The 72,089-nt window shown below is 36.9% G+C and overlaps 2 protein-coding genes across 2 annotated transcripts in view; one reads left to right on the top strand and one right to left on the bottom strand.

Annotated features, from left to right (window-relative positions):
• RASGRP3 (RAS guanyl releasing protein 3) overlaps positions 1 to 2,482 on the top strand; it is a 115,652-nt gene extending 113,170 nt beyond the window's left edge. The window contains 1 exon segment of the mRNA XM_078149776.1: positions 2,199 to 2,482. Within this exon segment, the coding sequence (XP_078005902.1) occupies positions 2,199 to 2,207 (9 nt within the window). The 3' untranslated portion in view covers positions 2,208 to 2,482.
• A 10,841-nt stretch (positions 2,483 to 13,323) lies between these two features.
• On the bottom strand, positions 13,324 to 53,674 carry FAM98A (family with sequence similarity 98 member A). Its single transcript, XM_020972371.2, is given in 10 exon segments — positions 13,324 to 14,646; positions 14,649 to 15,321; positions 17,410 to 17,577; positions 23,544 to 23,660; positions 24,441 to 24,521; positions 25,456 to 25,551; positions 25,553 to 25,641; positions 46,712 to 46,846; positions 48,292 to 48,440; positions 53,398 to 53,674. Coding segments are annotated over 10 exon segments (1,941 nt in total). The 5' UTR covers positions 53,667 to 53,674; the 3' UTR covers positions 13,324 to 14,482.
• Between the last annotated feature and the right edge of the window lie 18,415 nt (positions 53,675 to 72,089).

Here is a 72,089-nt window from a genome sequence, read left to right as displayed (position 1 = left end):
AAGCAGAATATAGATAAAGCCATTGATGATAGATCCACAAAGAATAAAGAAAAGAGAGGAAACTCAGTGTTATTTTTCCTAAAGTTTGGTGTTTGTTGTCATAGAGAGCAGTAAGGAAGGACCCTTATTCTATTACCAGACAAAATTCTGTCTAGATGGACCATAGATTTAGAGCTAGAAGGAAGCTTTGAGGGCATCTAATCTAACTCTACTGCACAGATGAGGAAACTGAGAGGTTAAATTATATGTTGTGCGCCCAAGGTCACAGAGGTAGTAAGTTGCAAAGCCAGGATATAATGAGATAATATTTGCAAAACTTACAGCACTAGATAAGTGCTTTCTAATACTATTTTTAATCCAATCTCCCACTTAAGTAAGGATGCTCTCAGTAACCCATGCCTGACTAATGAAAAGGCAATGTCTCCTTGAACAATGCATATGATAAAGCTTTTTTTTTGGGGGGGGGAGGTGGTAAGGAAAGGAATTCAGTGCATTCGTGTTGAATAGACTTGACTCTCCTATAATGTGAAATAATCAATGTGTAAAATACTTAACCTCCCCAAATGTCCTCAGTCTTCACTGGCAGGAACAAACAAGCAGTCTTAGATGTGAAGTCTCCTTTGTCTGCTCACACACACAGCTCTATTGTCTGCTCTTTCCTTTGTCCCCACCCCCTCTCTGTTGGCCTCCTTTCTGTTTGTCCCTCTGATCTAAGTTGAGCTGTGTTTATTTTAAAGTGTCTGAGAATTAGTCCTGCCCTTTCTCTCAGTCAGACAGATGTCCTTTTATTTATCAGACTGGGGTGAGATTTATTGATTTTGCCTTCAGCACAATTTGGGAAGAGATCTTGGATTTATTTTTTGTTCTTCTCCTCAAAATATTTCAAACAAAAAGAAATCCATTATTCAACGACTTTGCCCTGCTGCTCCACGAGAAACTCAACACTCTCTAAATGTAGCTTTGAGTGAGAAGAGTACTCTCTACTAAGCCTTGGGTGTATAAATCAGAGGAAGTGGGTCTTTGAGTAGAGAGGGGTCACCCGATTTGCAAACACTTGATGGATTTGGGGGATCTTGTCATCTCACCCTGTACTAGACTGTTTCTTGTTTGTGGGAGGCTGTGAATCTCCCAGTTGTCTATCATGTATTTGGAGGTCAATCAGTTACCTGATAGATTCTCAGCATAATTAGGTACTGGGGTGGAGGGGAGTAGTGAAGTTGGGATTGTATATGAAAGTGTGAAAGTCCTTTCTCTTAAAAACATGTTTATAATTATGTGTTAGTACTTGCTTATCATCATACATAATTATAGTTACGTAATGTATAACACATATTGATCTTCCATTAATTATTTCCATGTATACACCCATTCTCACCCAAAGAGCCCTCCCTTGTAACAAATAAAAAATGTTAAATAAACCCAACTTTTCTAGTGATCCATTCTGACAAGGTGTGTGGCATTGTTCCCTAGTCCCTTCCTTCTCTACCGAATGGAGGTGCATTTGACTGAGTAGCGTTTTCACAGTCATTGTTTCCTGGGAATTTGTCTAATTAGACTGTAGGACAGTTTGGTGAAGTGGCTAGAGAATTTGCTTCAATGTCAGGAATTATGGGGGTTGAAATCCTGTCTCTGACAAATCCTGGCTGTGTGACCTTGAGCAAGTCATGTATAACCCTCTCAGGGTTCTAGGCAGCTCTCTATTACTATAAAGTGCTGATCTACAGCTAGGTGGCACAGTGGATGGCCTGAAGTCTGAAGATTCATCTTCATGAGTTCAAATCCAGACTCACACACTTACTAGCTGTGTGACTCTGAGCAAGTCATTTAATCCTGTTTGCCCCAGTTTCCCCCTCTGTAAAAGAGCCAGAGAAGGACATGACAAATCACTCCAGTATTTCTGCCAAGAAAACTCCAAATGGGGTCACGAAGACTCAGACATGGCTGTAAAACTCCTGAACAGGTGGGTGGGGGAAATTTCCTCACCTATACCAATGACATCATAATTCCTTTCCCAATTCCTAATTATGATCGAAGTAACTGACAAAAATTTATCAAGATCAAGCATCTTTTCTGAGACCAGTATAGCCCTGGGCACTCAATATCTGCTCCAAAACTCATTTTTCACAAATGTTCAGAGAAAACACCTATTATGTTAAATAAAGTTAACTAATATAATCAGTATTTCATTTGGTTTGCAGGATGGCTGACCCCTGGATGGGGAAACTGAATGTCTAATGAGTTTGGCGGTTGCATAAAGCAAGATGAGGAATCCCAAAGACCATGTTCCAAGTCTGGAAAAATGATCAAAAAAATATTCCTGCCTTGTGAACTCATCAGGTCATCCTGTCCCAATAGTGTGATGGAAGGTCCCTGTCTGTGCAGCAGAAAATCAATGTACTATTTATTTCTCCCCCTTCCCCCAGTGACTGATCTGTTAAGCATTTCAGAAACAATAATGAAGACTGCTATATACCAAATCTAATACTCTTGTTTTTTCTTTCTTTCAAACCATTTGTCTGTGGGTGAAAAGAATGTTGTTTGTGCATGCACTACCCATTCTCTAAATTGATTGTATTTGCTTTTTTTTCCTGAGAGATATTCTTTTATCATTTTTATAAACTTAGTGAGGGTAGAGATCAAACAAGTGTCAAATCTCTTTGAGTTGAAGTAAAAGTCTAACCGGTAATTCTGGTGCCTGGGGGTAAGCAACAAATCAAATTTGGGTGGGCTGGGATGCGGTGAGGAATTGCAGGGCCTCCCATAGTGGAAGAGACTACTACTGGGAAGACCACTGCCAGGAGAGGGAAAAGTGCAGGAAAGGGCCAAGGAAGAGTTCACCAGGGGTAGAGCTGCCTTGGTTAGGGAATCAACCCATGATCTGGTAGCCTCCTATTCTAACCATTTTGTTTTGCTAAATAAATGCTAAACTCAATGATTGCTACCTGCTGAAGGAATACAAGTGTTGTCAGCACACTCTAAGTTTTGGCTCTGGACATAAATCTGTATCACTCCATCCTCATTATGAGTCTGGTTGGAATCCTTCACCACATGCCCTTTTAATATTCATTTTGGGAGACACCAGAATTTTTTACTTCCTCGTCGTCACAGGTATTAAGTTTACTTTGTCTTTTTTTATGTTTCTATCACCTTAAATTGTAGCATTTGAAGCCTCTGTGGAAGTCAAAGATATGGTCTAGGAAAACTCCCTAAACATACTCAGTACCTTATAAAATAGCATGCTTGTTTTAGTAGAAATTTGTTCAGTTAGACTGGGTTTAGAATTTTTTTTTGTAAGTCCTGAAACGTTCCAGTCTTAGATGATGAAATCTGAGGAGGGAAAAAACCTTAGCTACAGACAAAACAACGACAATGAAAGCAAACTTTTTTTTTTCTTCCAGGAATCTTGTTGCTAAAAAAAGAACTCTTGGTCATTGAAAGATGATTCTCAGTGTTCTTTGTTTGTAACTGGTTATGTAATTCCCATAAATAAAAACTCGTCTTTGGAGAGAGATGATCTTCATTAATCATCACCATCACGAATCTTTGAGTAATATGGGTATTGAGACACCTGAAGCATTGTATCTCAATTATTATAATTGTCAATGGCCCAAAAGAACTAAAAGTTCATTTATTTTTGAGACTGGATTTGGGGAAAGTGGGTTCCAGGTGCCCAGGAGGGGAACCATATGACTGGCTCTGAAGATTCTCTTAGAGAATGTGCTCTTTACCAAGAAGATAGTGAGGAATCTTCATCACAGGATCATGATTCTAGAAGAGATCTGAGAGATGTTGAGTGATTTGCCCAAGAACACAAAGATGGTAAGTAGGAAAACTGAGATTCAAACCTGTGTTCTCTGACCCTAAATGCAGCATTGTTTTAATGCACTACCTTGGTGAAGACGCAAACCCGGAGACAACTGTTTGATGACCCTGTTACTTATTCAAGCAAAACACAAAATAGGGAGAAATGTTGGCTAAAGATGTTTGCTACTATCATGGAAGACATTCATCAAAGGGTGCAACTGGAAGAGTGATTCTATAGGTGTTGAGATCCTTCAGATGTTCCTATTTTCAGACAACATTGTACTGGTTACATCAAGTTCCAGAACATTGCAAAGTCTATTAAATGGAAACTGTAATCATCAAAAAACCTGGTCTAACTGTCCATAAGGAAGAATCAAATGGATGAAGAGTAATTATTGTCCAGACTATGATCTGACTCAGGCTAGTGTCCTAGGAGTTTAGGTTCATGATTGAATGAAGAGACATTTGTGGAACATTTAGTGGTTAACTAAAATTTTTTCTAGTCATACAAAGAGAAGGATATTTAACAATCATATTCAATGAGGACACCATATTAATTCAGCTGACCACTTCTCCCCAGTGTTGTTCATGCTGTTCGTCCATGATCAGAAGACAAAGAAAGAGAGCTAGAGCTCCTTGTGGCCTCTCTCAGGTGTCCCCTCTGGTGCTCCAGGTGACTAGAGAGGCCTTGTCAACATGCCAGGTCTTAGTCCCCTAAGCCAGTCAAGTCTCATGGACAGTTTCAATACTTTTTTAAGAAAAAGAACTATAGCTAGGCCCCTGATTAATTCAAATAATGAATCCCTTGAAGTGGTTGCACATATTCAAATTTGTACTTGAAGTTATAATTATATAAAACATGATAACTGCTTCTCACCCAATGGAAGTTTGTAGTGCAAATTCAAATAATGCAACCACTTCAGAGTATTAATTCTCTGCACTAATTGAGACCTAGCTGTATCTTAACCTGCATGTAGGGAGAGTCCCAGGAAAAGCTAGGCCAACCCATATGGCAGGGCAATATAGACTGGCCCTTAGGAAATAGTCTTCCTATTACAGGTGTATAGTTAGATGGACAGCCCAAAGTCCATCAGTACATATATACGCTGGAGAGACTGTACCTGTGACTTCGTTGGTATAGGCAACAATGAGGAAGTTTCCTCAATCCATGTAAATTTATGTAAAGTGTAGAGCACTTGCTCTACAACTTACAAAGTGTAAAGAGTTGCTTTAGTAGTAATGAGAAGTGACTTACCCAGAGTCATATAGTATGTTTCAGAAGCAAGACTTGAAGCCAAGTTTTCCTGACTCATAAGCTGCTTCTCTATTTACTATGCCATACTTCTTTTCAAACACTAAACAAGATTAATGTTTAATACCTACAGTGTAAAAAGAGTTTCCATTTGTGTACATCCCTTCAACAAAGGCAAATTTTTTTTGGTTTTATTTTCTTGCCGATTACATTATGGATTTAATGGCTTCAATTATTTAAAATAATTTTAAAATGTATGTAATAGATTTAGTTGTACTAAAAAGATTCCAAGATAAAGAAAATTAATTGAAGAAAATTATTTAGATTGCTTTTGATAAAACCAAAAAATCAGGGCAGCTAGGTGGGTAGTAGATACAGCACTGGCCTTGAAGTCAGGAGGACCTGAGTTCGAATCCAGCCTCAGACACCTTACACTTACTAGCTATGTGACCCTGGGCAAGTCACCTAACCTCAACTGCCTCACCAAAACATCAAAACAAAACAAAACAAAACAAACAAAAAAACTAAACTAAAAAAATGAGTATTCTTATGGGTCTATAAGTACCTAACTTAAAAATACTTAAGGAAAGCAGCAGTCTGAGTGCTTTAGCACGTGAAAACCCATTTTTTACTGTGTTTCTTTACTAGAATGAATTAGTGAAAAGGAACAGACATGTGAAAAGTGTTGGTTTAAAAAAACAACTTACAGAAAACTAAAATAGCCAATTAAAAGAAATAAAAAATCATTTAAATAGAAAATTTGTATTTTTCTTCTAAAGTGAGGGATAACTATATAATCTGCTGTAACGTATTGTTTTGTTTGAAATATGCATACTTATTGGGATAAATATGACAATTGTCATGTCCCTTCATGGATAAAGATTAAATATTCGATCTCTCTATCATCTTTTGTCAATGTCATACTCAGAGCAATGTGAATTTAGTCTATTGACTTGTGTCTATAGGATGTAGTCCTATGTGGCAGCTCTTTGTTATGAGTTTCATTAAGGTTTCCCATTTCCTCAACTTCTCCGGGGCCATTCTCTTTCTAGTCACTGTTGAATCTGACTACTATTGCTGGTATTTTCTTAAATTTCCCATTATGCCTCATCATTTGAAAACATGCTTAAGTGCGTTCTAGTATTATGCCTTCTGCATAATGCCTTTCTGAACAAAAGCCTGATTTGTCCACCATCCAGAGGACTGTATATTAAACTACGACTCTACTATATATAGCTTCATTCTAAAAGAAGTATACAATAAATTCAATGTTTGTTTTAAAGCAATCTTGTTTGTATCTCCCTATAAACTTTCTTCTATTCTATTCTGTGCATTTGAAAAAAATCTTCAATGCCATTAGTTTGTTTATTGTCTTTTGACATCACTCTTAGTAGCCCATCTCCCCCAATCCCTCCAATTAAATAAAAAACCCTCCCTTATAACAAAATATACATATTCAAACACACAAACAAAAACACGTTGACCACATTTGAAAATATATGTGACAGCTGCCCCTACTGTCAATCAGCTTTGTCAGGAGGTAAGGTAGCATATTTCATCACTGGTCTTTTGGAATTGTGGTTCCCATGGCTTTGATCAAAGTTCTTAGATCTTTCAAACCTGTTTTTCTTTACAATGTTGTAGTCACTTCTAAGCCATGCAACCTGTACTCTGCCTCTCTTCCTCCCATCACCAAAATTCAGTCTGTGCCTGGGATGCTGGTTTTGATGGGCGAGTTTTCACCTTATCTTTCCTGGGTCCAGGCACCACACTACCAGACCATTCATGTTCTCTACCCCATTGCCTCATCACTTTCCAATTCTAAGTTCCCTTTATGTATGGGCTTCCTCTACTAACATGTAAGCTCCTGGAGGGGAAGGAATGGCTTGCTTATTTAGGACAAGGTACTTAATAATACCTTTTTATTCATAGTACAAACTGTTTACTTAAACTGCATCAGGTCACACAGGTCTTCCCAAGTTTCTCTGAAACCATTCATCATTTCTCAGGGCACAGTAATATACCATTACGTTCATTTACCATAATTTGATTAGCCATTCCCCTGAAGATGGGCACTCCTTACTTTCCAGTTTTTTTGCTACAAAAGTGGCTGGTTTTGTATACATTGGTCCCTTTTCTCTTTCTTTGATCTCTTTTGGCATAGACCTAGCAGCAATATGGTTAGGCCTAAGGGTAAGAACAGTTTGGTTATTTTTCAGGATTTAGGACATCAGGATTTGATCTGGTGTATTTTCTAGATCTGTTTGGAGAAGTTTTATGGGGGGAAGATTGCTGCTCTGCTTCCTGCTACACTGCCATGTGGCTCCATTCCCTCACAAATCTTGAAAGGGATCTTCCCAACTTTCTTGAGGTCTTCAGACACTCTGTGCAGTTAGCAGTATGGCACTCAGCTTTTGCATTTCCTATCTTGCTCTTTGCCACATGATTAATTTTTTTGCAATTATACATTTTGATACTTTTCCTATTTATACATATACATACACATATATGCACACATATATGTATATAAAATCAAGTCTAGAAATGATAAAAGCAACATTTTAAACTGTTTTCTTTACATCTCTATTTCACTTAACATTTTTAAAAATTATGTTCAGTAACACTAACATAATGTTAATTTAATACTAATATCTAAATTAGAGCTCAAGCACTTTCACTTCAAAATATGATTGAAGTTGGGGTCAATAGTAGGTATTTGTGTGCTCTTTTCTTCTATTTTTGTACTCCATTCTTTTCTAAACAATTTATATAATATTGTAAGATTTTTAAATGTTTGATAAATTAATTTATAAATCCATCTGGTTCTGGAATTCTCTCCCACTCCGGGTAGTTCATTCATAGCTTGTTCAATTTACTTTTTGTATTTTTATTTGATAAAAATGTGTAATTTTTTAATATTATCTGAGACTAACTAATCTATTTCTTCTACTCACCTCAATATTTTACATTTTTAAGTATTCATTATCTAAATTATAAATTGGCAAATTTCTGTAGTTTCCATTTCTCCTTTCAGTTGTGAATTTTTGAAACAGGCCCTTTGCCTGCCTTACTAAACTTTCTCTACAATCCTCGAAGACAGAGCTAACTCTCTTTGAGAGGATGTTTCTTTATCTTCTATTAGCATGTATTTGATTTATCCTAAAATAATCCCTTCCCAATGAAATAAGAGCATTTTTGTATTCCTCTTGTCTGTTGGATTTGCATTTCAAAGTTGTCTACTTACTTCTGGCCTCTCCATCAGGAATACTTGGTAGTCTATTTCATTTAAGGTCCTTTCAAACCACTTGCCCATTCCTACCACTAATTTTACTTGTTTTTTGGCCAGATAAGTTATTTTTGGTTGTAAGCCTATTATTTCTTTTATAATGAGGGCCTGTCTTCTAAAAGCTTACATTCTACATGGGAGTTGGAGAAGGGGGGTATACAATAGCTAAACAAGTCTTGTGCAATTCTGCCTGTGGCTCCTTGAACTTTCTTTTTGGCCATTTGCAAAATATTTTTTCTAACTTGAAGCTTTGGATTCTTGGGATTTTTCATTTTAGGGTTTCTATAAGGGGATAATCATTGGATTCTATTTTCATTTAGCCATCTGATTCTAAGCTTTCATTTATGACTTCTTGAAATAATTTGAGATTTTTATTTGTGATCATGATTTTTTTTAGGTAGTCTGATGATTTTTTGATTATCCTTCACCTGTTTTCTAGGTCAATTCTTTTTAATAATATATAGCTTACATTAAAAAAAACTTTGATGTTTAAATATTTGTTTTCTCATGGAGAGCTTGGTTTTCTGTTCGACCCATTCTAATTTTTAGGGAGTCCCATTCTTGGCTAAGAGTTACCATTGTCTCTTCTAAAGTTTTAATTCATGCCATCTTCCTCTCTTTGCTATTTCATTTCGTATCTTATTTCATATCTTCCAGGCACTCTTATAGTCATTGTTGCCAGGTCATTATTTTCTTAGGGGCTCTTAGATATTCTGTGGAGTCACCGCTTATTCTCGTCTACCCTTTGGGCCCTTCTCAGTCTAGGGTATTTGTTATGTTTGGTAATTTCTTCTCTTTACTTATATTTCCAGCCTCAATTTCTGGATTAGGGGCTTATGCTTGAGTCAAACTGCTCCAATACACCTAGGCGCCTTGGGTAGGCCCTGCTTCATTCTGAATTTGGTGGGTAAATGTAGGCTCCGTCTTCTGCAGAAACTGTCTAGCTTTGTCTTTGTGGTTAAGGTCTCAGCATGCTGGGTTCAGCACAGGCTACCTTGATAGGTCTGGTCCTATCTCTTGCTGCAAACAGGGGGGTCCTCTTGATTGCTCAGTGCTAGATATCAGACTAACCTTACCTCCTGCCACAGAAGGGGAGCATAGATATCCCCATGAGAGCTGAGGGTCTGGCCTGGTCTCCTGTTACGGGGATTAGGCTACTATGTATTTTGCCTTCTACCTACCCTGGATTGTCTCTGCTCTGTACTTTCTTAGGATTCCTAAAACCTTTTCTTTCTTTTGTTTAATCTTGGATTGGATGGAGTTTATAGCTAATTCTCCTTGGTTTTATTATTACTACTTTTGGTGTATTCTTAGAGCATGACTGGAATGTTTGCAGAGGAACTGGGCTTCTGAAGTTACTAAAATTCAAATTTCCCACAATTTTTAAGCAATATATATTTGCTATCACCTGATATTCACAGAATGGTTACTGAAAGGATGACCTTATCTTGAGCACTTAGAGAAGCAAAAGTTATTACAATTTTGAATCTACAGTCATTTTTTGGTTTTTGCATTTTTTTTAACATTTAGGGATAGAAGGGAGAATGGAACCACAGAATCTTACAATAAAGGTAACCTGATCCATTACTCTCTTTTTTCAGAAAATGGTACAAGTTCACACAAACTTTTATAAGCTCCTTTTAATGTCTAGGATTTTATTTTGAACTATTCCTTTATTTTTATCACCTTCATAGACTTTCCCAAACTGCTGGCTTAGAAATTAAGATAATTTTTTCTATACTAACACATCTAATCCAACTCAACATGCAGGATAAAACTAACAGCTAGGCAGGGGTGAACCTGAAGTCTTGAGGCCACCCGTGACCCTCTAGGTCCTCAAATGCAGCTCTCTGACTGAATTTAAACTTCACAGAACAAATCCCCTTAATAAAAGGATTTATTCTGTAAAACTCGGACCCAGTGAAAAGGCTGCACTTGAGGACCTAGAAGGCCACATGTGGCCTCGAAGCTGTAGGTTCCCCACCCCTGAACTAGGGCATTCAGGAAATGTTTCCTCCACAGAAGGTGGTACATAAGTTCCTCTTTTAAGGAAGGCAAGTTGAAGAGATGAAAGTGAGGAGGTAATACATGCTGGACATAGGGAATAGCCAATCTGACTATTTTTGATAGTGAATTTCCAAATTTATATTAGTTGTATCCAAAGCAGAACAAAAGTCTTGTCATGCAAAATCCTTGCCACCATCTTGTAGAAGGTATCTGGACAAAACTGGATTCCTATGTGAAACATTTGAAAACTCTTCTTTTCTGTGACATTTGAAAACAATTCTTTTAAATGCAATATAAATCTCTTAGATATAGCATTCAAAAGGCAGAACTTTCTATTGCATTTGAAAGAATTGTTTGCATGACAAAATACTTCAAAAGTCTTTCACTTTATTATCTATTTTACTTGTATTAAGAGATACAACTTAATTATTTGCAGTGTCTGAAAAAATACACCAAAAAATTATCTGACTTCTTAAGAAGAAATGATGCTCAAATCAAAGCAAAAGTGATAACAAAAAACTGGCTTTAGAATCTATAAATAAAACACATTTTCAGCTGATATACCCTTCAGGGTACTTTAAAATCTTCAATTATTACTTTCTTGAAAAACTTTGTTTCTAAGTACAGATTAGACAATAGTCTTCCAACTCAGATACTGTAGATAGTAAATTCTCAAAGGACAACAATTTCTTCCCATCAGATTTTAATGGAGGTCAGTGCACAACCTTACTATTTTCTGTATTTTTTTCCATACTCATTCCTGAAGAAAGATGGATGTAGCATCCATGTTTCATTGCTTTGCTTATTTAAGGATTTTTTCACATATACAACTTTACAAACTGCAGAAGAATGTCTAATTTCATGAATTTTCAAGAAAATTCCTTGGAGCAATAAATAAAAAAAGCAGATTTTTCTCTCTCTCCAAGACAGGGCTATTAAAATATTTTAAAAGATGATATAATTAATCATTTTAACCATTCGCATTTCTCAGAGATATGTTTAGAACCTCTAAACCAGGGGTGGGGAACCTGCTCTAAACATTTAGATCCACATTTAGTAGAGGATACCTTTAAACAAATGAACTAGTCTACCCTGATGTGTGAATGCATACTTTAATACCACAAACTAATTATCAAAATGTCTAAGCAATTTTTCCAATATGTAGATGAGATGAAACTTAAGACATCACTGAAACCACATGGAAATTGCATGAACTTTATTATCTCTGCTTAGATTAGCTTACATCAATCACTCAATAAGTTTTTTACTGAGTGTTTACTACTATGTGCCCAGCATTGTGCTAAAGTGCTGTCAATACTTCAGGTTGGCTGTAAGAAATAAGAAAACAAGCAGATTTAGCTCTTAAATAACTTTCATATAAAATGTTAGCATTCTGTCCTGGTGTCATGTTTGTTCAAGAGAAAAACATTTAATGCTTCACATTTCAAAGACTTCCTACTAGGAAATACGTATTTCTTGTTTCCTCATAAGCATTTTTTCTGAAATTTTTTTTTAAACTATAATGTAAAGCTCTTCAAACTATTCCCTTATGCCAATAAGTGTACTTCACAATATTAAAAAAAAAATTTGACAAGAAATTAAGATCTTCAGTAGGCTGAAGAGAGTTACTATTTTTAGAGAACTGGAACTATATAAAGGCAGAAAATAACAGGAACACAATTCATTTTCTGTTGAAAAACAGGAGTTGTAGACATAAATTTTTCAATCCATTAAATAAAAAAATCTTGATCATTTTTCTTCTTAAATGTTGTCCACATTTGTAACACACAGTATATCATATTAGTTTCTTATTTATCCATAAAACTAGATAAAAAGATATTACATCCTTTAAAAATGTTACTTGCTAGAAAAACTCTATGTTTAGTGGGTAGGTTGTAGAATCTGAGAGAAGAAAACTGCAAATTCAGTTGAGTGTTGCAGTCAACATAAGTGCACCTGAAATAAAGTAAGTTTTATATCTAATGTAAAACTCTCAATAGTAAATACAATTTTAAGTATTTAATGGAAAAAATATTAAGAGACAAAAGTTTTGGAGGCTCAATATAGGGCTTAAAGTCAAGCTATCTTTTCACAAGTCACACATCTGCATATTCTTCAAGTCATGACTATTTGGAAAAATGTAATGCATTGCATTTAGCAAGTCTTCAGAGAAAACACAAATGTACTTAAAATAATTATAATTACATTTGCTTGATATATGTATCAATAGCTACACCCAGTGGCCACAAAGCAGTTATTAGATTATTCTACTTTAGAAAGGCCTAGGAAAGGTGTTGGACATAGGATCAAAAATGAATTGGATGTCTATTGTACATGAACCAGCCTAGCTACATTGGAACAAATCATCACCAAGAGGTTGGACACGAGGTGATGCATAATTTTGATTACATCTTATGAAGACTGTGTAATAAAAGTAAAAAGGGGTTATAATTTGTGTCAGTGCTTTTTAAACAATGATGATGGCTCAGTCAATCAAATGGAATCACATTAAAAGCTAAACTTGGAATTTCAACTACTCTTATTTGATGCTTCTGATAATTATCTTTAAATGCACCATTTTTAATCACTTGTAATGAAGGCAGCTTGGAAAAGTGGACAAAGTGAGGGAGACAAACCTGAGTGCAAATCTCCTCTCTGTCACCTGCTTGGTGTGTGAGTGTGGGAAAGCTACTTAACTTCTCTGAGTTTTGGTTTTCTCATCTGTAAAATGGGGAAAAGAACATCTATAGAATCTATTTCCCAGGGTTGCTGTGGGACTCAAATAATCTATGCACACTGCTTTCCAAACCTCAGAGAGCTATATAAATTTCAACTATTGTAGCTAAAGGAAATGCACAGGATATTTAATGTACTGTACTCTTATGCAAGGTTTTAGGATCTCTAATTTTTCCAGTAACTGCTTGAAAATAACACATTAACTATAACTAATCATTCAAATAAAGCACAAACAAAACAGAGAACACACGGATACTTTATTGCTCACCTTTCATACAAAGCACACCTTCAGCCATTTTCTTTCACAGCTTGACAATGTTTATGTACACAAAAACCCAGCAAGAAGCATCATGTGGATTTCAGTAAAGAATAATGTAAAACATCAACTCAGCCAGGCTTTTGTTTCTGCAGCAATAATAAAGGGCCTCCTCCACTAGCAACATCCATCTTCCTACTTGGTAGTGCATTTCTTCAATTACAAAAAACAAAAAGAAAAACAAAAACAAGACCAAACAAAAAGGCACCTGCCCAAAACAAACTATCTTGTATTTGCTGAGCCAGTGGTATTAACTCGTGCAAAAGACAAATTTCAGTTTGCTGATCCTTCTAGTCAACTTCAAGTAAAAATAAGGTTGTAGGAGGAAACTGTTTTGGATGGATGCAGGTCAGTTTGAATTGCTATATTTAACTATATGCCTACATACTAGAAGTTCACAACTTAGCTTGATTTAATGATCTTTGCAGATTTTGGCCATGTTCAAGGTCTTTAGAGTTGAGCAAATGGTAGTTTTTAATTAACAGAAGATAAGGCTACCGAATGTGCTATATGCAGAAGAGCTCATATAATAGAAACATACCTATCACTTCTATAGTGAAGCAAATGTGTATAATCTCACTCTGAATACAAAAGGCCAATTATTAAGTGCAGAACTATACTTGGAAAATATGTACCACATAAGCAAAATACATAAAAAGAAATTATTGATATAAAGAAAGAGGGAGGGCTTCCCAGTGAAAAATTTATAAAGAATCTAGGAGAATAATGCTTATTCTCAGAACTGCACATTGAAGCCACTGCTGGTACTTTCCAAGTAATTTCTTCAAAACATTATGCATGTTCTGACTGCGATATTAGTCTAGTCATTAAACACACATGGCTATTCATGTGTTTTGGTTTCTTTTGTAAATTTTGGTGAAAAGTATGCATTTCTCAAAAAAAGAGCATTAACTAAATCCATTTTAAAAAAACAGAATTGCATATCAACCTATAATTCTGTGTTTAAAGCAGGAGTTTCTGGCCATACATGGTCACATAGTAATTCAACTAGATATTTACCAGGCCTCTAAAATGAAGTTTCTATTACTTGAGCTCTGCTGAAATTTAATCTTTAGTAGCCTCAACTAGAATACTGTCTTCCTTGTCCAAATCCAGAATGATTATATTGATAACCTCCATGTTGGAAATGTTGCTCAAACTGACCCCCCTGATTATAACTCTGGCCCCCTCTTCCTCCCCAGCCTCCACCTTGACCTCCACGACCTCTGCCTCCACGACCACCCTCCCTCCTCGACCACCACCACCTCGTTCACCATGATGCCCACCACCATCTTGGTATCTACTGTCCTGTTGGTAGCCACCACCCTGATATCCACTTCCTGCATATGAAGATGTTTGGAAGCCACCATAACCACCTCCTTGGTAGCCACCACTGCCACCATGGTAGCCACCTGTTTGGAAACCTGAATCTCGATAACCACCATCTTGATAGCCACCTCCTCCTCCACTCCCTCCATCTGTCCAGCCTCCTTGCTGTTTATTTCCTCTTCCACCCCCTCGACCTCCATGGTCATAACTACCGCGTCCACCTCTTCCTCCTCCTTGTTCGTGACCTCCTCGTCCTCCGTATGACTGTTCATGACCTCCTCGTCCTCCGTATGACTGTTCATGACCTCCTCGTCCTCCGTATGACTGTTCATGACCTCCTCGTCCTCCGTATGACTGTTCATGACCTCCTCGTCCTCCGTATGACTGTTCATGACCTCCTCGTCCTCCGTATGAATGTTCATGACCTCCTCGTCCTCCATATGATTGTTCGTAACCTCCTCGTCCTCCTCCTCTGCCTCCTGTTTGCTGCTGAGGTCCATCCTGTCTTTTCTGCCATGGTGGCATCTCTGGAGGTGGAGGTTCAATTTCATTGGGTCTACCACCTCTGTCAGGTACCCTGCCCATTAACACCTAAAAAATAAAACATTATTGTAAACTATTTTATTTCACAAACAGAAGACGGCCATTAAGAAAAATGATCAATTTATACTTTTGTGGTTATCTTCACCATGCTATCTCCTAAATTTTTGATATTGAAATTCATCACAATGACAGCTTTAAGACTAGCAAAGTGTTTATACGTATCGTCTTTGATCCTTGCAAAAACACCATGAAGTAGGTGCTATTATCATCATCACAATTTTATAGATAAGGAAACATAAGCTGAGAAAGGGTAGGTGACTTGCCCAAAGTCAAATAGTTAATAAGTATCTGATGTGAGATTTGAACTCAGGTTTTCCTAACACAAAGCCCAGTGTCCTGTTCACTATACCATGACGGACTTCATATTTCATGAGCAGAACGAATAACTGAGTTCTAAAACAACAATATCAGAACTTATGGAGAGTAAGGAGGAAGAGCTGTGTGGAAGGAGCCGTATCATCATGATGGAAAACTAGTTTGTTGACTTATGGGATGAAGAAGGGTGGCCCACAACCTCTTGTTAAGTATTTCTGATGGATAAAAATTCCCTTAAATTTTCTTGGATGAGCCTATAGTTCAAGATTTTCTGACAATATAAATGCTAATAATTTTTTTTTCCCAATAAGTCTTTATAAATTTTCTCACATGCAAAGAAAAATAATTGTTTGGCTCAACAATCCATACACTAGAAACTAAATGGATAAGGAATATTTTTTGGAGGCAGATTGGTACAGTTGAAGAATCAGCAGGACCAGGGTTCAGTTACTATTTCTGACACATATGATCCTGGACAAGTCACTTTAACCTCTGTGCCTCAGTATCTCTCTTTGTAAAATAGGGATAATACAAGGTTATTAACTACCTCACAGGGTTGTTTTGAAGACAGTTCTTTGTAAACCTCAAAGCTACTATAAGAACGTGAGCTTTTTAAATTGCCTCAACTAAGATACGCAATTGGACAGACTACTTATTGAGTTAGTGTATCGGTACATGTATCTTGGGCAAATGTAAATTAGGTCCAGAATTCAATAGAAGGAACAGAATAGGATAGATTGCAACTAGGAAACTGTGCATCACTTTCAATGAATCCAAGATGTTCCCTGAAACAAAAAGCCATTTTTTAAAAAACCAATAGTCTCCCAGTGATATTATATTGCTAAAAATCATGTGCCACCATAATCTCTAGAGAATCAAAATTCTAAGTAACTCAGATGGAAAGATGTATGGTAGGAAAAAACAGAGAAGAGTTACAAATTTAGAGCTAGAAGATCCCTCAGACGCCATCTAGTATACTTCCTACTCCATTTTATATGTAAAGAAATTGAAGCCTAAGAGGTTAAATGATTTGCTTAAGGCAATATAGGTAATTAAGTGTCAGAACTGTGATTACCTACCATATTTATCTTATTTCAAATCTAATGTTCCTTCTTAACTACTACTCCATGCTACATTCAGTAGTATCACCAATGATCAATTATGTGTAAGGGGTAGCAAATAAAGATATCGTTCAGAAAATGTATAACTGGAAAAACAGATGGGCCAGTCATATAGTCGGAGTAAGGGATAACAGATGGACAGTTCAAGTGCTGCACTGCTATCCATATCATGTTAAAACAGTAGAGGAAAGCCTCAATTACATTCATAAATTCTTCATTAAGGATTTAGGGAGGACACTGATGAGAATCACATAGGATGAGAATAGGAAGAAGAACTGTGATCTGCACCAATGGTACTCACATAGATGAATTCTCAGATACAGAGAAGTTTACGGTAACTTTAGAAAGGAAGTTACTATAATGGAAATGCTTAATGACTTATGGTAGCATCTCATTTATGAGTGAAATTTGATCCATCAAATCCTTCAAGATCAATAAAATTGTCAAGTATTTTCAAAACACAAAAAACTTAGTTTCCACATTTTATAAGCTGTCAATTAAAAACAGGAATCACTTGATGTACATAATTTTTACAATACATTTTAGGTGAGAAACTAACAACAACAATAACAAAAAAGATGCTTTATGTTAATAACTTACTTGGAGGCATTTTGAGACAAATCTATTACAAACATCTCACCTTATTGATGGCACAGGCAGTTTTTTCTCTAATAGATCCACTGCTTGTCCTTAAAATCTTTGAAAGATCCTGCCGAGCAGCCAGGAGATGAGCAACAGAAATAGTACTTTTAGCAGACAAGAGGGTACGTTTTGGTTGGTAGACCTTTGCTAATTTTTCTGTTTGACTCTGATGAAAGAAAAGAAAAAGACAAACTTGTTTTCAAAATAACAGACATACCAAAGAACTTCATGATTAAAGAAAAAAGTGACACGTGTCCAAAAAGCACAAGAACATTAAACTATGAACAACTTCTTACGGGCAAAGTTGGTAGGCAACACAAGGAATAGCACAGAATCACAGAAGGTCTGAGCTAAAATGATTCTCAGAGTTCATCCTCACTTTATAGATGAGAAAAGCAGGACCCATAAAGTTTAAGTGACTTTCCCAAAGTTACACTGGCAAAAAAGAGGGAGTGGTAATACTTTCCAGGGAATGAAAGGGTACAGTCTGAATTAGCAGGACAAATATAAACCAAAAAACTAGGCAGGGTGTCAGAATACCAAAATCCATGAGCTAAGATGAGTAAGAAGACAAGTTCTAGGTTAGTGATACGGGTCTGGGGCAGCCTAACAATGATCGATATTCTTATAGTGCTTTAATGTTTGCAAAGAACTTTACATAAATTTTTTCACTTAAAACAATCCTATGAGGTAAATGAAATGATTATTACTACCCCCATTTTAAAGATGAGGAAACAAAGTCAAGAAGGGTTAATGACCTGCCCTTGGTCACACAGCCAATAAATGAATGTCTAAGGCAGGATTTCTACCCAGGTCTGGCTCCATGTCCAATACTTTATTACACTATTTTACCTCTTACATGATATTAGGAAGCCAAAATACAAGGAATATCACGGCTTTAAATGCTTGATTCAACTTGATTCCCTTAAATTTTGGCCTGTTTCCACTCCTTGCATTTCTGACTGGATGCCAGTGTGCTTATGAATAATGTCCATCACACCTCATTCTTATTCATTCACATCTCTGGGGTTATCTAGATAGCCTTTCTGCCTACATAATGGCTCCCTAGATGCCAAGGATTAGTGAGTGGAGTGGCAATAGTGGAAAGCCTCTGTCAATTCCAGGTCATTGTATGCTACTGGCTCCCAAGACTTCTTTTGGGGAATTTACCTCTGCCATTCTACTAGGTGCTAGGGATAATGCCATTCACTCTTTATTGCCACTGTGGATAATAAAGAGGCACTGCATTCCTTTGCCATATCCCTCCATATCTAAAAAACAGTTCTGATTATACACAGCTCCTTCCATTAAGCTACATAATTCTTTAGTCCTTTCAGCTTTGGGACTGAGTTACATGGATTGGACAGTGAACGAATGAAAACTCACCTAATCCACTATATATAGCTAGTCCCAAACCATGTTTCACATTCCAACCAGTCAACCATAGGACACCAAGGCCTACTCTCAGTGGAATCTTTGTACCTCTGCCTTGCCACTATACACATGTATCCCAATCCCCCCTATTTTCCAAGTCTTGCTCTGGAAACAGTAACTAAAACGATTTATCATTACCACTGGAAAGGGTATGACAATATACTATCCTATGGCTCCATTCATAATGCATATGACTACCTAGATCAAAACTTCCTTCTCTGGCCACTATTTCCATACATAAGTTATATCTTCCCAATCGGACCATAAACCCCGTACGAGAAATGATTATCTCATTTTTCTTTTTTGCATATTCAAGGCCTAACATAATTTAATCACTATGGCATTTAATAAATTTATGTTCATTTATTAATTTACTTTTTTGCACCAGATAACAGAGATGAATGCACAGGTCTGGGTCATGCAGAGCAATATGGCAATGGATGTTTAAGTCTCCACAATGGGCTATTTGTTATTGTGTATCTGGATATTTAACGACTAGGGGTAAGGCAAATCAACTTTTCAGTACACTAATTTGCCTGCCAAATCTAGTGTTCACTGAAAAGCTTTTGGGGGCATTTCAGGCAATACATGAGAGGCATTACCAAGGGATAACCTTTTGAAACCAAGAAAATGCTGGAGGTCTTTTAAGGAGGTGTGTGTGCTGGCAGAGGTGGGGGGATGGTAGTGCTTATGACATATTCTGTACTGCAAAATTCTAACCTCTCCTCAATTACCATTTCTCCAATTTGGCAAAGAGTTGGTCCTGGTGTAGGTAGCAGAAGATGACTTGGACTAATCTGACATGATATGCAGGACTTCCAGAAGTACAGAGGATAACATAGAGACAAATCACCAACCAACTCATCTAGTAATTCTTGAAATACTGACTCTGCTAACCTTTGACAATGCCTAATATTCATATAGATCTCACTGGATCTACAAAGCAAGCTTCAATTGAGCAATTAGTTTTTAGGGGTTGGGCTGGAAAAGTATGGGAGGGACTTCCACACCACCACCATCACTGAATATATAATTAAGCGTACACACTTAATAAATAATTGTGCAGTCTGGTGGTCACATATACTTGGGCTAATTGATTCCAGAAAGTCACAGACAAGGTACAGAACCACATATTCTATCATGATTCCTGATACTAGGACCCATGGTCCCTGATGGAGACAGCAAATCTACTGGTTAAAAATCTCAGCTATTTGCAAAGAAAAGGGACAATCAAATTTCTCTCTGAGTTCTTGAAGGAACCCCTGTTTCCAAGTTGTCCAGAGGCCATCCTGACTTATTAGACAGGAAGCCATAAAGTAAAATATTGGTCAACTGTAATGTGTGAGAGAGCTAACATAAACCAGGAATAAGACATCTCCTTGGCAGCAGTAAAGGCAATCTTCAATTAGGGTTGAGAAGGCAGGTACAATTTGGAAGCAGAGCAACTGCAAGGTCAGATTGTAAACATGTATATGGTGATACAAAGGCTGAAATTAGTTGGTAGACCAGTAACTAGGCTGGGAGTCCATATGATATTAAGAAGCCAAAGTTTAGGGAGTAAAAGAGAACTGACTTTTTGTACGATTTGGCTTGTTTTCCCAGAGCTTTAGTCATTTTATAGCAACTGCTTGTGTTTTCTGCCCCCTGCTGGCATTAATATGCTGGCATGGTTATAAGCAGGGCTTGCTAAGCCTTCTTATTCAGCTGCTCCCATTAAGCTATGATAATATACACATTCATATGCTATATAGATAGACACAATTCCAAACAATTTTCTTTCTTCTTTTTCTCTCATCTTTAGGTTTCTGTGAAGTAGCAGATAATTTTAGAAGGGGCCACACAAGCCTCACTGTTGTTAACAGTAACTCACATCTATATAGCCTTAGTGGACAAAGTATCTTTCACATTTCATTTATATACACACACATATATTCTTATCAATTTCACAAAACCTTTTATATTCTCTTATCTTAAAATAATAATAATAATAATAATTAATAACAATGAAGGGTCCATTTTACCAATAAGACTCTTTTTACAATTTAATTTTAAAATGTACGCAACTTTTCTCTTCCAAATTAATACATTAAACTTAAACAGATTATTGCAGTGCTGTCTGATGCTTCATCTTCAGCCTTTGATCTATTTTCTCTTTTGATTTAATAACAAATCACACTACAAACCAAGTATGAAATTCCATTGATTTGTATGAAATAATAAATTAAGAATGTTAAACTTTTCTTTTAGTATAGGGAAGAAAGGTGATCCCAAACAGGTAAGCTGTCTTTATTTTTTCAGATCATAGAAAGAATCACTAAAGTACTATTCTGAGATTCTATCACAAAGAAATAAGGTTCTTACCACTCCACTAACCTCTTGATGACTATCAATAAACATTTACTAAGTGCCAGGCACTGTGCTAAATGCTGAGGATAAAAAAAAAAGGGGGGGCCAGTCTTTGCCCTCAAGGAGCTCACAATCTAATGAGGGAAACAAAAAACAAATATGGAAAAATGAGCTACATACAGGATAAATAGGGAATAATTAACAGACTAGAATTAAAAGGTATTGGGAAAGGCTTCCTGTAGAAAGTGAGATTTTAGTTGGAATTATCCCAGAGAAAGAATTCAAAAGTCAGGGCAAAAGCTTTCCTCATTCCACCTAAATGCCCCAAGGGCATGGATTCTTGAGGCCTACACCAGTGATATACAAGCTCTAGAATATGTAAATTAACCTCAAAAGCCTCAGTGTTTCTACATTTCTTTGGATGCAAGGACCAGTTTACTTAAGTTTAGACAAGCTCAATACCAAAACTTGGGTGAAGGTAATTAATTTTTTCACCCACAGCAACTCATGAAGATCACCTCCTAAGGAACAAAGGGGCTGTGATTTCCACTGTTGAAGGACTTATACACATTAATGACATCACATTTACTGGAAGGGTAAGTTTTTACACATAGTGGAACAATTAAACAGAAAGTATTATTTATCATCAGCTATTAGCCTAGCATTGTGCTGGGTATTTTAGAATACGAAATAAGTTTAATATTTGATCCATGTCCAGACTAGTCAGAACAAATTCCTTCAAATACCTTTAAAGTATTTAATTACATGCTGCTGACTCCTAATGTATTATGTAGATATAATATAATATATATTCCTAATATAAAACTTCACTTACCTATCAAAGATTTCCCACCTGTTATTTTTCCAGGTAACAAAGACTATTCCTTTTAGCAGTAAATTTTGTATTTTCAATTCTTTTTCACAAAGGTTTTTTTTTCCTCAAACATTCATTATATATGGCTTTACTTTTAAAAAAACCAGATTTAGTACAGTTTAATCTTTTCTCGATGATTCAGGGTCATCACAATGAATATTCATTATTTTACTGCAAGACAATATCATTTTTTGTCTGTCTTTATATTTTCAATTTCCCCTCTGTTAAGGCCATTATGTCCTTTGGGCCTTTTACAAAAGCACCTAAGCCACTTCCAGGTTACTTCTTCCAATCATCTATGGCCTGGGACACCAGATAACTAATCTTGATAAAAGATTCATGTCTGATAATGATAATAAAAACTGATATTTACATAATGCTTTGAGGTTTAAGAGATAAAGGAATAATGGGAATAAAGCTTTCATTAGTAGTTAAAAGCTGAATTCTGAAAAGCTGAGGGTTGTCATAAGTCTGATCTCAACAATAAAGATCACATTATCTTTATGAAAGCACATAAGATTTTAATATGCCTGCTACTATATTTCTCAATAGATTGGAATTGGACTCTCAGGTTATGATCTTATGTTTCTTTGAGAGTTCCTTTATTTTTTTAATTTTTTTTTTTTGTTTTATTCTAGGCAGTTCGGGTTAAGTGACTTGCCTAGGGTGACACAGCTAGTAAGTGTCAAATGTTTGGTCTGAGACCAGATTTGAACTCAGGTCCTCCTGACTATCCACTGCGCCACCTAGTTGCCCCAAAAGTCCCTGTATCACAGCATAATGAAAGGCTCAGATTAAGTGTTGTTCAGTTGTGTCAGACTCTTTGTGAGCCTATTTGGGATTTTCTTGGCAAAGATACACTAATCTGCTATTTCCTTCTCTAGCTCATTTTAGAGATGAAGAAACTGAAGTAAACAAGATTAAGCGACTTGCCCAGGGTCACACAACTATAATAAGTGTTTGAGGCCAGATTTGAACTCAGGTCTTAGGTTTCTTTATCTGTAAGACAAAGGAACTGGACTAGATGGTCTCCAAATTCTCTTCAAGCTCTAAAATATTATTAATCTATAAATATCCAGGCATAACAGCTGAACAACTTGTTAAATGTAGTCATGTGAAGGCTTTACATATTTAATAAAAAATAATCTAATAGTAAGATAACTATAAGCCCTGATTCTTAGTAAGCTGGTTCAGTTTCAGAGGGGAAAACTAATTAATGTATTGGGAAGAGTTATGAGAATATACATTTGGAAAAATTCAGGTATGAGTCAATAACACATTCCCAATTCAAGGTTTGGAGGAAAAAACCCCCTAAATTCCACCAGATTATATTCTTTGCAAATAAACACGCACTACTAACATTGTAAATGGCAACTACTAAATCAAATAAAAATTTACAGTTTAGTTAAATGATTTCAAAGAAACTTCTACTGATTCATGTCTTTCAATACTCTGTTCTTTCATAGTGTCATGTATACCTTAGCTCTGTCTGACCAGCCAAATGACTGTACGGTGACATCTAGACGTTTCACTAAAAGCTTCCTTCGAACTTCATATTCATTGGTTATGGCTTGGTTAACTGCTTCTATTTTCTCCTGGAAAAAAAAATAGTCAATATTAGATGAAATGCTCAACTCAAATGTTAATTGTTTTGATTTTCTCCTTCTAATAGAGCAACGGAAATAATTTAAATCCCAACAAATTACATCATGATTACACTTCTAGTTAAATTCAAAGTACAAGATAACAATAGCTTACATTTATTTATATAGCAATTTGTGGGGAGAGCTATCCTACCCAAACCTTGTGAACAGGTTAGGATGAAGCACTGCTAAGTAAGCTGTCCAAAGTCATACAGCTGGTAGTTCCTACACTGACTTCAAACATATTGCTCTTTCTATTACACCATACTGTCCATCAGTGGGATGACAGATATTGAAGAATGGGAACACTAAATTCAAACAACAGAAATAAAATTAGATTTTTATGTTTCTTATTAATTTGTAAGCACTCTGGCTTAAAAAACAACAGGTAACTTATAACCTATTTTGATTTAAAATTTCTTATACTGAAGGGACTCTGACAAAATATTTTAAAATTACTATCTGAAATTTAACTCCTAATATTGGGAGGCAATTAAATTTACACAAAATTTTAATGTCTAGTTTACCTATTTTTAATGCTAAAATAAATTAAAAGCTTAGGGGAAAATCCTTACTTTTACAAAAGAAAAAGTACCTTTAGACTAGATTTAGACACAGTACTCATTAAAAGAGTTACTTTAAGAAAAAAGTTCAAAAAGCATGCTTTCTAATGTCAAAAACACAAAATGTATCATGGTCTACCAATTTACTTCCAAATGAACCTGTACTTACCCAGTGAGCTGGTCCCATTGTTTTCTTCAACAAAGGCTTTCCCACATGATTAGGAGGAACTTTTGCTAATGTTTCCTTTAACTGAAATAAGTAAATAAATAAAACGAGTTAAAGATTTTCCCCACCTTCAAAAGATTCTTCACATATCCTTTTATCAGAATATCCTAATAACAGAAAGGTAGTCATGAACTAAAGATAAATGAAGGCCCTAAGGGGGGGGGTGAGGGTGGGAATGGGAGGAACCAGAAAGCTGGTTACCCTGGCTCTTGTCTCACTGTCTATTTCACTGTACAATTATCAGAGAATATATATAAACTGTAACGTAGATAAATCAGGGCTCAATTTTGTACTGGGAACCATTCCTACATTATTTTATTATGGCACCTCTTATTGTATTCTTATTTATACTTAATTTGCAGACTAAAAGTAGTGCATTAAGAAAAGCATAAGGAGAAAAAAAATGTGTGATATCTTTATTCTCTTCTGCTCCACAAATCTGTGACATTTTAAGTATACGTTTGCTTATACACGAGGCTGTTATTACTTGAAAAACCTTATTTACAAATAAAGCACATAAGACACAATAGTGATTGAACTGAGGAAATTTAAGTATTAACATCCTAATTATTTTTACCTGAGAGGAAGAAGTAAAGAAAACAAAAAAGATTTTTTGAATGTTTTTTTCTTTACAAATTTTTAAATGATAGCATGCAGGGGGAAAAAATATTTCAAAGCACAATTTTTACTATTTCATAATAATGAAGATGACCACTAAATCAAAACACTCTGCAAAACAGGACATCAATGAATTTTTATTTTGAAAAAGAAACAATACTGTAACTCCAACATTCATGTTATAAGAACCACAACAAAAATAACAACTTATTTTTAACATCTGAACCCAAAATTCACTGAAGATAAAAAAAGTTGTCTCTTTGGAAAAAATTCATTGATTCACTTCAGACAAATAACTAGGTTTCCCTTAATGCACTGTATTTTGGTACAAAAATCTTACTTTTTTTTCTATGCCGCTGAAGAACTGGAACATGGTTATATTGGCTGGAGGTTTTGACATTCCCAAAGCAATACATATGCCTTTCAACTCTTGAAAAAACCTCACTACCACCTCCTTCTTGTGCTTTTTTGGGAGGAGAATTCACACACAGCATTCTGGCAGCTTCTAGTTCTGAAATGAGGTACGCTGAAAGAAAAAAAAATGAAACTTCACAACAAGATAGTTATGTCAAGCATGATAAAACTTTGGTCAGAACTACAGTATTTATGAGAGTTACTTCGGAAGACTCCAGTAATCCTCAATAAAACAATTTCTTCAATACTTATGACTTTAGAAGTAAATCACTCTTGAAAATCTATCTGACCCCTACAATACAGCACAAGTCACCAACTAATCCTTCTTCAAAAGAACCATGACCTCTCACCACTTCTTGTTGTCATCCTCTACCCAAATACACAAAAGCATACGGTATCAACACTTAGCAAAATGTCAAAGGTGGCAAAGTTTGCTTCGTACCTTTCTACCTCCCTTTTTGTGTTATTTCCTATGTGTCCAAGGCTTTATGACCTAAAATTATCTAAGACACCCCACAAATCCAAACTTTCCTTCTTTGGTATACTGAACTCAACTATGTGTTAGAAGACAGAAATTTGTTTAAAATACTTTATACTCATGATTGATACCCCTCCTTTAATTCTTGAGAAGGAGGACGTTTAAAAAGAGTGCAACACAAAAAGAACTTTTAATTGATAGGATTTTAGGCTAAGTAAAAATTTTTAAAAATTAAGTAAGATTTTCTTGTTCCCTTATTTTTTTATCATGAAGATCTAAGTGTAAGGACAACTCTTAAGCATATAGGTAGTGTAGTCGATAGTGTCAGACTTACAACCAAGAAGATTGGAGTTTAAATTCTGTCTCAGACACTAGCTAGATGACTGAAGGCAAATAGCTTAATCTCATTCAGACTCCCTTTCATTATCTCTAAAATGGATAATAGCACCTAACTCACAGGGTTGCTGTGAAAATCAAAAGAGATATGTAAGAGCTCTACAAACCTTAAAGTGCTTTATAATTAAATGTTAGCTATTAAATTATTATTAACTCTGAGTAACCCTCTCTTTACCCTCAATCTGAGGGGTCAGAAAAATTGGGATAAGAATCTTGACATAACAATTTTGAAAGTCTGCCAACCCCTGATGCAGAAAGAAAAAGTCAGCCAAATTTTTTGGGGAAAGTTCTTTAAGACTCTGTTTAAGAACCTCTAACAAATCCATGCACAATATTCTATACTTATTTACTAATGAAAGCACATACCACCTTTGAAAGAGGATCTATAAATTAAAATCCTACCAGTTTTTAAAGTATTTGACACATCTAATTTGAGAAAAACTATGCTTACTATTTAGAACTACATTTATTGTTAAATTTTCATTGGTCAAATCAAGTAGTAATCTTTAGGAATGCCATGAGCATTATGAGTATATGAGAAGATTTTAAGTTATCTATGACATTTAAGTAAATGGACTCTGATATTGTGTTAATGGAACACATATTCAAGATATGGACATTATCACCAAGAGATAATTATGCTTAACTATTTTTTTTAAACTTTTCTTTTTTAAGCAACTAGAACAGAATTTTTTTTTTGGGTGAGGCAATGGGGATTAAGTGACTTGCCCAGGGTCACACAGCTAGTGTCAAGTGTCTGAGGCCAGATTTGAACTCAGATCCCCCTGACTCCAAGGCCAGAGCTCTATCTACTGCACTACCTACCTGCCCCTAAGCTTAACTATTTAGGACACAACTGGAACCAGGGAATAAGTAAAGATCTCTGAGCAGCTTACAGATTTCTCACAAAGTTCAAGCTTCAAAGTTATCACTTTCCTCTCAAAGGACAGCCTCTTGGGCTTACTCACAGCCTATTTACTTCTAAATGACAAAATTATAACAAGATTTTTATATGGAAATCTTACATGAAATTAACTCATTTCCAAACTCACAGAATGGATCACAAGTGCAAACCAAGAGAGGAGCAACAAGAGAGTAGACAGAAAATCACAAAAAGTTTTTACAAAAAGTTATAATGACCAAACATGGCCCAAGAAAAAATGAAAAAAATGTACCTGTCTCCTTTCTTTGCAGAGGTAAGGGCAAAAATTCCTAAGTATCTGAATACATTATGAGGGTATCTAGTTCAACACACAGCTATTAAGAACCCACTATATTTAGTGCACTGTGCTTGGCACTAGGAATAGAAAGATGAAAAATTATTTCGTTTATACCTTAGTGGAGCTTACAAAATTTTATAGCACACTACAATAACTGATATTTATATAACAATACATGGATAGCCTGAAGCCAAGAAAAAACTTATCATACTCTTTGCAGAGAAATTTCTATGGAAAATGATTGAAATATCTCTTCAACCCTTCTACCTTCCAACCCCACCCTTAAAACAAAAGTTCTGGTATGAAATGAACACATTTCAACTGTCTAGAACACTCAGCTATCGAGAATAACTACTTCATTGAGTGTTCCTGATATTCAAGATTTTACCACATGAGGTTTTGTTTTTCAGTTGTTTCATGCTCTTTGTGACCCCCATCTGGGATATTCCTGGCAAAGATAATGGAGCAGTTTGCCATTTCTTTTTTCAGCTCATTTTACAAATGAGGAAACTGAAGCAAACAGGGTTAAGTGACTTGCCCAGGGTCACCTAGCTAGTAAGTGTCTGAGGCTGGATTTGAATTCATGAAAATTAGTCTTTCTGATTCCAAGCCCAGTATCCACCCTGCCACCTACCTGTCCCCACTACATGAGGTAGCAAATGTCAAAGCGTGCTTGCACACAACTGTGTTGGCTGCTGACTTGTGCTTTAGGGAGTTTAGATATTTCAGAATTAGTTAATGACATCAGATGAGTTGTGCTTTTAGTTTTGTGAAATTAAGGTAAAATTAAGATTTAGCCACACTTTAAGAACTTAGGCTGCATGTGATAGAACGAAAATTGTTAATAGAGACTTTACAGCCAAGATAAGTTGGAAAATAACAAGTAGGCAATTAGCTATCTCTGATGATTTCCATGCACCAGACCCAGCTAACCTACATCTTTGGGTGCTAAAAGAACTGGTGATTATGATTTACAGTTACTGATGACTTCTGAAAGAAGATTAATAAGAGGTAGGACAGGACTAGAAAATGGCAAAGGTCAGACTTCCACTTCCAGGAGCCAAGATGGCGGAGTGAAAAGGTAGTCGCTCTCACTCTCCCCTATCAACCTCTGAAAACCCAGAAAATATCACCCCAGAAAAAAAACCCCTGGAATACCTGAACTAGAAGAAAGACAAGAAGCAGCAGTGCAGCAGCCCAGCAAATGGGTCTCCCAGTGCCTCAGACAAAAAAAAGGGAGGCAGAACTACAAGGGGCCCCAGCGATAAGTACCCTGCATTCATCTGAAAGGAGGTGAAGAAAACAACCTAAAGGCTTCCTAAAGCCCTGGCCTTGCTGATTCCAACCCAACACCAGGTGAGCTGTAGGAGCCCTGAAGCCTCCAATTGTGAAGAAATCCTGAAGCCCAGGTGGTAGAGCAGGCAAACACCAACACCTGGACCTCCGAGTGCCTCAGTGAGGGCGGAGGGAACCGGTGGAAACCAGCTCAGAAAACCACCAGGAGCCTCGGCACTCCACTGCAAAGGAATCTCCTGTGCATTAGCAGAAATGAGGGAGACAACACTGCAAGGGGCCCCAGGCAGATAAACATCCTGCAGCACCCATCTAAAAGGAGCTGAAGAAAGCTAAAGGAAAGGAAAAGCAGGCAACCTAGAATTGCCTGAAAGTTCCAGCCTTGCTGATTCCAGCCCAACACAAGGTAAGCTGCCAGAAACCTACAGCCTCCAATTGCCAGCATAAGAGGCCCCAGCACGCAAAGCCAGTGACCAAGACCTAGGCTCCCAACACAAGAAGCTTGGGTCAGTACCCTCTGTTCCCCAGCAGGAGAGCTCAATCTCTTTAAAGGCCAGGGAATAAAGAAACACCATGAGTAAAAAGAAACGTACCATAGATTCATATTATGAGAAGAGTGAAGATCAAGACAGAAATTCTGAAGAGGACAACATTGTCAACAAACCCACATCTGCAACAACAAAAGGGAATATGAACTGGTCTGAAGCCCAAAAAGCCTTCTTAGAAGAGCTCAAGAAGGATTTTAATAGTCAAATGAGAGAGGTAAAAGAGTCCTTCAAAAATACAATTGGCCAATTGGAAAAAAAATACACTGAAGAAAACAAGTCCCTAAAAAACACAATTGGCCAATTGAAGAAGGAAGGACAAAAACTAACAGAAGAGTACACTGAAGAAACAAGTCCCTAAAAAACACAATTGGCCAGTTGAAGAAGGAAGTACAAAAACTAACAGAAGAAAACAATCTGTTAAAAACTAGAATTGGACAAATGGAAACTAATGTCTCTATGAGAGAGCAAGAATCAGTCAAACAGAAACAAAAAAATGAAAAAAACATGAAAATCTAAAATACCTCATCAGTAAAACAACCGACCTGGAAAATCGACTCAGGAGAGACAATTTAAAAATTATTGGACTACCTGAAAATCATGATGAAAAAAAGAGCCTGGACAGTATCTTTCAGGAAATCATAAAGGAAAACTGCCCAGAAGTCCTAGAACCAGAAGGGAAAATAACCATAGAAAGAATCCACGATCACCACCTGAAAGAGATCCCAAATTGACAATGCCAAGAAATATAATAGCAAAATTCCAAAATTACCAGATGAAAGAGAAGGTGCTGCAAGCAGCCAGAAAGAAAGAATTTAAATATCATGGAACCACAGTCAGGATTACACAGGACCTTGCAGCTTCTACATTAAAAGACCGCAGGGCATGGAACATGATATTCCTAAGGCAAAGGAGCTTGGAATGCAGCCAAGGATCAATTACCCAGCAAAAATGAGCATCATTTTTCAAGGGAGGAGGATATTCAATGAAATAGGAGACTTCCAAACTTTCCTGATAAAAAGACCAGAGCTCAACAAAAAATTTGATCTTCAAGTACAGGACTCAAGAAGGACTTAAAAAGGTAAATGGGACAGAAGGATACAATATGTTGTTAATGGGGGGGCTGTTTAAACCCCTACAAGGGAATATGAGACTTGCAACCCTTGAGAACTGTATTGTTATTACACCTTGTTAAAGGAGTATACATAAAGAGGGTGGATATTAGTTGACTTTGATGTAATGATAAAAAAAAATCTAATCAAGGGTTAAATGGATCCAAATAAGTGGATCAATCTGATCTTAGAAAATGTACTGAGAAAGGAGGAGGCAGACAAGGGTAAATTACATTACAGGAAAAGACACAAAATCCTATTACAGCAGAGGGAAAGAAGGGGGGAGCATTGTTTGAACCTTACTCTCATCAGATTTGGCTCAAGAAGGGCATAATATAATCAGTTAGGTATAGAAATCTAACTTGCCCTATAGGCAGTAGGAGGGAAAAGGGGAAAGAAAAGGGAGGGGGAAAGAAAAGGGAGGGGGGGGAAAGAAGGAGGGAAAGCAGTAAGACTAAAGGGGAAGAAAAGGGAAAGGGATAATAAAAGGGGGAAGGGACTGAAGGAGGCAGTGGTCAAAAGCAAAACACTAGTGAAGGGGGAAAGGAAAAAGGAGAAAGAAAAGCATAAATAGGGGGAAAAAGGATGGAGAAAAAGACACAGATAGTAATCATAACTGTGAATGTGAATGGGATGAACTCTCCCATAAAACAGAAACGGATTGCAGAATGGATTAAAAACCATAATCCTACAATATGTTGTTTACAGGAAACACATTTGAAAAAGAGTGACACATACAGGGTAAAGGTAAAAGGCTGGAGCAGAATATATTATGTGTCAGCTGAAGTGAAAAAAGCAGGGGTAGCAATCCTGATCTCAGACAAAGCAAAAGCAAAAATAGATCTAATCAAAAGAGATAAGGAAGGAAACTACATCCTGCTAAAAGGCACCATAGACAATGAAGTAATATCATTACTAAAATATATGCACCAAATGGTATAGCATCCAAATTCTTACAGGAGAAGTTCAGGGAGTTACAGGAAGAAATAGACAGCAAAACTATACTAGTGGGGGACCTGAACCTCCCCCTCTCAGCACTAGATAAGTCTAACCACAAAATAAACAAGAAAGAAGTTAAGGAGGTGAATAGAACATTAGAAAAGTTAGGTATGATAGACCTCTGGAGAAAACTGAATGGGGATAGAAAGGAATATACTTTTTTCTCAAGTACATGGCACATACAAAAAAATTGACCATGTACTAGGGCATAAAAACCTCACAATCCAATGCAGAAAGGCAGAAATATTAAATGCATCCTTTTCAGATCATGATGCAATAAAAATTATATGTAATAAAGGGCCATGGAAAGATAGACTAAAAAATAATTGGAAACTAAATAATCTAATCCTAAAAAATGATTGGGTCAAACAACAAATCATAGAAACAATCAATAATTTCATTCAAGAGAATGACAATAATGAGACAACATACCAAAACCTATGGGATGCAGCGAAAGCAGTTCTTAGGGGAAGTTTTATATCTCTAAATGCTTACATAAATAAAATAGAAAAAGAGGAGATTAATGAATTGGGCATACAACTAAAAAACTAGAAAAAGAACAAATTAAAAATCCTCAACTAAACACCAAATTAGAAATATTGAAAACCAAAGGAAAAATTAATAAAATTGAAATTAAGAAAACTATTGAACTAATAAATAAAACTAAGAGCTGGTTTTATGAAAAAACCAATAAAATAGATAAGCCTTTGGTTAATTTAATTAAAAAAAGAAAGAAGAAAACCAAATTACTAGTATCAAGAATGAAAAGGTGAAGCTACCACCAAGGAAGAGGAAATTAAAACAATAATTAGGAATTATTTTGCCCAACTATATGCCAACAAATTTGACAATCTTAGTGAAATGGATACATATTTACAAAAATATAAATTGCCCAGATTAACGAAGAGGAAGTAAAATACTTAAATAACCCCATCTCAGAAAAAGAAATTGAACAAGCCATTGATGAACTCCCTAGGAAAAAATCTCCAGGGCCAGATGGATTTACATGCGAATTCTATCAAACATTTAAAGAACAATTAATTCCAATACTATATAGACTATTTGGGAAAATAGGTGAAGAAGGAGTCTTACCAAATTCTTTTTATGATACAAATATGGTGTTGATACCTAAACCAGGAAGAGTCAAAATAGAGAAAGAAAATTATAGACCAATTTCTCTAATGAATATAGATGCAAAAATTTTAAACAAAATACTAGCAAGTAGATTGCAGCAACTTATCACAAGAATAATACACCATGACCAGGTAGGATTTATACCAGGAATGCAGGGTTGGTTCAATATTAGGAAAACTATCAGCATCATTGAGCATATCAACAACAAAACCAACAGAAACCACATGATCATCTCAATAGATGCAGAAAAAGCTTTTGATAAAATACAACACCCATTCCTATTAAAAACACTAGAAAGCATAGGTATAAATGGAGTCTTCCTTAAAATAATAAATAGCATATCTAAAACCTTCAGCAAGCATTATATGTAATGGGGACAGGCTAGAAGCATTTCCAATAAGATCGGGGGTGAAACAAGGATGTCCATTATCACCACTGTTATTCAATATTGTACTGGAAACCTTAGCTTTAGCAATAAGAGAAGAAAAAGAAATTGAAGGCATTAGAATAGGCAAAGAAGAAACAAAGCTATCACTCTTTGCAGATGACATGATGATATACTTAGAGAATCCAGTAAAAAACTACTTGAAATAATAAACAACTTTAGCAAAGTTGCAGGCTATAAAATAAACCCACATAAATCATCAGCATTTCTATATATTACCAACAAAGCCCAACAGCAAGAGATAGAAAGAGAAATCCCATTTAAACTTACTGTAGACATTATAAAATATTTAGGAGTCTACCTCCCAAACAAACCCAGGAACTCTATGAACACAATTACAAAACACTTTTCACACAAATAAAATCAGATCTAAATAATTGGAAAAATATCAGTTGCTCATGGGTAGGCCGAGCTAATATAATAAAAATGACAATCCTACCTAAGCTAATTTACTTATTCAGTGCCATACCAATCAAACTACCAAAAATTATTTTATAGAGTTAGAAAAAATAATAACAAGATTCATTTGGAAAAACAAAAGGTCCAGAATATCAAAGGAACTAATGAAAAGAAATGCAGGGGAAGGTGGCCTAGCAATTCCAGATCTTAAATTGTATTATAAAGCAGCAATCATCAAAACTGCTTGGTACTGGCTAAGAAATAGGGAGGTGGATCAGTGGAATAGGTTAAATATGCAAGACACAGTAGTCAATGACTATAGTAATCTATTATTTGATAAACCCAAAGACCCCAGCTTCTGGGATAAGAACCCACTCTTTGAAAAAAACTGCTGGGAAAACTGGAAAAGAGTATGGCAGAAACTAGGCATAGACCCAAATCTCACACCATATACCAAAATAAAGTCAAAATGGGTTCAGGACTTAGATATAAAGGCTGATACCATAAGTAAACTGGGAGAACAAGGAATAGTTTACCTATCAGATCTATGGAGAACAGAAGAATTCATGACGAAACAGGACATAGAGAACATTATGAAAAGCAAAATGGATTTTGATTACATTAAATTGAAAAGTTTTTGCACAAACAAAGCCAATGCAACTAAGATTAGAAGGAAGGTAGAAAATTGGGAAAGAATTTTTACAACCAGTCTCTCTGATAAAGGCCTCATTTCTAAAATATATAGAGAATTAAGACAAATTTATAAGAACACAAGCCATTCCCCAATTGATAAATGGTCAAAGGATATGAACAGACAGTTCTCAGATGAAGAAATTAAAGCCATCTATAGTCATATGAAAAAATGCTCTAAATCGTTATTGATTAGAGAAATGCAAATCAAAACAACTCTGAGGTACCACATCACACCTATCAGATTGGCCAACATGACAAAACAGGAAAATGATAAATGTTGGAGAAGATGTGGGAAAATTGGAACACTAATACATTGGTCGTAAAGTTGTGAAATGATCCAACCATTTTGGAGAACAATTTGGAACTATGCCCAAAGGGCTACAAAAATGTGCATACCCTTTGATCCAGCAATAGCACTTCTAGGGCTATATCCCAAAGAGATCAAACAAATGGGAAAAGGACCCACATGTACAAAAATATTCATAGCAGCTCTTTTTGTGGTGGCAAAGAATTGGAAATTGAGAGGATGCCCATCAATTGGGGAATGGCTGAGCAAGTGTATATAATGTGAATGAATGGAATACTATTGTGCTATAAGAAATGATGAACAGGCTGACTTCAGAAAAACCTGGAAAGACTTATATGGTCTGATGCTGAGTGAAGTGAGCAGAACCAAGAGGACCTTTGTACACAATAACAGCCACGTTATACAATGACTAAGATTGTTAAACTGAGCCCTTCTTAGCATTAAGAGGATCTAAGACATCTCCAGAAACCTCAGGATGGAAAATGCTGTCCACATCCAAAGAAAGAACTATGGAAGTCGAATCGCTATCACTTATTTTTACCTTCTGTTGAGTTTTGTTTCATCTTTCTGATGGTTCCTCCTATTGGTTTTAATTTTTACTTACAACTTCACTAACATGAAAATATGTTTAATGGGTATGTAAATGTAAAGCCTATGTCAGATTGTGCTGTCTTAGGGAGGGTGGGGGGGAAGAAAAGGGAGAAAAATTTTCAACTCAAAAGCATATGGAAAAAAAAACATAAAAAAATAAATAAAAATAAAAATTTAATTAAAAAAAAAGAAAGAAAATGGCAAAGGTCCTGAATTTCAAAGAAAGAAGGAAGAGAAAGGAGTAAACAAGCTATAAGCTAATGAATCCGAGTGATTCCTATGAAATTCTGAAATATAATTTTAAGAGAGTTCCAACTTAACATATTAAAACAAGCTATGGATACTGAAAAATTGGAAGTAAATAGTGAAACAAAACAATTTCATTCCATAAGGAAGTTTATGTAATGTAAGTCAGTAGCCACAATAGTGACCCTAAAGCTGCCTAAAACAACCCAATAAATACTCAATCATTTTGCCCAATACAAAGAGCTGGTAGCTTAAGGTCAGTTTAGAATCCTGTAGGAAAAGAAGAGCACCAGATCTGAAGTTAGAAGATCTAGGTTCAAATCGCAGTTCACCATTTCCTACATATGTGAGGTGTAAAATGTCTATGGCCCATTGTTGTTTTATTAGATGGCCTCTAAGGTCCTTTTTCAGTCCTACATCTACGATCCTAAAGATGTTCCATAGAAGACTATGAAAAAATAAGAAGTGGTGGAGGAAAAACAAATTTACAAAAGGCCTGGCCAGATACCAAATTAAACCAGATTATTCCAAGAACATTTAAGGATGATACTAGAAGCAAACAGATGAAAAATGGAAAAGATATCAGGATTCTCTTCACAACAAACTTTTCTTCACTAACAGTGAAGTCACCTTATATTCTAACATAACAGTTTCTGATATGCTATATGAGGAAGAAAAGATGCTAGAGAAAACAAAGATGACTCAAGTAATATGGTGTGCCTGGCAATATGCTAGAGGATCTATATGTCCATAGATAAGAAAATACCAAGAGTAAAAGTAACTAAGCAGTGATTGGAAGGTGAGAACTGAAAAGCAGGAAATATCAGGAAAGAGGGTATTACTTAAGGTGTGCCCTGAAGGGTATTAGGAAATTAAAAAAGTAAACAAAGGGAGACAGAGAATCCCAGACTTGAAAACACTGCCTTTACAAAAGGCACAGGTATAGGAGACGGAATATAGTTTACAGGAAACAGCAATTAAGTTAGTTCAACCTAGAAAGACAGGATGGGGTCAGAATGAAAGACCTGAAATACCAAAAAGAGGAATTTGTATTTTGTCTGAAAGACAATGGAGAGCCACTAAAGCTTTTTGAACTTTATTTTTTTTTTGCCATGGTTAAAACTATGCAGCCAAATATGGCAACTGTGTGGAAGCTGGATTGGATAGCAGAGAGGCTGGCTATAAGCAAACTAATTTTAAGGCTACTGCAATTGTCCAGACAAGAACTGATGAGGATTGAACTAGAGTGGTTATGCTACAAGTAGAGAAAAGGGACAGATGTGAGAGATATAAAGGAGGTGAAATAATCAGACTCGGCAACTTTGGCAAACTAACTGGATATGGGTTTGAGGATAAAGCTATTAAGTTCTATTTTGAGATTCCTGAGGGACACTGGAACTTGGAAGATAAGGGACTGGAGCTCAGGAGAAGCCAGGGGGTTGGTTATGTTGACCTGAGAATCATCTGCATGGGGATGATAGTTGAATCCACTGGAGTTGTTGAATCCACCAAAAGGGGAGAGGGAGAGAGTAAAGGAGGAAGGGAAACAGAGGGAGAAGGGGGAGGAGAAGGAGAGGGAGTAAGAAGGACATAGGACAGAGTTCTAGGGGTACAGTGATGCATAGAGGCCAAGACATAGATTATAATTTTGCAGAAGAGACTGAAATGGATTGGTCAGACATGTGGTAAGAGAATGAAGACAGAGAAGTGTTACAAAAACTTAGTGAAGGGTGAATTTAAAAGAGAAGCTAGATCAGACCCAAGGATGTGTAGAGTAGATCTGCACTGGAAGGGATGCAATTTAAGGGTACTGAGAAATAAATTCTCAAGCTCTCTCAAAGAATGAATACTGCCCCCCCCACTCTCGCCACCCCAACCCCAGCAAGAGAGACTATGATAAGAAACTACCATTTACTACTAATGATGAGAAACTATCATTTACTACTGACCCATATGCCTACTTTCTCATCTGTATAAGAACTTTGTAAGAATAACTGACAATCATATCAAGGAGATCCTTGATGAAGGCATTAGACAGGAATAAGATGTGGGCTTTATTACAAATATAGTATCGCAGATCAAATTTTTAACAGTCACATAACTAACTAAGATGCAGAGAATAAAAGATACCACTCTGCTTACAGTTTGATGAATATTAAAAAAAAACAAAAACAAAACCTCTGATCAGGTAAAACAATATGCTGTCATAAAGACTCTCATCACAAACACATTACAATAGTAATAATAATAATAATAATAATGATAATAATAATAACACTAGTCAGCATTTTTATAGCACCTTCTATGTGCCAGGCACTGTGCTAAGCACTTTACAACTATTATCTCATTTGATTCTCATAAAAACTAGCTATTATTATCCTCATTAAGTTAAGAAAACTGAGACATGCAGAAGTTAAGTGATTTGCCCAAGGTTACATAGTTAATAAGCTTCTGAGGCTGGGTTTCAACTTGGGAGTCAGGAAGACTCTAAACCAGCATTCTATTCACTGTGACTTAGGTGCTACAAAAATTATAGGCTCAAAGATGAAGAACAGCAGGGACTTTGAAGTAATCTAGTTCAATTCTCCTCATTTTACAGATGAATAGTCAAAGAAAGTGACTTGCCCAAGGCCCCACACTAGTAACAAAACAGTGCAAGTAGGATTCAAACCTATGTTGTCAGACTACAAATGCAATGGTATTTCTACAGTATCTGTTACAATTAAGTTTCAAAACAGTTAAGAACTATAACTTTATGGGGTAGCTGGATGGTACAGTAGATAGAGTACCAGCCTTGGAGTCAAGAGGACCTGAGTTCAAATGTGGCTGTAGACAGTTACTAGCTATGTGACCCTGTGCAAGTCACTTAAACCCAATTGCCTTTTGGAAAAAAAAAGGAAGAAATATAATTCTGTTCAACAACCCTCAGACAATCAACATCAAACATATAAAGAGAGAGGTATGCTTGTCAAAAGTGATTGCCACTGTCATGGAGGATATCCAGTGCAAAATCCAAACAGAATAGAATCCTTATAGATCAGGTTATCCTGTGGTCCACTGAATTAAATCTTTATCTTCACTAATGTCTAATTAAAATTTAGCTTTTCCTTCAATTATTTTTAAAAAATAATTGTCAGAAGGAATCCAGAGACTTCACCAGACTGACAAGGGGGTATATGACACAAAAAAGGTTAGAATCCCTTTCACAGACGGTAAAAACTTACTGAAATTCCTGTTATTGGATGAGAATATGCTGATTATATCATAACCTAGAATACTGCAAAACCCCTTAAAAATGAACCATCAGGGTTAAGTATGCAAGACACAGTAGTCAATGACCATAGTAATCTATTATTTGATAAACCCAAAGACTCCAGCTTCTGGGATAAGAACTCACTTTTTGACAAAAACTGCTGGGAAAACTGGAAAAGAGCATGGCAGAAACTAGGCATAGACCAAAATCTCACACCATGTACAAAAATAAAGTCAAAATGGGTTCATGATTGAGACATAAAGGCTGATACTATAAACAAACTGGAAGAGCAAGGAATAGTTTACCTATCAGATTTATGGAGAACAGAAGAATTCATGACAAAACAGGAGATAGAGAACATTATGAAATGCAAAATGGATAACTTTGATTACATTAAATTCAAAAGTTTTTGTACAAAGTCAATGCAATCAAGAGTAGAAGGAAAGTAGAAAATTGGGAAAGAATTTTTACAACCAATGTCTCTGATAAAGGCCTCATTTCTAAAATATATAGAAAATTAAGTCAAAATTCTAAGAATACAAGTCATTCCCCAACTGATAAACGGTCAAAGGATATGAACAGGCAGTTCTCATATGAAGAAATTAAAGCCATCTATAGTCATATGAAAAGATGCTCTAAATCACTACTGATTAGAGAAATGCAAATCAGAACAACTCTGAGGTACCACATTACACCTATCAGACTGGCCAACATGACAAAACAGGAAAATGCTAATTGTTGGAGAAGATGTGGGAAAATTGGAACACTAATGCATTGCTGGTGGAGTTGTGAACTGATCCAACCATTTTGGAGAGCAATTTGGAACTATGCCCAAAGGGCAATAAAAATGTGCATACCCTTCAACCCAGCAATAGCACTTCCTGGCTATATCCCAGAGAAATAATACAAATGGGAAAAGGATCCACCTGCGCAAAAATATTTATAGCGGCTCTTTTTGTGGTGGCAAAGAATTGGAAATTGAAGGGATGCCCATCAATTGGAGAATGACTGAATAAGTTGTGGTATATGAATGTAATGGAGTACTATTGTGCTATAAGAAATGACGAACAGGCTGACTTCAGAAAAACCTGGAAAGACTTGTATGGTCTGATGCTGAGTGAAGTGAGTAGAACCAGGAGAACATTATACACAGTAACAGACTAATATTGATAGACTTAACCCTTCTCAGCAATACAAGGATCTAAGACATCTCCAAAGGCTTTATGATAGAAAATACTATCCACATCCAGAGAAAGAACTATGGAGTTTGAATGCAGATTGAAGCATACTATTTGCTATTTCTTTTCTTCTGTTGTGTCTTGTTTTCTCTTTCTGGTGGTTCCTCCCATTAGCTCTAATTCTTACTTACAACATCACTATTGTGAAAATATGTTTAATAGGAATGTAGATGTATAGCCTATATAAGATTGGGCACCCTCTTGGGGAGGGTGGTGGGGAAAGGGGTGAGAAAAATTTAAAACTCACAAGTTTGTGGAAGTGATTGCTGATCATTTAAAATAAATTAATTAAAATTTTAAAAAAAGGAACCATCATCACTGAAGAGCTTGACTTAACCATCTATACCACAAAAACAAAGTGGACTAAGAATACGTATTACCCAGATATGATAAGCAATTAGAGGAACAGTCCATAATAGAGATGGTCCATCAATAAATCTATCTTGTACTATTCATACACAAAAATGAATGATTTCCTGAGCCCAAAACTAAGCAGGCTAGATTGCCTTTGGAAAACTATTCAGTGCTTTAAATGACACTAAACTCCTGCTCGAGGAGGAAAGAACACTTTAAAACAAAAAAAGGAAGGAAACAAGCATTTATTTAGAGCCTATTATGTGCCGGGCCCTGTGCTTTACAAATATCTCATTTTAACCTCACTTTGATTCCAGTGGTGCTAGATGGGTGCAAATCCTGAAATACCACAATCTCTAAAGAACCACAATTGTAAATCACCTTAAGGACAATGGAAAAATACACAGTGGGCACAAACGCACTGAGGTGCATTGCCAAGAAAGAATTATATTCAAGAAGCAATGTAAGAGAACACTGATGTGATGCGTGAACAGAAAGATGTACCTATCACGTAGAGAGAAAGGTGTGTCTATTTTGCAAGGATTCATAAGAACAGGTCACGCCAGACTAAGAGGCAGCAGTTTGTCTGAGAACCATCTGGATGTTGAAGTGGTCTGTGAGTCATCAGTGTTACACTCAAATTACAACCTCACTAATTCAGGAGTTCTCTCCAACTGTGCAGACCTATCAATGCCAGCCTGTCCTGTGCTTCCTTTGTCCATCCATGTTTTTCTTAAAGTCTGCTGTACATGGAACACCTACCATGACTTTCTTATTTTCTCCCAATATAAGGGTACCAAAAGAATACCCTAAATGTTTACTTGTTATCTATTCTTCAGTCATCATCCTCAGCCACCAGCCATCTTGGACCCTAATCCAGGTGTCTCAGATCTGATAAGTACCGTACTTGCTGGGGCCCATGTATTCAGCAATACTTTCTCAGCTATTTCCTTACCATGAAAAAAAAACACCTTCCCACCCTCCCTTTCTAGTACCCCTCCACTGTTATCTTCCTCCGTTATACTGTAAGGTCCTTGAAAGCGGGGACTATTCCTGGCTTGTATGGGTATATCTAAGATTTAGCACAATGAATGGCACATAGTAAATGTTTATGCTCTAGCTTTATGGCTACCTATCCATCCATCCATTCTTGCCATGTGACCAGTTTATCTTTTCTTCCTATCTTACAATGACTTGATGATGTCCTCTATTCCTGTTCCTCTTTGGTCATGTGTTACACAACTATTCACACTTCCACCAGTGTGATCTGGTAGCCAAAAAAGTTAATACAATATTGAGTTGCATTAAGAGGCACAGTGTCCAGGTGGTTGTCCCCAAATGTACTCTACCCTAGTCAGAATACATCTGGAGTATATTTGTTTGGTTCTGGACACCACATCCTGATAAGCTGGAGATCATCCAGAGAAACTAGAGATTTTAAGCCTGAAGGAGACTTTAAGCTGAGGGCTGTAGAAGAAGGATTAGATATGTTTTTCTGGCTCTAGAAAGTAGAAGTAGGTGTAAGCTATAAAGAGGCAGATATAGGGCTTGATTCAAGGAAAAAAACTCCCAACAATTAGAACTATCCAAAAAAAAAATGGAATGGACCACATGAAGAAGTTATCTGTGGTTTTAGCCTTCAAGCAATGCTGGATGATCATTAATACATATGTTGTAGAAGGGATTCTTGCGGTAGAGGGGAAGAGCAGATTGTGTGCTGGATTTGGAAGCAGAGGATTTAGTTTTAAATCTCTGTTTTGAGACATACTAGTTGTGTGACCTTGGTCAAGGCACATAACCTTGCTGGGCTTCAGTTTCCTCATTTGTAAAATGAGGAGTATGAACTGGTTCTAAATCTACGATCCTATATTCAGCTATAGGCAGGACTAAATAAATGTTATGTCCCTTCCATCCTCGATTCTAAGAATAAAATCTTTATTTCTGCATTATATTCATCATGGCAAGAGCTGTAATATTAGTAGTTCTGTTAACCTACAGGCTCCCTTCGAGTAGGAATTATGTCTTATGCCATCTTTGTATTACCTCACATTACCAATATGGAACCTTGCATAAAACAATGCTTAATAAGTGTTTATTGAATGGAGTTCATCAAAACCTTATTTTCTAAACTAGCCATGTATTATAAAAATTCTAGCATTTATGTTAAGTTGTGGATTTGCTCACTATTTCCTTTAGCTAAAAAAAGCAAGAACGGTAGTATGTATGCTCATTATGAAAGAAATATTGTTTTAGAAAACATAGAAAAACATACTTGAGTATTTTGGAAAGCACAAGAAAAATTAAAATATCAGTTACAAGAGTAAATCTTCATAATATATATCATTGTATAAAAGCAAAACTCTTTCATCATTAAAATAACATAAGTTTGAAGGAATATACTAATTTACCATATATCATTTAAAACTCAATTGAACTAAAAATGACCACATTCTATCCATTAATTTTTTCTATGTTTGAAATATAAGGGTGTGATAAAGTGACAATTATAATTTTTTATTACATAATCTCAGGATCCTTGCTGTGGCAGTCACTTTGAAATGTCAAGTATCAAACTGACCCTTAACTCCCATACTCTCAGCAAATAACCTCACTTCCTACTTTACTGAGAGGATCAAGGACAACCAGTGTGAGTACCCTCCATTCCCTTCTCTTCATTCAAAACTTCTGTGTCTTTAATTCAAACATTAAGTTTCTCTTTTGTGCAGAACACTGTGCTAGGTGCTGGAGGAGATACAAAATTTAGATAAGATAGTCCCTTGCCCTCAGGGAGCTTATGGTTTAGAGGGGATATAACACATATGGCAAGCAATTAAAGTATAAAATTCATAAGTACATGACAATTTAAGCAAAGTCCTACAAGTGATTCAAGGAAGTAAAGATAATTATTGAAGTGGAGGGAGGGTACAATCATGGAAAGTTTCCTAGAGGTGAAATTTGAGTTTGCCTTTAAAAGAAGGGTAGGAATTCAACAGGCACTTCACACACAGAAAACATGTTGAACAAAGAGAGATAGGAAAATATAAAAAATGTATGAGGGATGGCAAGTTCTCCAAACTGATGGAAATACAGACTATTTAAAGGGAAACAGAATGAAAGGCTAGAAGTGTAGGAACTACTGAAACGATTCACAACAATTGAGATATAATGAAATCTACGCACAAAGAAGGTAAATTTGGAGTTCATCCATTATCTTTCTTTGCTCCTGTTATTTTAGGTAGAGGTGGTTCTTCCGGATAACAATTATTCTTCTATACTGTGATTCTTAATCACATTAAGCACTCCATTTTTCTTTTACATTTCAATATCTACCTCTCCAATGGCTCTCTAACTTAGGTCTTCACATCTTTTTAAGAAAAAAAAGTATCTTCTAGAGCCACTATACAAATCTTTATTGCCACTTTCACTACATCTCTGCAGTGAACATTTTGAATAAATGGTCTTAGGCTGTCCTTTCTTAGCTTTCTTTCACTCCTCTAAACTTTTTGACATGGCTTCTATCCCCACCAAACTACTAAAAGTAGGTTTCCTCAAAGGTCACCAATAATTTTCTAAATTTTGAATCCAATAGCCTTTTCTCAGCCTTCATTCTCTTTGACTTCTTGGCAACACTGAAACATTATTTATATTCTTTTCTCTCTAGGCCTTCTATCCTAGCTCTGGCCTTTATTTACTTCTCACAAGTGGTCTTACCTGTTCTCTCTAAAAACACAGGAATGAGAGAATTGTAATATTCCTAATGTGTTCTGAACACAGAATTCACTTCAGAGCTGGAAGGGATCTCAGCGGCCATTTATTCCAATCCATACATAGAAAAGAATTTCTACCTAAGGAATGGTGACCTAGTTTTTCCGAGAGATCTTCAATGAGAGGAACCCACTCTTTCTAAAACATCTCACTCTACTTCTGGATAGTTCTAGTTGTTGGGCAGTATTCACTTCTTAACAGTTTTTGAAATTAAGCTCAATAAAGATAGAGATTGTCTCGTTCTTGTCTTTGTATGACATAGGTTGAACCAAAGTTTGCTGATTAATTTCATTAAATCAAACCTAATTTTTTTCTCTTTATAATTTCTACTCTTTACTCCAATTTCTAACCTTTAAGGCCAACAGAACAAGTCTAATTCCTCTTTCACATGATACCCTCTCAAATACTTGGAAGAAAGATATCTCTCACCACCACTCCTCAAATCACATCCCTACTCCCTATGCCTTCCCTAAGGTAAACATCACTAGTTCATAGGGCAAGGATTTGATGAGATTCTCCACCCATCTGGTTGCCTTCTTCTGGATATTTTCCACTGTATCAATATCCATTCCACACTATCTTGCACAGAATTTTACACAGTATTACAGGTGTGCAGTTTGACCAGAGCAGCATACAGAGGGACTATCACCTTCTTATTCCTGGGAGTATACCTCTTTTAATATATTAGCTTTAATATATTAGTTATTTTTTGGCTACAATAGCACACTGTTGACTTATACTGAGCTTAAGTACAATAAACCCAGAAAATTTTTTTCAAAATAATGACAATCTAACCATATTGTCTTCATGCTGTACCTGTGAAGCCAATTTTACATTAATCTCTGTTAAATTTCTTCTTTTTCCTCTTATTATATTTATTCTAAGCTTCTAGCCTGTCAAGATCTTTTTCGGATCTTGCCTTTGTCACCTAATGTGCTAGCTATCCTTCCCAGTTTTGAAGCTTTTGTGAGAGACATCATGGTATAATGGAAAGAGCAATGGTTTTGGAGTCAGAGAACTTGTGGTAAAATACTGCTTGTCACTTATGACTTGCATCACCTTATGCAAGTCATTTTACCTCTAGCGGCCTCAGTTTCCTAATTGTAAAATGAAGTTGGACTGGATGGCCTTTAAGATTCCTTTTAGATCTAAACCTATGACCTTATGATCTAAAATTGCTAAGAATACTATCTATGCCTTTGTCCAAGTCAATGATAAATATATAAATCAGCACAGGTATAACCACAGTACATTGGGGTTCCGTAGTACTATAGATGTCCTTCCAAGAAGACATAGAACCATTAATGATTAATCTCTAAGTCTGGCTATTCAACCAGTTCTAAAATCATATAATTTTCTATAGGCTAAATTTCTACACCTTTTCCCCAAGAAAAGAAAAAGAGATTTTATCAAATGTACTGCTAAAACCTATGGAAACTATATCTATAGCATTTTCCTAATATATCAGTTTTAGTACCCTATCATAAAAGGAATTAAAGTTAGTCTTATCTGTCCTGTTCTTACTAAAGCCATGCCAGTGATTACTGCTGCCTTTGCTAAATGTTTACTATGTTTATTTAAATTATTAGCTGTATGACTAGGGGCAAGTCACATAATCTCTCTGAGCCTCAGTTTCACTCTATCAGATAGGCATTATAAGATCACCTACTGCACAGGACTGTTATGAGGATTAAATTAGATAAATTATGTAAAACACTTGGCAAACCTGAAAGTATTATACAAATGTGAGTTTTGATGATGATGATGATGATGATGATCTGTCTTTTACCTACCTTTCCAGTCTTATTTCATACTATTTCCCCTTATATATGTTGTGCTCCAGGCAAACTGGACTATTCACTGAGAGGTCTCCTAAGCATGACTATTTTGTGTGACTTTAGATGTGAAAAACCATTCTTACACATCAAATGTCCTTTCTTTATCTCTATCTATATATAACTAACAATTCAATGCTAAAACTCAACTTCCATCCTACTATGAAAGCAGTATACTGAATGGTACTGGGGACTTGGAGTCAAGGAGATCTGGGTTCAAATGCCACTGTAGACATTTATCAGTTATGTATTGATTAAGAGGAAATATGTTAACATTTCTGAGTCTCAGCTTACTCTCTGTACAATGGTGGTGCAAATACTTGAATTAACTATCTCACAAAGTTACTGTGAAGGAGATTTCCCTCCTACTTATATCTCTCTTTCATGGGATCTCATAAGCAGTCCAAATTTATTATCTAGTATGTGCACAGCAATGTCACATAAATGTTCTTTATCTATTTAGTTTCTATGAAATATATTCCATTTATTTCTGTATCTGCTTTATCATCCTTAATAGGCTGAAGGGGAGTTATTTTTTCTTTGCATTTCTTTCAAATGCCCTCAGTTCCTAATAGTACAATGCACAGAGCAGATGTTGAGTAAATGCTGAATGAATGAAGGAATGAATACCACTCTCATTAACAATAATTACACTGAATGTAGCTTTATAGTTTAAAGAAATTGTCACTATGTGTTGAACTGGGAAAAACTATCAGTTAACACAAGAAATAATGTTACCTATGCACTGGCATTAAAATCCTCTCTTATATTTTGAAGTTTAAGAATATTTTTCCTTAAAAAGAAAAGTTTTTTTCCATGTATAACAAGTATCAGTCAAAGAACATGTAAAGTGCTACATAAAGGTAGCCCTGAACTTACTGAGCAACAGGAGGCAATTCTTCTGGTTGAGAAGGCGCTTTGTCACATCCCCAGATGTCAGTGAAATATATGGACAGTTCATTTCCCCAAGTAGCCCACTCACCTCAAGCTGGAACTCATCAGCTTCATTTGGGCCTTTAAAAAACAACAAAACAATACTTTTAATAATAGCTTTATGTCTAAAATAAAGATCATACAAATTTATTCTAATTGGGTTCCCTGACTCCAGCTTCCCATTCCTATACCACAACTCCATGCATTCTTAAATATCATTTTCACCATGTTACTCTCCAGCTCAAAAATGTTTAATGGCTCCCTATTTTCTATCATGTTAGATCTTCTTGGCCTTTTTATAATTTATTCTTCCATAGGCCTAGCCAAGCTTACTTTTTTCCACTCTGAAACATACCACCTTTGCTCTAATTACACCAGTTATCATGCCTTCTCTCATGTTGTCCCTCTTTCAAGGAAGTCACCTTTCTTCTCATTTCTGTCTATTCAAATTCTTTAAGATTAGCTCAGTGAAGCACTCTTTGCCCACTCCAACCCTCATTGTTCTTCTATCTTCTGAATAATGATGGCATGTATAGTGTACAGCACACAATTTGGCAATCAATTATATTCCTATTTGAGTTTAGCAGAGAACCATTTTCCTCACTGTGACTTGTATAAGCACTATGTATAATAAATATTTGGGATGAAATATCACCTTGCACTGCTTTCTAATTACTTCATGTGATCTGCTCTGTCCAAATATACCATAAACTCTGAAGTCAGAGGTCATGTTTTAAACTTTTGTATATTCAGAATCAAACAGCTGAATATAAGTGAGGTACATAACAATTACTTGCCAACTGAGCTAAATTAAAACTTATGTGCTCCTTGGTTTCAGGCTCTTCTCTCATTTGCAAAGAAGAAAATGTAGGTGCTAAAACTACACTAACACTACATTACAGCACCTTTCAATTCTATGGACTTGGTTATAATGTAGCTCAAATCACATTCACTTTGTACATAGTAATACACATTATTGTAATGAAAGCTTTTAAAGAGGATACTTCAACAAAATCTCTAATACTTCAACAAAAGTATTAAATGAAATTGTACTAGTTTACTTTAACTTCTATACAAGTCTCTAGATACTGTCAGCTCAGCTAACAAAGGAAGTTTAACTCTATGCACTAAATCACACTCTCACAAGGCTATAACCACAGTAAAGAGTGACTATTGGACAGTAATGAACTCATATAATTTTTAAAGTTATATAAATCTCTAGAAGCTTTCATCTAACTTTCTGAAGTATATCTAACTTCCGAATTGTCTTTTCTGTAACTATATTTGTTTTACAATTGTTTATTACTTCCAACTAGAAAGCAAGGAAACTGACAATTTCCTTGCATATGAAAGACCAGGGAAATAACAAACCAACTCTATTATAAAATGTCTGTTTTTAGTGATTGGCTTTGCCTATGGGTACTAACATTTGCAAAGAAAAATGTGGTTTAACAACTCCAAATTTCATTCCATATCAGGCAACTACAAATAGATGTTAACTTTTAAAAAACAGGCCTGCTACTTACTGTTGGTTGCTTGCACATTTTCTTCTAGTTTACAGAACAGTCTTAACTCAGATACCAGCCAAGCACAGAGTTTGGTGAATTCAGGGGAACTGGCTCCACCAGCGACTGCCTGAGACAAAGCTCCATCTTCTAACAAAGGACCTTTGTAACTGGTGAGTAAAAGAAATTATACTTCTTAAGATAAATAAAATAACTTTTAATAAATCATAGATAATACATTTACTCACAAGTATAACAAATTTAACTGCAAAAACCATAAACAAACAAGTACTTTTAATATAAGATACAAAACATGTGACTATATCGAAGTTTTGGGAAATTACACTACTTGTAGGGGGTAGTATATGGAGTCATCAAGCTGGATGGGTTGGGAAAGAGGGTAAGAAAGATGTTGATTACTGTGGCAACCTAGTCCTCCAACTAACTTCATTCTGTGCCCTCTTCTCCGTAATTGTTCCTCCTGTCTGTAAGCATCTATTACCAGTGTGTGCTACCAGGCTGGGAAGAGGAATGGAGGAAGAAGCCCGGTTCTTGCTTAATCAAAAGGAGGCTACACTTTACTCATTCTTTATATGACAGGTTTTGGGGGGCCCATAAAACATGGCTGAAAGCTATTCATTTCAATCTAACAAACAATCTATTAAACACTTTCTACATGGTCTTATATATAGGTTTATGTCTGGTTCAAGGGGTAAAGAGATGAAAAGAAATACAGAATAGCTCCTAAGGAGCTCAAGATCCACTGGATTTGGGGGAAACGGGGAGGCAAAGGGAGAAAACAAGGGAGAGCTATGCATGCAAATAACTGTTAAGTAAGAAACTGATCAATAAGAGGTTAGACCGTGATATTAAAGTTGAGAGGGAAAGGCAGAAATAAAGGAAGATTTCATGGAGGTTACATCAGAGCTTGGCCCTGAAGGAAGGACAGGAGAGGATCTGGCTTCAAATACTTGCTCTGTTGATTATTACCTATATGACTTTGGGAAAGTCACTTCATCTCTCTGAGCTTTAGTTTCTTTAACTAGAAAATGAATTGGGACTAGATGGACTTTGAGGTCCCTTGTAGCTAAACATCTATGATTCTATGGCACAATTTTGGTGACTTTGTTTAAAAGTTTAAGCAAAATACATAAAAAAATACTAAAGTATGTGATTTTTTTCACAGGATCAACCTATTTTTGTAATCTACTAGGATACTATTACATAGTGCTGTTAAAATGTTTACCTTATTTATTGAAACTTGAATAATAGGCAAGTTAATAAAATTATAGTTACTTCAGAAGTAAAACCAAGATTATCTTTCTATTAACTATGGAAACTGAGAAGGCTGTAAACATAGTTTTTAATAAAAGGGGCTGTTTTGGATTACAAACATGCAGTTAACAGAATGCACGAGGAAAATAAAGCCATTAGACAGGTCACTGCCTTTTTGAATCTATAATGTCAAAAATTCAGTCTTAGAGGTGATTCTACCCCCAAGACTAAGCAGCCTTACTTCAAAGTCTTCCACTTATAAACAGAAAAATTTAATTTTCTCCATCACTCTTGATTCAAAGCATAGTTACTGATATCATTTTGTTAATAAAGTAGCTGGGCTTCAATCTTTCATCAGTGTTGAAGTGATGAGGCATAATTTCCCTCACAGAGAAATAAGACTTCTGCCTAACTCTTGTCCTAGTTGCATTAGTAAAATGTTTACAATGTTCTTAGTCTTGGTTCAGCATTTGTGGGGCCAGTCCTTTGCCTAGCTAAGAGCAAGAACTTTTAATTTCTAAGTCAAGTTTTTTATGGTTTTTCCTTAGTTTCTCATGTTGACAAAGAAGATAGAGGTCTAATATGGCCCTTTGGTGTTAACAGGCAATTTGGCTTAACTAACTGAATAGTTAGTCAAAGGGTGTAGTATGAACTGCTGAAGACATTTTAACTGGCTTAAAAAAAGGCATATGTAATAGAAGAAATTATGAATGTAATGAAAAAACTATAAATTATAGTAAGAATGCATTCCTAATTACATAACTGTTACCTTGACCAGGAAATTTTTGGTGGTTTGCTATTAAAAACACATTTATTTGTACTGTCTGAACAGATGTTATTTAAGATACAATATTTTTTCTAATGGTAAATGAAAATCATAACAAAATACAATAACATACAAATTCATAGGTGTAGGGCAAAAACTGGTTTTTCATCATTTCCAACTGGTAGCCTCATAATATAGAAAATCAGTCTTTGCTACTTTAGTCAGTCATTTCCAATTCGGTCCCTCAAAGAAAACACTCCTTAATATCAGATTTTTAATTTCTGGAGGGCTCACAATTCTCCATTTTAGACTTCATTCAATAAAGAAAATACAAGATACTCAAGCTTTTTTTTTGGCCTCATTTTTTTTTTATCATTACTTTTACTTCTGTAGAATACCTAGCATAGTTCTTTCAGTACTACTGCTTAGAAAAAATGAAGCAGAATGCTGGTTCTGGAATTGGAGGACCTGGGTTCATATCCTATTACTGACACTACTTGTGAAACCCTGGGCAAGTCACTTAATTTCTTTGGGTCTCATTTTTCTCATTTACAAAAAAATGAAGCATTTGAAGATGGCTTTTGAAGACCTTTCAGCTGTAGATCTCTGATTCTATGAACTAGTAATAAGGATTCTTCTTTTTCTGTGTGGGATTTCATTGTTGTAAAAAAAAAATCTAGTGTCTTAACTGCTTTTTACCAATGAAATTGAGCCGGTAGCTTGCCACCTTAAGAGTTGCCTGAAGGCACTGAAGTTCAATGATTACTTGTCGAGGTCATATTGCCAGAATATGATAGAGGCCTACTTGACCTAAGACATTCCTGAGTGAGGCCAACTCTTTATACACTACAACTAGATGCCTTGCATCAAGAAGCATTAAGTTAGGTTAAAAAAAAATCAATAACTTTCCACTTACTTTCATACTTTTAATGAACTGACAGCACAAATAATGGTACAGCTGTTGTCAAGTTTATCTTGATAGACTACTGTGATGCGTTGCATTTTGGATAAGGATTCAATTACAAGTTTAGATCCCATGGTCTTCATAAATGATTACTTTATAGGATTTAATAAAAAACTAGAAAAAATAATGAAAGTATTTTTTAAAGACCACTAAGCTTAAATAATTACATTGGCATAACACTTAGAAGACTGAAAGTTTTCCAGGGGTTTGAGAATGTCAGTATTTGTTTCCTTTAAAAGAGATGCTATTGAAACAATATCACAGGGTTAGAGCTGAGATTTCCAAATATAATGAACACAGAAAAGTTTCTAATAGTTGTCTTATATTTTGTATGGCATGACATTTAGGTTTTCTGGATCTGGAATTAAGACCACACATGAAGCAAAATACAGATATGGTCTGGGTTTAATATACTTAGAAAACCAATTAAAGTCTGTAATTTTTTTCCTCCGGTTAATCTTTCAATAGCATCCAGAAACCAGCAAGCAAAGCTCCATATTAATGCCTGAACACCCTCCCCTCCCAAGTTAATAATGAATGTAGTAAGCACCCAGGACAGGTTCAGGGAAAAAAAATGTATTTCAAAAACACACAAGTGCATTATAACTCATAGCCTGATGAACTGCAATGACCATCAATATTACAATAAGTAGTCTTATTTATAAAGGTGGCCTAACTTTGTAAAGATGAGCAGAAAAAAAAATTATTGATCAAGAAGGAAAAAAGTTGGGAAGAAACTTTCTATTGAAAATAAGTAGGAGCATCTACGTAGAATGAATATATTTAGAGAAGGGTAAAATAAGACATCTCACTAGCTAATTGGTTTGCTGTGATTTCATTAAAAAATATGTATTTTTCAGGAGTAATTTTATTTTTACATCAAAGGAAACCAAGAAAATTCAGAAAGAACACTAAAGAAATAAAGTTGATAATATTAATACTTTAAGCAAAACAAAGTAACAAGCAATATCACTATCTTTGCCAAAAATTCCCAATAGGATAGCAAGCCACTCTAAACTGATAAAATCTAACCAAGTAACTTTTTTTTTCTGATAGAAATAAGCCCCCTAAACCATATGGTGGTAAAAATCTTTATAAATAATTTGTTACTTTGTAAATGAGGTAAAGGGATATCTGTACATTATCTCTAAGTACACATTTAAACATAGTTTCTTAAACCATATTTAGTTTAGAGTGTTTCTTTATTCTCAAGTTTTAATACTGGACATAGATCTGATTGATCTAATAGGATAACCAGTATCGTTCTCAGCTTACTGTTGAATAAAGGTTCTGAAAAGCTAACAGCTATTGGCAGGAGGTGACATGGGTAGATGTAAAATAAATATGGAGAAAACTTTGGTGGTTGAATGAAGGACAACAAGTAGTCCCAATTTGTGGTAGAGAAGGAAGTCAGGGGGAAACTACCAATGTTTAAAACAGTGATATTGATTAGCTGACAACAGGAGTTGGGCTGATTACTAATGGCGATTGAGGAGTGCACTTGCCGAAACTGGGTACAGATAAAGGAAGATGATTTTGGTTTAAGGAAATTGATGGTGATAAGTCGTAGGAAAGGGGCAGGAAGGTTGGGGAATAGGAATAGATGAATAGGCTTAACAGGTTAGTGACTAGGCAAAACGTGAACTGAGTGAATAAGGATGGCTATTCCAGTGAACACACCCAGGAGAAAGTGAAAGGAGGACTGGGGCTCTAGGATTCAACCAACACTGAATGGATGGCAGAAGTGGGTGCGATCAGGGGTGGTGGTTGGGGAGGAACAGTAGGCCCACGCGGAGACAACGACAAGGATGACTGATACATTCCCGGGGTCCAAGTCTGAAGTCCTAGTGACGTGACGGGACCCCAGAGGGTATAAGGAGGTTGATACGAATGGGGAGAATTGAGACAGATGAGTTTCCCCCTGGGTAGTGGGGTAGGAAAGCATGATCAGAGCTAGGGGTGGGATAGGGGGAGCTGGCGGGTAGAGGGTGGGGGGAGGGAGGAGGCAGCATCGAGGAGCCACGGGGCGCGGCACCGGGAGAGAAGAGGTGGCCCAGCCGAGGTGAAGGGCCGGGATAACGGAGACTGCGAGGTTCAGGGGCTAAGCGACCGGGACTCTTACCCCAGATCCTCCAACGACTCCAAGATGTCAGTCTCCATGAGGTCACACTCCATGCTACTGTGGTATTCAAATTTCCTAGTCGTCAGGCTCCCCTCTTCCCCGGCACAATGCAGATTTGCGCATGCGTCACCTCCCCGAACTTCCAAATCGACAGATTTTTGCCTCGGGTCTGGCACTGCGCATATCCGAGCGTGCGCGCTAATCTCAGTCCTTTCCTTGACCACTCCTCCACCCAGCGTGGAACATCCTCGCCCTGCAGATAAGCACATGCGTACTATTAGAGAAAGAAGCCTGCTGCCAGAAGACGGGCAAGTGAAGCATGGTTGCGTGGCGGCTGGGCTGGGAGACTCGGCGCGCCGGGTGGCCTACTGCTCACATGCTCCCCACCCCCACCCGCCCTCTCCAGTTGTGCATGCGCAGGTTGTGGGGGCGGGGTAAGGAGTTGTTGCCTCTGTCTGAGAAGGCTGGGAGGGACTCTGCCTGCAGATCTGTGGTGCTGAAACATCTGGGGTCTGGGGATTGCCAAAATGGAACTCATGAAGGGGACTACGAGCCAGAGATGCTAATAGGATAAGCGGCACAAGATCCTCCAAGTACTCGCAGAATTGCTGTGTCTCTAGTACTTGAGCATAGACGGTGTAGCTTTAAAGATGCACAGTCAGGTCTCAGGTAGCCAACACGTTAGATTAGGCGTAGGAAAATGTTGCGTAATTGCAGAATCCTAGCCAGAAAGAAAAGCTGTCATGTCCATACCCAGAGAAGCAGTTTGGGAGTTAGTACTGAGTTACTTTACTGGCCACGCTTTTTGTTATTTTGTGTCAAAAAAAAGGCAAGAATCAGAATTATAGAATGAAAGGACGCCAGGATGCCATCTTGTCCAAATTTTATCTGGACATCTCCTCCACATGTAGTACCCTTACTCCCACCACATCCCTACTCTTCCAGCAGATTGCCTCCACTATCATCATTTCTCTAATCTATTAGTTCCCTTTCTGCTAGCTACTTTCAAGTTGCCTACAAACATGTCACGAGTCTTTCTCCCCATCACCCCTTCTCAGAAGCTCATGATCATAAGTCTATAGATTTCCAGCTGGAAGGGACCTTAAAGATCGTCTAGTTGACTCCTTCACATAACAAATGAGGTGACTGAGTTAAGTGACTTACCAGAGGCCACGAGGATGTGACCCTAGGTTCTCTAACTCCCAAGTCCTGTGCTTTAAGACTGAAGCTATTGTCAAATTGTTTCCTCCCTTTCTCAGCTGTCTATTTTCTTTGGGTCCACTTCTTCCCCTCAATCAGTTTATTTATTAAGTGTCTATTATGTGCCAGACACTATAATAAGCCCAGGGATACAAAGAAAGGCAAAAGCCAGTCCCTGCTCTCAACGATCTCAATCTAATGGGAGAGGGGGGAGGACACCATGTAAATAACTATTGATAAACAAGCTATATATAGGATAAATTGGAAGTAATTAAGAGAGAGAAGGCACTAGAATTAAAGGTGATCAGGAAAGGATTCCTTTATCCTGTAGTCTGGCTTCCAATCAGATTTCAACTGAAACTGCTTCCCAAGTTACCAATGATTTCTTAATTGACGAATTGGATAGTTTTTTCTTACTCCTCATCCTTCTTTGTAGCATGTGACAAAGCTGACTATGCTTTTCTACTGAATATTCCCTGTCTTGGTTCTCTCCTCCTACCTGACTGACTGCTCCTTCTGAGCCTTCTTTGCTGTATCATCATTCAAATAATGGCCCAAATACAATAGGTATACCCCCAAAGTTCTGTTCTGGACCTGTTCTCTTTCTGTATTCTCTCATTTGGTTACCTCATTGGCTTTCATGAGTTTATCATTTCTATGCAGATTACTACTAGATCTATATGGCAAGCTCTAACTCACTTAACTCTAGTCCTATATTACAACTGCCTTTTGGACATCTTGAATTGTTGGTTCTAGCTCTACAATATCTCTCATATTCATCCCTTCCTCTCCACTTTTGCAATCATTATCTTAGTTCAGGCCCTCATCACTGCTTGCCTAGATTATTTATAATATTTTCTTTGTTGGTTCTGTACCTCAAGTCTCTCTCCTCTTCAGTCTATATTACATACAATGCCGTAATGATTTTTGTAAAGTACAGATCCCACAATGTGGGATCTTTTGCTCAATAAACTCCAGCTGGACCTCATCATGTCTTAGATCAAATATAAATTCTGTGTTTGACATTTACAGCCCTTCACAAACTGGCTCCAACCTCCCATTTCAGATTTAACAGTATGATCCCATTAACAAACACTTACCTCCCAAGTCTAGAAAGCACTTCCTCATCTCTGCTATTTAGAATCCCTAATTTCTTTCAAAGTTAAGCCCACTACCTTCTACAGATGCGCCTAGCTGCTAATGCCTCCTCAGGAAAAAAACAAAACAAAACAAAACAAAATACCATTATATTTATATGTACATATTTTATACACACACACACACACACGTTGTCTTCCCCAATAGAATGCAAGCTTCTTGAGAAAAGAAGAGTTTCATTTTTGTTTTTGTCTCTCCAGCTCGCAGCACATACCCATATGTGGTTAATTGATTGAAAAAGGCTATTAGAATTGTCAATTAGGAAATGATGGTTATGTTGAGAGAGAAGTTTCAGTAGAGTGATGAGAATGGAAGCTAGATTGCAAGGGGTTGGGAAGAGAAGGAGAGGAGAAGAAGAGAAAGCAAAAAAGAGTGAATAACTCCCCCTCATCCCCACCCCTGAAGTCTGGCTGTGAAAGAGAGAAGAAATGAGGAAATAGTAGAGTGAAGTGAGGATTTTTAAATTTGTTTTCAAGGGTGGAAGACACCTGTTATATTTTAGGCAGTAGATAATAAGCTAGTAAATAAGGAGAGGGGTAGCTAGGTGGCACAGTGGGTAGAGCACTGGGCTTAGAATTAGGAAGATTCATTTTCATAAGTCCAAATCAGGCCTCAGATGCTTACTAACTCTGTGACCCTGGGCAAGTCACTTAACCCAGTTTGCCTCAGTTTCCTAATCTATAGAATGAGCTGGAGAAGGAAATGGTATCAGTATCTTTGCCAAGAAAACTCCAAGTGGGGTCATGAAGAATTGGACAAGACTGAAAATGACTGAACAACAACAATAACAACAACAAAAATAAGGAGAGATGATTATAAGGCAATTTGCTAGATGAGGTGAGGTCAAGGACACAAACACAGGTGTTGTAAAATATTCACAGCAGCATTTTAGTGGTATAAAAGAATGGATATCCACTGAGGTGTGTCTAAACAAATTCAAGTATGTTAACATATATTTGAATATTAGTGTGCTGCAAGAAACAGTGAATAAGAAGAATTCAGAAAAGAGTAGGGAATACTTATATGAACTGATACAGAGTGAAGCAAGCAGAGTCTGGAAAATAGCAAGCACAAGTACAACAACAATATAAGCAGACAGAACAAAAAAAAAATTTAACATTGTATAATTATAATTACCAAGCTTGGTTCCAAAGAAGAAATGAGAAAATGTACCTCCCTCGATTCTTTGCTGAGGTGGGAGCTATGGGTCTAGAACATTGGATATACTGACTCAGTTATGTGTAGGTTAGTTTTGCTAAACTGCTTCCCCCCCCTTTTTTTTTTACAAAGATGATTCATTGGGTAGGGGAAGAATATACTGAGAGATGAAGGTGATGTAAATCAAAATAAATGTAAACCAAAATAGCAACAACAATAATAAGTCAAGGCCTTTTCGTCTTGACCAGAAAACAAGACCAGCTTTTCTTCATAAGTGACCTGAGTTAAAAGAGGTAAGAGTAGAGAATGATGTTGTCATATCTCTACCTGATATTTAACTACTTTGTGTTTATTAATTTTATATTTATGCTGTGTATATGGACATCTACATGTGTAGATGTGCATATATACATGTGTCTTCCATTTGAATGTAAATTCCTTGACTGTACTTTTTCCTTTTTTCATATTTTCATCCCCAGGGCCTAGCATAATGCCTGATATCTTAGGTATTTAATAAATATACATTGATTAAATCATTTTGATATGTAAATTAGGGCAAAGATGAATAGCCTTCTATTTTCTTAAAATATGATGCAAAGTTCTCTGATAGGATGAAAGGGAAAGAGTGGTATGAGAAGTTTCAGGAATGATGAGACTATATAAGCCTTAGGGGCAGCTAGGTGGTATAGTGAATAGAGCACTGGCCCTGGATTCAGGAGGAACTGAGTTCAAATCCTGCCTCAGACCAAACACTTGACACTTACTAGCTGTGTGACCCTGGGCAAGTCACTTAACCCCAATTGCCTAAAAGAAAAAAAAAGGAAAAAAAAGAGACTATATAAGCCTTTTGAAGACAGGGACTATTTTCTTTGTGTCTCTGGCACCTAGCACATTGACTAGCACCTATGCTTATTAATAAATGTTTATGTAACTATCTAAACTGCCATTGGGCAGAGCTTCTTTGTACTTCATTTTCCTTATCTATAAAATGAAATGGCTGAACTAGGCCATATTTTCAGGTCATTTTTCAGCCATCAAAAAATCTGATTGAAGGAACAGCCTTATCATATGATGATCTGACTCAAAGTCTGGAAGAGTGTGCAGCTCATCCATCCTTCATGGTAGCAGGCTTTTTCTAACTTTCTATTCCATTCTAGGCCTGGACAACTTTGCCTTTCAGACAAATACAAGAGACAATATCATTTGGTCTATCTCTACGAGACATCTGTTTTGAGTGTCTTTCCCTTGGGAGGTAAGAAAAATGTTGTCTTGAAGGCAGGCTTTTTTAGGTTTTCCTGGGCAGAGTAAACAAAAATTTGCCTTATTATGTGTAAATTAGAAAAGCAGCTGAATAGAAAACTTTGGTTGTCTTAGGAATTTTAGGAGTGAAAACCCTCACAAGTTTGTGAGGAAAAGTATTTCTGTATTACTTAATGTATACTGTTAAATGACTTAGATCTCAATTCATCAAGGGAAGTTACTTCCAAAATTTAAAGCAGAAATTCTTAACCTGTGTTTGGAAACTTAAAAAAAAATTTTGACAACTGTATTTCAATATGATTGGTTTTCTTTGATGTCCTTTATACATTTAAAAACAGTATTCTGAGAAAGCTTCCATAGGCTTCATTAGACTGTCTAAGTCTATTACAAAAAAAAAGTTAAGAACTCCTGATTTAGAGATAAGATCTCTTAATAGGTCAAGATATAAAAAAGAACTTTAAAGTAAGGTTTGCTGCAACAAAGACTTAATGGCTATCTAGAATACCTAAAACCATTTTTCACCAGCAAAAAGAGAAGCAGCAGGATTTTTTCTTTTTTAGAAAATTTGCCTGTTAGAAGAAGCATTGATAAGGAGAAAATATATAAAACTAGGGATTATTATTCATTACTGTCAGTGAAATGAAATCTTGTATGCATTTCATGAAATCAAAGTACCTTTTATACCACTTGATAAAAACCAAATTCAAGATATCTAGGAAATGGCTACAAACATTTATGACCATGATCCTTTCCTCAGTAGAACAACAGATACAAACAGTTTTCAAAATAATTGCAGATTCTCAGGGACATGTGAAAAAAAGCTCCAAATAACTAATCATAAGAGAAATCCAAATAAAAACAACTCTGAGGTTTCACCTCTCATGGAGCAACTTGGCAAAGCTCATAAGCAACAATGAAACCTTCAGAAACAGTAATTGTCAGAGAGGTTTATAGGAAGAAATGCACACTAATGTCCTGTGGATGGAGCTGTCAGATGGCCTTTAGACCACAAATGGCCCTGTATTGAGGCCCTTAGACTGAATCCAAAGGGCTACATTTGAGGACTTAGAAGGCCACACATGGCCTACAGGCCACGGTTCCCCACCCCTGGACTAATTTGGAAAAGTAACTAAAATATTTATGCCCTTTGGCTATGCTAAATTGGATGTTCCACAGACATCACAAATTCATCATGTCCAAAACAGAGCTCATTATTGTCCCCTGCACCCTCAAACTCATGCCTCTTCCAAATATCACTATATCTGTTGAAAGCACCACCATCCTTCAAGGCTCTCAGATTTGCAAACTTGGCCCTCACTATCAAATCAATTACCAAGTGTTATAATTTCTCCCTCCACAACATCTTTCACTTCTGGCCCTTCTTCACTCCTTACACAGTTAGATGTTCATCACCTCTTGCCTGGACTATTAAACAGCCTCTTACTTGGTGTCTCTATTTCCTTTCCCAATTCTAATTCATTCTCCGCACAGATGCTGAACTGCTTTAGCACAAGTCTGACTATATCATTCTCCTGCTCAAACCTTAGGCTCCTTATCACCTCTAAGATAACAAGTCTAGTCAGCAAGGGCTTAGTGCTTACTATGTGTCAGATACTATGCTAAGTGCGAGAAATACAAACACAAAGCGAAAAATGTCTGTTTTCTATTTAAAGGCTTTCACAACCTGGCCCTAACCAACTTTTTCAGACTCATTATATATTATTTCCCTTCCTGCACTCTATAATCCAGCCAAAATGGCCTTCTACCTGATCTTCACAGATAATATTCCATCTCCCATATCTAGTATGTTTTCACTGGTCAGTCCTCATTCCTGTAATGTATTCCCTTTTCCCCTTTGCCTGGTAGACGCTCTTCCTTCAAGACTAAGAATAAGGCCCACCTTCTACATGCAATGCCTTTACTGATTCCACCAGATATTAGTGCCTCCCTTCCAAAACTTCCTTGCAATTATTTTCTATATAATCTGTATATACCCACATATGTCTATGTACATGTGGTTTCCCACAATAGAATGTTAGTACTTTGAAGGCAGGGACTATCTCATTTGTCTATGATTATAGTCTAGCACAGTGTCTGGCACATGGGTCCTTAATAAAATGCTTATTGATGTTTTGATCCAGTAATCTCACTACTGGGCATATACCTCAAGGAGGTCAAAGACAGAAAGCTGTATCTGATATGTACCAAAATATTCATAGGAACTTATTGTGGTAGCAAAGAATCAAACAAAAGGTATTAAGTGACTACTTTGTCTTGGCCCTGTGAAAGGCACTGAGACTACAAAGACAAAAATGAAACCGTTTCTGCCCTCAAAGAGCTTATATTTAAGAAATGGGAACAAAATAGGTGTTCATTGGTTATGGAATGGCTATACAAACCATAGCATATAAATATATAGTAATATTGCTCAGTAAGAGGACTATGAAGAATTCAAAGAAACATGAGAAAAATTTCATGAACTGATGCAGAATAAAGTAAGCAAAACCAGATGAAAAACATATGATATGACTTCAGTGAGGTAAATGAAAAGAACACGAAAATGAAACAGAACTCCGAGTAATTGTAAAGCCTAGTTTTGGTACTGGCAATGGGACAATAAGTATCTTCCCTCCTGAGTCACAGAGTTGGGAGTCTTTTTGGAAGAATTTTATATATACTATCAGATGGAATCGATGTATTTTTTTTTCCCTTCATACCTTGTCTATAAGGGGTTAGGTTCAATTAGGGACAATCCAGAAGCAAGAAATATCGAAACAAAAAAAATATCAACAAAACTTACTTTTTAAAAGAGAAAATCACGATATCCCATAGAATTAATGCAAGACTATGGCAAGCCAACGTTCAATAATCTTGGAAATCAAAGTTTTATACTACCAAAAAGATTTCAGTTTGCATACTGAAATATCAACTGTTTTATAACAAGTATTGGAATGTACTGGATGCGTTTCAAGTACTGCCTTAAGATACGTACTAACTGTGTGATATTACTTACTGATCAAGTCATTTAACCTTTAAGCCTGTTTCCCTGTTCATAAAATGGAGATAATAATAGGCCACTTGTGAGGATCAGATGAGATATGACATACAAGTATTTTATAAATCTTACATTGTTATATTATTATTATATAGTATTTCCTCTCCTTCTCTTCCCAACCCCTTGCAATCTAGCTTCCATTCTCATCACTCTACTGAAACTTTTTGCAACGTAACCATCATTTCCTAATTGACAATTCTAATAGCCTTTTTCAATCAATTAACCATATATGGGTATGTGCTGGGAGCTGGAGAGTCAAAAACAAAAATGAAACTCTTCTTTTCTCAAGAAGCTTGCATTCTATTGGGAAGACAACATGTATATGTGTGTGTGTGTGTGTGTGTGTGTGTGTGTGTATATATACACATATATATACATATATATGTGTGTATATACACACACACATATATACATACATATATGTATATATATACATATATGTATATATATACATATATGTGTGTGTGTATATATATATACACACACACATATATATGTATATATATACATATATGTGTGTGTGTGTATATATATATGTATATATATATATACACACACACACATATATGTATATATATACATATATATATGTGTGTGTGTGTATATATATACACATATATATATGTATATATATACATATATATATATATGTGTGTGTGTGTATATATATATATATGTATATATATATACACACACACACACATATATATATATATATATATGTATTTAACTATGAGGAAAAGCCACAAATAGAATAAAAGAGTGTGCTCTGAGTGAAAGTGCTTTTCCAAAGGGAACGTTCTGGAAAGTTCTCCCAGGGAGCTCTCCTGTCAGGTCAGGGTGGGTGTGACAGGCTTTCCTCAGCCCCTTACCCTAAGTGTGCTGAGGCACAAGGGCAGGGGCCCTCCCCAAACCCTCAGTCCTTACCTCCCCTTTAGGGCCCTGCCTCCTCAGGATGGACTGCCTGTGGTCAAGGCTGCTCCATCTGTCCATTCTGAGGCGACCCCTGGCCAGCCTTGCCCTGTGTCAGTCATGTGTGCTCTACCATGGCTGCTGGTTCTGGAATGATCCAGGCTGGACAGGCAGCCAGCCAATGGAGAGACCTGATTCTGGCTATGCCCTTATATGGAAGGCTCCTCTCCTCCCCCTTCCACTGGGTATAAAAGAGGACACAGTGATGGCCACATGCTGGCAGGAAGTCAGGAGCAGATACCTAGATCAGAAGACTTAGTGCACATCTGGCCTATGACACTGTCAGCTGTGTGATATTAAAAAGTTTATTACTCTGCAAAATGGGGATAATAATACTTGTAATTTTTGCCTTACTCTGTCTCTGCCTCTGTCTGTCTCTCTCTTCTCCCCAGTTGCTTCTTTACATAGAAACATTCTCGGGGTTTCCCCTATCCCCCAAATAAACAAAAAACCTTCACTGTAAAAATTGGTGAAATTTCTGAGAATTCTGTAGCTGTGCCCCCTTGCTACTTTCCCAAGGTTGACTATGGCTTGCTTGGCTAATCAGTTTTTTAAATTATATAGTTCAAGATACCTGCTAGTAATACAGTATTACTAGACTGTGTAGTAGTTATCAATCTAATAGCAAAATCAGTTAATGAAGATGTAGAAGTAATGTACATAATAAGAGCAAATCAGATTATAGAACCGTTCTCTACCTCTATCCACAATTGGATACAATCTCCTAGAATTCCTGAGGCATTGGATGGAAATAAAAACCTTCTGGTCAAAGCCTAGAAGGGGAAAATGAAAATCAGTTGGTCCCCATTTCTTCTCTGTAGGGTTTCAGGAATCTGTAGAGCTCATCATTAGTTATTTGCGAACTGGTCTTGTGAAAAGGACCACAAGAGGCAGCTTCATTTGTGGAGGGGACAGGAATATGTACCAGAGCCAGCTGGAACTTGTGCACAACAGCTAATTGTTAAATTTTCAGCATGAGCATTTATACCATGAAAATCAATGAATGTCACAAGTCTGGGCTTGATTTATTGTTCTATTGATTGTCTAGACTTAAGAAAGTAATGATAAAAATGTTAATAATGCAAATTAAACTTAAAAGAGTGATATATATGTGTACATATGTATATATGTGTATATTTATTTATACACACACATATTTGGAGAACATTTCTTTAAGCATTTCCACACCACTAATTGTAGTTCACATTATAGTGCTAGATCTGTTCTGTTTTGCCCTGAATTGCAGAACTAGGAGTAATGAATGATCATTTAAAATAAGCAAATTTAGGGTTGCTGTAAGGGAAAACTTGCCTAACAAGGAGACTATCTCAAAGTTTAATGGGATTCCTAAATGGGTTTCAGCAAAGGCAGAATGATAGATGACCTTTAAGGCAGGGTGGTACAAAGGGAAAAGAAATTTATCACTGTGCTCAAAAAAGGAGTCAGGTTGATTAGGCCAAGTCCTGGCTTTGCTACTTCTTACTTGTGACCTTGAGCAAATCGCTTAACTTCTCTGAGCTTTAGTTTCCTCATCCATAAAATGAAAGGGTTGGACTAAATGATCTGTGATCTCTAAATCTATGATCTTGTGTTGTAGAGGAAATCCTCTTGCAGATATCAATTGGACTAAAGGTCCTTTCTAAATCTGAAATTCTGTGATTCTCTGACTCTTGGGATGGGAATGAAATGGGCAGAAACAACATCATTTAGAAAACGTGATTTACATTTCATGGGTCATCATCTCCTTCTTGAGCTCTTATCCTGTGGTTTCTGTTAGACTTAATTCTTCTGGCTCTCCTTTCTCTCTGCTCTTTTCTTTTCCCTTTGGTCCTCTCCCTTCTTCCAACCCATAAAAGCTCTGGTCCCCAGTCCTGTCATCACCTCCTCTTTGTTTCATTACTTTTCCTGTCCCCCTGTTATTCCTTGGTGATCTTAATGACTTCCATTACTTCACTTATTGGACCAGTGTAAGATGACCTCTCAATTTCCTATCCACATCCCTCCCTTCCATAAGCTCCAGGGCTGTATTTCTAACTGCCTGTTGTATATCTCCACTGAAAAGTCCTATGTCACCCAAAGCTGAATTCATCATCTTCTCTCCACTAAATCCATAATCTTCCTCCTAAATTCCTGTTTTTGTTGATAGTACTAGTTTTTACCAAAGTCCTCTTTGACTGTTCCCTCGAACCTCTCTCTTCCAGTTCCAACATTTGCTACATCCTTTTATTTTTCATTACATCTCTCAAATCCACCCAGGTCTTTTCAACTTACTTATCTACCTAGGTCAGACCCTCCTAATGCCCTACCTGTTCTATTGTAATAGCCTCCTCCTAATTGTTCTTCCTATCTCCAGCCTATTCCCCCTGAGACCTACTCTTCATACTGCTTCCAGAGTAATCTTTTGAAATGACAAATCTGACTGCCTCTCTCTGCCTTAACAGATTTAGGAAGATTCCAAAAACTAAAATTTCATACACGGAAACATGAAGCTTACATGACAGTTAAGCTATATAGCTTTACTGAAGGGGGAGATGGTCACAAAATGAAGGACCAGTCAGGGAGAATGATGAATGAAGAATACTGATCAAATCTGCTAGCCACCCCCCCCCTTTACCGTGATGGAATTGGGCACCCAGAGGAAATGTAGCACCCACTAGTAAAGTCTTGTAGGTTTTTTATAGGGTTCTTATTTGGATGTAGCAGGATTGGGTGTTGGGGGGAAGGGATTGAGATCTGGGATGGTTATAATTCAGACTTTGGGGTATGGGGGAGGAAAACTACTGGGGAATTGGAGGCTAGTTGATATTCAGACCTCCTCTTTGGCTGGAAAGGAGCACTGGGATTATTACTACTTACTTTGACGTGGTGATTTGGCTTCCCTGTCTAGGATTTTTGAGTTTCTCTGAGGCTTGTGTTAGCAGGTTGAGGGGGCTATTCTATTCCTTACATTCCTCCTCAAAATTCTTGTTGCTTCCCATTACTTACTAAAAATACTCTTTAGTCTGGCATTCAAGGCCCTTCACAATCTGTCTAGCTACTATTTTTCTTTTTGGTCTTATCACATACTATCTCTTGAATATTCTCTATGTTCCAGTCAAACTGTTTCTCATTGTTCATGTAAGGTGAATTTTAGTGTGTGTAAAGTGGCTTTTTGTTCTTTCTTAGAGTTTTCTTTCCCAGGATCCATAGCCATAACCATCTCTACTTCCCAGGTGTTAGATATGAGTTCTCATGATGATGGTTCGAAATAGTTTCTACTTTGCAGTCACAATAGATATAGGGATGAAGTGATGTAAAATTGTAAGGCTATTGCTGGCAATATACCTTCCTTGTCTGTTGCCCTATAAAGCAAGTGGGCACTGGTCAGTGACTGGGAACACCCATGGGGTGAATGTGCAGGCTGAATGCTGTGCGTGCCTTGACCAGCATCAAGTCTTGGGAGGGGAATCTGTGTTTGCCTCAACTGGCCCCCATTGATACTTGAAGGGATTTAGGGGAGTGCACAAGTTGTGCTGGTCTCGATTGACCCCATCCAGATGAGGGGGTAGTTGCCCCCCTGTGAGAAGGGTTGTTAGGGAATGCTGTAAGAGTTGGAGCTCCCATTATCAGCAAACTCCTTTTGAGAAGACTAGACTAGAATAAAGTAAGCTTATTTAACCCCTTATGATGACACCATTCCTGTCTTCCTGTCTGACTGGATCAAAAGCGAACCGGCTAGCAAGAGAGGTGCTAGAAGCCCTCCTGTGTCTCTTTCCTAAGAAATGGTGTAGTCAGTGTGTCTCTTTATCCAGCAGTTCCCCATCTTGACTATCCTTTCCCACCCAGTTCCTTTGCATTTGCAAAAGACTTGGGATTGTTTCTCCCTGCTCCTATACGTGTTGAAATCTTTCCCTCAATTGGAAACTCTGCTCAGGCGCCACCCCCTCCATGAAACCTTCCCAGATCCTTCAGCAAGATACGGTGTCTTGAATCACTTTTATTACTCTGTTTAGGCCTCTCCTATATGCTTATCATATTTGTTTTTGTTGTTCAGTCATGTCTGACTCTTCATGATGCCATTTGGGGTTTTCTTGTCAGATACTTGAGTGGTTTGCCATTTCTTTCTCCAGCTCATTTTACAGATGAGGAAGCTGAGGCAAACAGGGTTAGATGATTTGCCATAAGTGGTAAGTGTCTGAGTAAGCTAGTAAGTATCTGAGGCCAGATTTGAACTTGTGAAGATGAGTCTTGCTGCCCTGCTCATCATATTACATTACACTTACTTATGTTTGTCATTCTCTTCTCCCCTCCTCCAACTAGATTGTAAATTCCTTGAGCATAGGGGTCTATGTCTTGTTTTGTCTTTGTATGGCCAGGGCCCAGGGGCATAGGACTTTGTGTGTGTTTTTGCTTTGAAACTGAGATTTCATTCATATAAGAAGACAGGTGAGAAAACTATTGATATCATCTGTACCTGCTCTGCAAGTCCAGGTATTGCTTGGTACGCTGAGAAGTGAAGTGATTTGCCAAGGTCACACAGCTAATATGCTACAGGACTTGAACTCAACTTATCCGAAACTCTGAGCCCAGCTCTGTCCACTAAGCCAGCTTTGTAGTAAATAGTGTTTTAATAAATGTTTGTGGAGTTGAAGTAAATTTAAAGAAAACACTAACACTTTGCTAGGCTGGAATCTGTCTAGATAGTCAATCTGGCAGAATACTTCCCACCAATGCATACTCTCTATTAATCTAATAGCCTCATTCCCTTCCCAATAGGCAAATCATGCTTAATTACTTTAAACTCATCTCTTTGGAGGAATATCTGTTGTTATTAGCAAGTACTTTAAATATTCTGCTTTTAAAACCCTTTTATCTTGTCATATTCTGAATAGTTTTGGTTAATTCATCCCTATTCTTTATAATTATTGTAATGTCTCAATATCTAATTGAAATAATTATCATGTAACAAGTCTAGTTACAATTACAGTATCTCTTTCACATTCTTATATATTTATATAGGGCTGTGGTGTTTTAATCCAATGTATTCAGTCTTGACTGCCCAAGACATAAAGTGAAGTTTCACCATTCACTGCCAGATGTTAGTACTGTGAGAGATGCCTCCAGAAACAAAGTGAAAGTGGCTATAGGGTTAGTTTACTATTCCTATGGGATATTTGGGCAGGGGAGGGTAGGAAGAGGTTAGATTCCTGCTTCTCGAGGCTTTTGTAAATAAAGCTCATTTATATGCTATAAGAAGGAAAGTTGAAAAGCCCAAAGGGTGACATTAATGGGCGACTTGTACTCTAAGTGAACCAGATTTATTGAATTGCTATTCTCTTCATTCTTCCTGCATGTCCAGTAACAAAGTTTTTGTCTGTCCATAGATGGTGAAGCAAGGTCAGTCATGCTGTCTGGGTAGGTTATTGTACAGAATGTAAACTTAGGCAGATGAATGTATGCAACCAATTTCACTTTTTTTTGGACATATCCAAGTATCCTTCTATGTTTAAGGAGTGGTGGGTTGTGGGAAGAGACTGTGGCTCTCTCTCTCTCTCTCTCTCTCTCTCTCTCTCTCTCTCTCTCTCTTTCTCTCAGTGAGGCAATTGGGGTTAAGTGATTTGTCCACAGTCACACAGCTAAGGAGTTTTATGTGTCTGAGGCCGCATTTGAACTCAGGTCCTCCTGACTCCAGAGCTAGTACTCTATCCACTGCACCACCTAGTTGCCCCTCTTTTCTCTCTTTCTCAATAATTCTTTCTCAGGGCCTTGACCAGAGGCTTCTACCAACCACTAAAATGCTAGGCACTCTAATCTCTGATTCCAAACTTGCTTCCTGTTTAGTGCAAGTTCCTCCATCGTATCTGACCAAGTCTCTTAGCCAATCTGAACAGATGCCATAGAATAAATTTGTCCAGTAAATCTAAGTGTAATCCTATATGGGGGTGGTGGTGGAGGCAGGGAATGGATCCTTAATGAAATACATTTCCAGGAAATCCTGAGTTCAAAAGTGACCTCAGACACTAACTAGAAATTGATTCTTAATGCTGTCTGCCTCAATTTTTTCAGCTGTAAAATGGGCATTATAACAACACCTACCTCACAAAGTAGTTGTGAGGATCCAGTGAGGTAACTGGCACATAGGAACTACTGAAAATGCTTATTCCCTTTCTATTCCTGATGAATAGAAAGTACTGAGTAGATATTTTGCAATGGAAATGTAAGGAGCCAAAAGAAATATAGATAGGTAAACATATTTGTTCGATTGGAAGAGAATATGTGGGGATGAATTATTTACATGATAATAGGGGATGAGAAACAACGTTTTCACAGAACCCCAACATCTTTATGGATGTAGAAGAAAGATAATTATGACAGAGGACTGGGGCTATTTTTCGTCTGTTCTAACGGTCTCATGAGGAGACAGAAATGGGAGCGACAGAAGATGTACTGTGAAACAAGGAATAAAGGAAGGGAAATCACTACAACATAAGAGAAGTGGAAAGGATGAAGAGTATTTAAATATAGAGGAAAGGGTTGGGGGAATGGGTGTCCCATGAAACCTAATTTTTGTCTAAATGAGTTTTAAAGGAAGACTGAATACAATAAGACTCCCTCTAGCTACTTCCTCTCTAGTATCCTACTCTTACTTATTTTCAACCCCTGGCTACTTCTTTACTATTTATAAACATGACCATGTCCCTTTCCCACAATCTTCAAAATACACCACTTGATCCAGTATTCTAGCTAGCTATCGTCTCAGATCTCTTCTACCTTTTTTGGGCTAAACTCATTGAGAAAGCTGTCGGCAACTGATGCTTTCTTTTCTCTGTCTGGCTTTTGTCCCCAACATTCAGTCAAAACTGCTCTCTCCAAACTTACTAATGATCTCTTAATTGCTAAATCTCATGACATTTTCTTAATCATCATCTCTATTGACTTCTCTGTAGCCTTCAACACTATCAGTCACCCTCTTCTCCTTGATAATTCTCTTCTCTCTTGGTTTTCTGGACACCATTGTCTCCTGGTTCTCTGCCTACTTAACAGACCAATCCCCGGTCTCTTTTGCTAGATTGTCATCCAGGTGACTCTCACTAACCATAGGTGTCCTACAGAGCTCTGTCTTGGGCCTTATTCTCTTCTCTATCTATACTGTTTCATTTGGTGATCTTATCAGCTCCCAGAGCTTCAATTATCACTCTATCGTGATAATGATTCTCAAATTTATTGATCCAACCCTAACTCTCCATTGACTTCTAGTCTTGCTTTTCCAAATGCTTGTTGGACATCTCACTTACATGTTCCATCTATCTATCTATCTATCTATCTATCTATCTATCTATCTATCTATACACATACACACACACACACACACACACTAAACAGTAATAGAGAACTTAGGAAGGTGGGGAGATGTTCAGATATGTGTATACACACACATATACATTTATCACATAGATACATATATGTATATACACACACATGTCTTAAACTCAACATGTCCAAAACTAAACTCATCTCCCTCTCCCCCTGCTAAATTCTCTATTACTATTGAGTATATTACCATCTTCCCCATCCAGGCTTGTAAACCTAGGTATCATCCTCAACTCTTCACTTTCTCTCTTTCTCCATATGCAAGCTGTTATCATGTCTAATGATTTTACTTTGTAACAATCTTTCATATATGCTCTTTTCTTCCCTGACACTGACACCAGGCTGGTATAGGCCCTTCTCATCTCATGACTGAACTATTAGCCTGCTAACTATTCTCCCTACCTCCAATATCCCCTCACTCCAGTCCATCTTCTAATTAGCTATCAAAATGATCTTTCTGGGGGCAGCTAGGTGGCACAGTGGATAGAGCACTGGCTTTGAAGTCAGGAGGTCCTGAGTTCAAATTTGACCTCAGACCAAACACTTGACACTTACTAGTGACTGTGGGCAAGTCACTTAACCCCAATTGCCTAATTAAAGAAAAGAACGATCTTCCTAAAGCACACATCTAACCTTGTTGCCCCCCCATAAATTCCAGTGTCTTCCTGTAACCTCCAAGATCAAATATAAAATTCTCTGTTTAGAGCCCTTTATGACCTGCCTCCCATCCTCCACCTTTCCAATTTTCTTCTACTTTACCCCTCCACCCTTACAATTACTTTGCTGTTGTTTCTCATACAAGACTTCCTCTCTCAACTTCAGGCATTTTAGCTGGCTGTTTCCCAATGTGTTGAGGGCCGATCTTAAGAGTCTGATAAGGGTTTAAGATCCAAGGCAGAGTCTGACCTCTGCCCAGGCTTTTACCTGAAAGGGCTCAATGATTAAGAGGTACGGCTCTCCAATCCCTTCCTGATTAGGAGGTCCCTGAGATATTCTTTCTCACTCTTTGAACCTTAGATTTACACATTCACTCCTCTATGCAGGTGGCGCCAAGGTGCCTGGGAAAACCTTGGAATTTACAACCCAGTCTAGGGACCCTGATAACGAGGAAATTCATGTTGTCATATCCTCAGCAGATGTTCTGGGGAGTATCTCACGGGGAGGACTCTTTGAAGTTAGGCTAGATTTTCTCTATATATCCTGTACCCTCAGATGAATAAACTGAGTCAGTAATGCTGCTCCACCTGGCCCATGTCTCAAGTTTATTTCATGCCTCTCCGTTCGGTGTACGATCTGGTTGCGGGCAACACCAATGCTTGGAATTCTGTCCTTCATTTCTGCCTTCTGGCTTCCCTGGCTTCCTTCAGAGCCCAGCTAAAATCCCATCTTCTTTAAGAAGCCTTTCCTAATCCCTCTTTTTAATATAATATTTTATTTTCCCCCCAATTATGTGTTAGAGCAATTTTAAAAACTTTTTTTAAAAAAAAGTTTTGAGCTCCAAATTCTATCCCTCCTTTCCTCCCTCTTCTCCCTCCTCCCTGAGATGGTAAGCAATCTAAAATAGTTTATACATGTGCAGTCATGTAAAACACTTACACATTAGTTATTTTGTACAAGAAGACTAGAAGAAAGAAAGAAAGAAAGCAAGGAAGGAAGGAAGGAAGGAAGGAAGGAAGGAAGGAAGGAAGGAAGGAAGAAAACAGTAGCATGCTTCAGTCTGCATTTAGACAGTATCAGTTCTTTCTCTGCAGGCAGATAGCATGCTTTATCATTAGTCCTTTGGAATTGTCTTGGATCCTTGTATTGCTGAGAATTAGCTAAGTCATTCACAGTTCTTCATCATACAATATTGCTGTTACCATGTACAATGTTCTTCTGGTTCTGATTTCCCTTCCCTCTTTTGATTATCTCTGATTTATCCTGTATATCTTGTTTGCACATAGTTGTTTGCATGTTGTCTCCTCCATTAGACTGTGAGCTCATTGAAAACAGGGACTGCCTTTTGCCTTGGTCTCCCCAAATAGTTCTTAATATAGTTCCTAGCATGTAACAAGCACTTAATAGATGTTTATTGACTGACAAGGTGACTAAGCTTACCTTTTTTTTTTTTAAAGTTTCCCCTGGTGCTTCTTTATTTAGCGGATTGGGGAGGCTACTGTATTATTTACAATGATCTATCTCATTAATGCATTTGTACCCTTGGTTGGTTTAGATTTATTTGAAACACTTAAGCCCATCAAGTAACTTAAAGTTTTGCTGAACAGATTCATTTGCTGCTTCAGTAAGCAGTGAATTTGCTGCTTTGAAAAAGTGTATTGCTGTGAAGATGTTAAAGAAGACTTTCATGATACTGGGGACTACTCTGATGAGATCTTTTCCAAAGAGGTTAAGTAATTTAGTAGACTGGTGATTATACAACATTTCATTTTGTTACAAAGTATGGTGAACAGCTGTTCTCTATTACCCCTGAAAACAGAACAAGTGGATAGCAGCTTTAAGTTACAGGAGGAGAGAATTTAGGTTAAATGAATATGGTTCC

Source organism: Phascolarctos cinereus, unplaced genomic scaffold (genome assembly GCF_003287225.1).
Source record: "Phascolarctos cinereus isolate Bilbo 61053 unplaced genomic scaffold, phaCin_HiC Scaffold_2;HRSCAF=192, whole genome shotgun sequence".
Classification (NCBI taxonomy): Eukaryota; Metazoa; Chordata; class Mammalia; order Diprotodontia; family Phascolarctidae; genus Phascolarctos; species Phascolarctos cinereus.
Note: the sequence above shows the minus strand (reverse complement) of the source record. Positions and strands in the feature narration are given on the sequence as shown.